This window comes from Phyllostomus hastatus, unplaced genomic scaffold, assembly GCF_019186645.2.
Source record: "Phyllostomus hastatus isolate PE091 unplaced genomic scaffold, TTU_PhHast_1.1 phas_contig_37, whole genome shotgun sequence".
Taxonomy (NCBI): Eukaryota; Metazoa; Chordata; class Mammalia; order Chiroptera; family Phyllostomidae; genus Phyllostomus; species Phyllostomus hastatus.
This window is the reverse complement of record NW_025333867.1, coordinates 427,130-499,218: the sequence shown is the minus strand read 5'-3', so window position 1 is coordinate 499,218 and position 72,089 is coordinate 427,130. Positions and strand designations below refer to the sequence as shown.

The following is a 72,089-nucleotide window of genomic DNA, read 5'->3' as shown; positions in this document are numbered from 1 at the left end:
ACACCATATACAAAAATTAAATGGATCAAAGGCCTAAACTTAAGAGCTAAAAAGTATAAAATTCTTGGCACAAAAACATAAAGAAAAAACTTCACGACACTGGATTTGGAAATGATTTCTTGGATATGATGCAAAAACCACAAAAAAAGAGAAAAAAGATATATTAAAATTTATCAAAATTAAAAGTTGTATTCATTAAATAAAACCATTAAAAAAGTAAAAACCCACAGAATCAGAGAAAATATTTGCAAATTATATATCTGATAAAAGATTAAAGTCCAGAATAGATAAAAATGCCTGCAGCTCAACAACAATGAAAAATAAACAACCCAATTTAAAATTAGGCAAGGAACTTAAATACCACATTTCTCCAAAGAAAATATACAAATGGCCAATAAGCACACAAAAATTATCAACACCATTAATCATTAGCGAAATTCAAATCAAAACAATTAGATACTATTTCAAACCCATTAGAATTGCTGTTATCAAAAACAAAACCCAGAAAGTAACATGTGTTGTCAAGGAGTTGAAAACTTAGAACCCTCAAGTATTGCTGATGGGAATGTAAAATGTGCATCCACTGTAGGTAACAGTATAGCAGTTACTCAAAAAAATTAAACATAAAATTACCACTTCTGTGTATATATCCAAAAGAATTGAAAGTAAACCTTTGAACAGTGTTTGTACACCCATGTTCATATCAGCATTATTGACAATTGCCGAAAGTGGAAGAAACCCAAATGTCCATGGACAAATGGATAAAACAAAACATCATATATACATGCAATTGAATATTATTCAACCTGAAAAAGTATAGATGCTACAACATGGATGAATCTTGAAGACAGTATGCTAAGTGAAATAAGGCAAACAAAAAAGGACAAACATTATATTATTTTATGTACCTGAGTTACCTAGAATAGGCAAATTTACAGAGACAGAAAGTATAGTAGTGGTTGCCAAGTGCTGGTGGATAAAGGAATGGAGAGTTATTATTTAATGAGTTTTAGAGTTTCAGTTTGAGATGGTGAAAAGGTTCTGGAGATGGATGGTAGAGATGGTTTGCACTACATTGTCAATGTACAAAATGCCACTGAACTGTACACTTAAAATGGATAAAATGGGAACTTTTATGTTGTATATATTTTACTATAATAAAAATATTTTTTAAAAGCAATACAATTCACTGTATTAACAGAAAATATAGATATGATCAACTCAATGGATACAGAGAGAGCATTTGAAAAAATTTAATATCCATTCATGATAAAAACTAAGCAAACTAGCAACAGTAGTGAATTTCTTTAGGCATGTGAAGGTAGTGGATAAAAACCTACAGCCAACATAATACTGAAATTTTACTCTTTGAAATTGAGAACAAGTCAAGGATGCCTGCTTTTATCAACCTCAGTTTTTAAGGAAAGCAAATAAATGGCTGTAGAAGAAAATATGAATAAATGTGTCATTTCCTATGTTCTAAAACCTAAACAGTATTTATAGATGCCAAGCTAGGATATAAGTAAGATCTGTTAGTTCATGTAATGACATTATGGCTTGAAATTGAGGTATATAAATGTCCTATGGTTCTAAAACATTACCCATTTCTTCTTTTTATAGGCCTCCTAAGTATGAGCAAATAATTTTAAATAATCGGTATCATTACTTAACTCCTACCCTTAAAATGGACAAAAATTCAGTGCCTTACATTGTCCAAGAAGATACAATGGTGTTGTTTCTTTAATAGCATGTCTTTGCCTTCTTTGAATATTAATATGATTTTTTAAAGATTTTATTTTTTTTTATTTTTAGAGAGAGGAGAAGGAAGGGAGAAATAGAGGGAGAGAAACATTGATGTGTGAGAGAAACATTGACCAGGTTGCCTCTCTCACGCCCCCAACCAGGGACCTGGCCCACAAGCCAGGCATGCATCCTGACTGGGAATTGAACCAGCAACATTTCTGTTTGTGGGATGGCACTCAACCCACTGAGCCACACTAGTCAGGGCTGAATATGACTTTTTAAATCAAATTGTCAAGTTATGCCACTGAAGATACTGAAAAAAGTAGGCAAGGCAATTATTTTACTAGGGCAGTGATCTCAATGGAAGCTTCTAGTATAAGCAAATTCATGAGCTGGAATTCTCTCCCTGTGTCTGTTACTTTCAAAGCAGAGGACTCTGTCTTTACAGAAAATTATGTATTTCACTAGTCAGCCCGTGAACAACATTTATGAGTACTTACTATGTATGTCAAAAATGTAGAAATCATTTGTTATGTGCTGTGCAGCAATACTAAAGAAACAAATACAGAAATACCATCTGTGTGCCATAATTAGAGAAGGAAGTATACAATAAAGGTAATTTGCCAGGGAACCGAAGTTTAACTCAGAGCACCAGAATCCAACCATTCCATATCCCCATTGTTACCACCTGGGCTAAGACCCACCATTTTTCTTCTGCTTCTACCCTTGCTCCCTTAGAGGCCAGGGAACATTCAAGTCATATTGCGTCACCCCTCTTTTTAAGACCCTGCAAAAGCCTCCCATTTCTGTCAATGTAAAATGTGGCAGACTAGGGATAAAACAAGGTCTACTGTTGACACTATTATATCCTACATCACTGGTCATGCTAAAGATGGGCCGGTGCTTCCTGAATAGAGCATGAAAGCCCCACAGTTCTGGGGTTGGATCCCTCTCCAAGAATCGCACTCCAGTCCTGCTGGATCTCTCCTCAGTAACCAAGATTGCAATTATCCATAGGGAACCCATACATCTGTCCCTTTCTCCATGAGTTTTCTTTCAGTGAAGGCTCTTCCAGATGCTTGAGGTGTTTGAAAATGGAGTTCATGTGCTTTTATACAGTGCAATGCTTGTTTTTATCCTTACCGTATATCTCAAAAACCACATTAAGTCATTTTTAGCTAAGGCATAAACAGAGTTTGTTATCACCCTGTATATCTCTAAATGTGTCTGCATAGGTCAAACATTAGACACCTACCTGACAACTATAGTTGACATTGGAGGATCCTTTATGTTTTTGCTCAAAAAGTGGCATTTCTTCCACCCATGATTTGCATTGTTGATGGATTTTCTTTTCTGCAGGGACATACTGCTTGGATTTGGGGTCAGATTAATCTCTTTTGGAAACTGACATCTTGCTAAGATCCTTTCTAAGCCAGAGAGTTCAGGATTCTCACCTGATAACAGAGTAAGCATCACTTTAATTCAGTGTTCCTCTCCATTTTTGCATAGCAAGAGTAACATAACATTAATTTGAGAGGGAATATTTATGCCACTTAATAATTGCTATTCAGCTCTTGCACTCCATCACTGCAAAAATATTACTGAACAACATCTTCACCTTAGCTTGGTCCTAAACATCTAATAAATACTGCGAATGAATAAATGAATGAACAAACACATGTTCTTATAGTACCACAAATACTGAAGGTTATTTGTATAATTTGTGCATGATTCCCAAACTAATGGCAAGTTAATGTACAATAATTTTTATTTTTAGAGATACGACATTTTGCATTTGCATAACATCCACGGCTTCACATTGACTTCAACTGGCCCCTAACCAAATTACCTGTCTGCAATGAGACAGAGTTTTGCCAGAATGCAATTCAATACACTGCTTCCTTCATCAGAACAGTCTTGCTACACACACAAAAAAAAAAAAGAAAAAGGAAGGAAGGAAGGAAGGAAGGAAGGAAGGAAGGAAGGAAGGAAGGAAGGAAGGAAGGAAGGGAATCAGCTGAATTACATTGTACGTTTAATGACATAGTTGACTGATTTTGTAGTGTAAGCTTCTTATCTCTTTGCCAAGGGCTAACACTTTGAAAATGAAAGCCAGTTTGCAGGCTATGCTGTGAGTAACTCAGCAATTCATTTGGGTGTATCACAAAATAAAAGAGCTGTCATAAACCTAATAAAAGAACAGAAGCTGAGCACTGGAGAGAGTCAAGGTGACCCTAGACAGGAGCTAGATCAGAACTCGTCCAGCCCCTGTTATTCCTCCAGCTGAACCACTGATGATCCCTCCCAGACAGGGCAATTGGCAGGGACCCCAAAGAACCAAGAACTGGCTCAAAGGACATAGCTCAGCAATCTGACTAAATGATACATTGACTTGAAGGATAGATCCTTAGGGCCCAAAAACCACTCCAAGTAAGTCAAGAACAGGACTGTGATCTGAGGCTCCTGTCAAGCCTGGCTCAGACAGCTCCCACATACTGCTCTTAGCAGGTTATTAGCTCAGTGATCACTCAGCTGGGGCACCTGGAGGCTCTCACTGGCACACTGGAACAATAGGAAGAGCATATGGTTTGCTTTGTCAGAATTTCATAGCAAAATTTCATAATTAATTAACCAAATTCAGGTATTTGATGACATCCAGTTGAAATAAAAATTGTTTTCCTCAAATGAATATTTTGATTGTCTTGTTGTATAGACAGACATATTTTAATATTGTACACTGCCTTGAATTCTTTTTGTAAGCAACTAGGGGTAAATTAGAGACAGAGAGAATAACATTCACAAATTCTCATATTCTCCAGTGTGCATAATGATATATAGTCCTGCGCACACAACAAAGTTAGATGAAAACCCAGAACTCAGTTTGAATGTTTAACTGGATCTTACAGCCCACTATTTGAAATTATAAGCAAGTTTTCTGGTTTTGAAAGAAAGTATGATAAGCATAGGGGCACCTCAAGAAATTTTTAGAAGTCAAATAATTTTGGAGATATTGAACTGTAAGCTATCTGAGTGGTTTTTTAAATTTTATTTTAATGTGTGGGATACAATACATGGTTGTTGGATGAATGGATGAACAAGTGGATGGATGAATTAGTAATCATGATACAAATCAGCATAGGTAAGGTTTATAAACCAGTACACAAGCCATTGCAAGTGTGTGTGACCATGTGTGTGCCTGTGTGTATTCATGTGTATATTTTCCAAAGACAGTAAAAATAGGTAATTTAAAACTTCCATCTTTAAGGTAATGTTACTTTTTTAAAAAACTTCAAATAGCTGTAAACTAAATATATGCTGTTACAGTTGTCCCAAATTTTCTGCCTTTGCCCCTCCTCCACCCAGCCTCCCCAACTCCCACAGGCAATCCCCACACTGTTTGTTGTCCATGTCAACGGTTCATGCATATATGTTCTTTGGCTACTCTATTCTCTATGCTGTACTTTACATTCCCATGCCTATTCTGTAACTACCAATTGGCAGTTCTCAATTCCTTCACCCCTTTTGCCCAATAACCATCCCCCCTCCCATCTGGCAACCATCACAATGCTCTCTGTATCTATGATTCTGTTTCTGTTCTGCTTGTTCATTTATTTTGTTTTTTAGATTCCATTGTTGAAAAATATGTATTTGTTGCCATTTTGTTGTTCATAGTTTTGATCTTCTTCTTAAAGAAGACCCTTTAATATATATGATGCTGCCTTGGTGGTGATGAACTCCTTTAGCTTTTTCTAATCTGGGAAGCTCTTTATCTGTTCTTTGATTTTAAGTGATAGCTTTGCTGGGTAGAGTCATCTTGTTTGTAGGCCCTTCCTGTTCATCACATATTTCTTGCAAATCCGTTCTGGCCTGCAAAATTTCTTTTGAGAAATCAGCTGACAGTCTTATGCTGGCTCCTTGTAGGTAATTAACTGCTCTTCTGTTGCTGCTTTTAAGATTCTCTCTTTGTCTTTAAACTTTAGCATTTTAATTATGATGTGTCTTGGTATAGGCCTCTTTGGGTCCATCTTGTTTGGGACTCTGGTTTCTTGGATGTGTATGTCTATTTACCTTCACCAAGTTAGGGAAGTTTTCTGTCATTTTTTCACATAGGTTTCCAATTTCTTGCTCTCTTTCTTCTCCTTCCAGCACCCACACAATGTGAATGTTGGTTATGCTTAAAGTTGTCCCAAAGGCTGCTTACGCTATCATTTTTGGGGATTCTTTTTCTTCTGTTTTGATTGTTTGGTTTTTGCCTCCTTATATTCCAAATCATTGATTTTATTCTTGGCTTTATCCATTCTATTGTTGACACCCTGTAAATTGTTCTTTATTTTAATTAGTGTATCCTTCATTTCTGACTGGATCGTTTTTATGCCGTTGAGGTCTTCACTAAGTTCCTTGAGCATCCTTATAAACACTGTTTTGAACTCTGCATCCAGCAGCTTCCTTGCCTCTTTTTTGTTTAGTTCTTTTTCTGAAAATTTGTTCTGATCTTTCACTTGGGCCATGTTTCTTTGTCTCCTCATTTTGGCAGACTCCCTGTGTTTGTTTCTATGTCACAGGTAGAGCTGCTATGACCCCTGTCTTGGCAGCATGGCCTAATGTAGTAGGTGTCCTGTAGGCACAGCTTTCTCTATTACACAAGCTGGGTACTCAAGGTGCACCCACTGTGTGGGCTGTGTACATCCTCCTGTTGTAGTTGAGCCTCTATTGCTGTTGGCATGTCCAAGGTCAGCCAATACCTGTTTTGTCTGGGGCCACACAGCATAAGCTATAAAGCATTCTGCAGATGGCTGATATTTGCTGGGCCTGGAGGTGCCCAAGTTAGGCTAGGATGCGAACCAAGGCTGGCTGTTGTTAGGGTCAGTCCAAAGGCAACTTAGCAAGAGTTATGGGGCTCACTGAAGCCAGATGCTCCTTATTAGAGAAAATTTAGGAAAATCTAAAGCATGGGCCAAGATAAGCCATTCACATGGAGAAGCCACTGGAAATAGCCTTGGTAGGCCCAAAATTTGGATGGGGCAGGGCCTCAGGGGTTCACCAGGGTGGGGAAAATAATGTGAACAGGTTGATGGAGTCTCAGATATAGCACCTGCCTGCTGGCTGTGTGGCTTTGTTAGGTTAGGGCTCAGGTAAGGAACAATGACCTCTGCCAGCACTTCTGACTGGGAGAAAACTGCTCCCCTGTTCTTACCCTGATGCCAGACACTTCAGTTCCTCCCCATATGTCTGTGATGTCTTCCAATCTGATGCCCCTGGAGCTCAGAGGGAATAAGTCTGAGTAAGTTTGTGTGTGGGCCCTTTAAAAGAAACTGTCAGAGTCCAGCAGTTCTGTGACCCACAGCCTCAATTCATGCTGGGTTTTATAGCCAAAAATTATGGCAACTTCTTTTCCTGGCATTGGAACCCCAGGTTGGGGGCCCTGGTGTGGGGCTGGGACCCGTTTGATCTGTTATTTTTATACCTCATAATGGTCTTCATTGTGTGAACAGAAGTCATGGATTTGGTGGACTGTCAGCACACAAAGTTGCCCCATCTGTTTTCTCTCCAAGCCCACTCACTCTGTGGGAGTCACTCTTCCTGCCTTTGCGGACTCTCCCCACATGTCCCCACCCTCCAGTTAAGCAACCTCCCAAAGTATTTTGGCGGGTGGGGAAGCAGCAAATTAACCGAGAGAGGTAATTTCTTAAACATTAAAAACAACAAAGAAAAAGCTTTAAACATCCTCCCACTCCCTACTTTCTGATTTGGTGCCAGTTAGTCATTTAGGAAACTAGTATGGAAAATGTACTGACAGATCTCAACATAGCTCCTCACGTTGTGGTACTGGGGCCCGAGGGAGAAGAGGAGGAGGCTCTCTTGCCAAGTCTTATGATTTTGGGAGACAATTATATGGACAGCAGTATATCTAAATCCATATAGTGCAATGGATCCTCATTTCTCAGTTGTATGTTGTTCTTATGATTTAACTTTGCTGTTATTTAAAATACAGAGGAAAAACCTGGGTTTTTAGCAATAAATCTTTCATTATTTTTTTCTTTCTTTTTGTAATGACTCTGGATAATAAATGCAGATTAATAAAGGCAAAACTTCCCTGCAGATGGAAGAGGCAGGTGGTGGGGAGGTATAAAATTTATTTTCAAGGTCAGGCAAAATTTCTACTAGAAGGAAGGCTTTAGATACAGTGAGGAATTGATATCCGTTATTGAATTGATAACCTGATGGATGAAAGTGAGAAATAGGGTCATTGCTTAGGGATTCACCTTCAAGGCAATCACTATACATTTAGAAGTGGAATTTTGGAAATGAAGCAGCTTTTTAGTGGAGAATGCAAGGCCTCAAAGTCTAATGTCCCCTCAATGACTGGATTCTGCCTTAGGTGGCACAGATTCAAAACTCAGAAAAAAACATTTCTTCCCCCAGAATGCCATTCCCCTTTACTGCATCACACACTTCTGTAGACTGGCTTCCACCATAGCACAGGATGACTGCAGCCAAACACCAAACAAAGGCATAGGAACAGCAACGGGCAGCACTTTTACATGGTAGGAATACAGCCAGTTGCTAAAGGTGTATCAATATTTATTAGTAACTACACTGGGAGGCTAAGGGAAGAAAAGCTAAGTCACTTGTTGAACATCATTGCATTCTCAATTTTAAAATTACACTTTAATTGCAAAAATACATGCAGAGATTTCTACTGAAGTAAACAAAATCAAACAACTGAAAGACATATACACACATAGTCAAAGGAAAAGTCCTCCATCCTCCAATCTCTCTCCTTTCTGCAGAGGAAGCACTGGTCTGAATCTGGAGTGTCTCTTTTCAGAACTATTTTCTCTGTCTTTAAATACATATTTGTACATACAAACATATGGTCTTTTTGGGCACGAATAGAATCCTTGTTTTTTATTTTGCAGTTTTTAAAAATTGTATAGTGTGTTCTGTAGATATTTTGATGTTAGCCTTCTTTTCATAGATTCCATGGTATGGATGTACCAGTGTATTTACTCACTCTGCCATCGACACTGGGCTGTCTACAGTTTTTGTCATTATAAACAATGCTTTCAACACATACCCCATTCTTGCATCTGTGTGTACATATGCAAGTGTTTCTCTAGGGCACTTACTAGAAGTGGAATTGCTAAGTTGACAGATATGCTTAAGTAAGGAGATGTTAAAATATAAATTTTTCTGTTGTCTCTATGTTGTACTAAGGCCACATTACCTAAGAAAAATTCCAGTAGGCCCTGTCCAGCATGGCTCAGTTGGTTGGATATCGTCCTGCAAAGTGAAAGATTGCAGGTTCGATTCCCAGTCAGGGCACATGCTTGGGATGTAGATTCAGCCCACAGTCAGGGCATGTATGAGAGGCAACCAATTGATGTTTCTCTCTCACATCAATGTTTCTCTCCCTCTCTTCCTCTATGACTTCCCCTCTCTATATAAATAAATAAATAAATAAATATCTTTTTAAAACATCTAGTAGGTGCCATATACCCACCTATGCACAACATACCCATCTATAGAAGAAAAAGCTAAACCTTCTTTAGGGCACATGAAGATTTCTTTAGAGTGACTGTAGTGCTGTGTACTGTAGCATCTCCCTACCTCCTGGCAAATTAAGGCATTGGGCTGTGTCCTCTAACATCTACTTTATTAGTTTTTAGGGCGGCCATAACATAGTACTACAAACTAGGTGGGTTAAAAGAACACATTTATTGTCTCACAGTTCTGGAGGCTAGAAGTCCAAAGCCAAGGTGGTTTGTCAAGCCTACATTCCCTCTGAAACCCCTAGGAAAGAATCTGTCCTTACCTCCCCTCGTTTCCAGTGTCTGCTGGCAGTCCTTAGTGTGCCTCTACTGACAGACTCTGCTTCTGCTGTCACATGGCCATCTTCTCCCTGTGTGTCTCTGCCTTCTTGTAAGGACCAGTCTTACTGGATGAAGAACCAACCCTATTTCCATTATCTCATCTTAATTTAATTGTATCTGGACCTCCATAAAGACCCTGTTTTCAAATAGGGTCACATTCTGGAGAGCTGGGGGTTAGGACTTCAATACAACTTTGGGGGGCACAATTCAAGCTCTAATAAAGTCCCTTAATAAATGGTCTGGACCACAGCTGCCTGTGGCCATGGAGAAAAGAGGTCAGTGTTAGAAGCCAGGGTACTTTTACCAGCTGAGTAAAGACATGGAGGAGAGGGGTGCAAATTTTCTATGAGGTGTATGTGAACTCCCCTGGAAAGTAGTTGGTTTTGAGTCATCTTGAGTAGCATCTCAAGGGGGCTTTGTCCTAAGGGTGAGGCAGCTCATGGTAAAATAGAGTGAAAGTGTATCATACCAAAGATGGGAGGAGTGGAGGTAAAAAGGGTAAAAAGCAGAAGGCTGTCAAGTGAAAGACCTCCGGCAATAAGAAATTGTGAAGAACCCACACAAATACCAGGAAAGAAAAGGTTAGATCTTGAAAGCTGCCACCCCTAGAGAGCAGTCTGACAGTCTGACACTTCACCAGTCGAGAAAACACTTTTCAGTTCCTCCCACCCTCACACTTGTTAACCTAACAGTAGCCAGGGAGGGAGGGGGCAGAACAAGAAAAAGTAACCCACTACACCACCAGGCTTACTCCAGTTTCTAAGTGTAAATCAGGCCCCAGCAGTGGGGACCAGAGAGATTTTAAATTGGATGACAATAAGGAATTTGGATACGAGTGGACTTTTTATTATTTGAATATGAACAGGAAAGCTATGAGAACTGCTTATGATTTCTCATCCAAAGGTGATGAGTGAAGATCAACACAGTAGGTCAAAGGGGAAGTTTTGAGAAAGAAAAAAATTTTCTGTCTCTATTTTCCTAAGTTTAACTTATTCAAAACTCAAAACCATACATTTTAACTTTGAGAAAGACTTGGGAATTATTTTTTTTTAAAAAGCAATCAATTAGCATGCCATTGATTGTGAGAATATTTATTCCCCCACATGTTCATCATTATTGATCTTTTAAATTTGACCAGTATGATGGCCTAAGAACATCTTCCTGATTAACCTTTTACTTCCTTGATTACCAAGTATTTGAACATCTTCATGTTTATTGAAGATTTGTATTTCATTTGTGAACTGCCTTTCTATAAGATTTATCTATTCTATTGGGTTGCTTATATTTTTCTTGAGGATTTTTATGTAATCTCTAGTGAAATCTGGATAGTGGGAGTGATTCATAGTACTGTGAATTTAGGGATTAGGGACCGATCAGAATACAAATAGCTGAATTTGCCATAATGTTTTAAAATCATTACACCAAATACCTACATTCTTACCTAGGATTTGTGTCTGAATCACTGTGACAGCTGCTATTTTGTTTTCTAGGTTCAGGGGCACAGGTAGCTACTACCTACATTTGTCCTTCATTTAAGCATGAACAGTTCAATAGGCAAGCTCCATCCAGTTCTTCCTATCAGTTTGGTTATCTGCCCTGATGGAATTTCAGAATGGTGGACAACTCCAAACTGCCACAAGTGAAAGCTGCTTCTAATTTTTAGGGGATATACTCAGCTTGTCTCTGGAGTGGTACAATCCTGGCAATAGGAGGAAGAAGTAGTAGGGAATAGAGCAAAGGAACAAACTTCAAAGTTTGAAATCATTCATCTTAAAATCAAATCTAAAGCTGAAATTGTAAATTTAGTGGTACTTCCCACTAAATCTCCTTTCCATGTTTCCACAGGTATGCTTTTCCTAAAGAAGAGTGATAGACCTATCTTGATTCGTAAAAGGAATGTGAAGTGACAGTGGAGTCAGTGCATGGGTAAAGTCCACAGTAAGCTCTAAGAACCTTTGCCCTGGAATGATGAGTATGAATGCACCCATGGATTTCAAGGACTGAGTACACCGCAATGTAAAAATAAGGTCTTACTCATGGCTAAGAGAAGAGACAGCTGGTACCAAGATACTAAAAACTTACTATAAAGAGTTCACACTCACCCTTTACCTACATACATTTTTGTTTGTCCTGTTCAGTCTTGTAGGAATAAAGCATCTCCAACCGATGATTTGGAAGCAGCTTGTGAAGGTGAGATAGGGTCTCAAAGGTGTGATGCAGAATTTCAGGGTGGTCATAGTTTTTAGGTGTCTTACATTTGTCAAGAAGTGGAAGTTTCACCACAGTTTGATTGTTTTTGGCGGATCGCATGATGACCCGCTGAGTTACAGAGAAGAACAAATAGAGAATCTGAAGAGTGAAGCTCCTTGCAATTGTTCTTTCTCCAAGCTTTTCTCCATCTCCAAGAAGATACCATGCAATCTATTTTCTAGTCTCTGATTGCTTAGCATTCCAAGAGTCACAATGGCCTAGACCTTGGCCTGGAACTCTGAGTGCTCATCCTGCATCTTCAAACCTGAGAAAGTCAGCCTGTCAAAAAATATCTTGTCAGTAGATTTTAGACAGAAACTCCAGTTTTCTGTCTGGACATGGATAGTGTCTGAGGAAAATAGAGTGCTTTCCTAAAAGGAAGAGGAAAATAGGTGTGTACTTATCCAGTGTTATTTTCCCTTCTGGCACTTAGAAGCTGTAAACCCTGCGTGTACATAATTAAGGCTCCACAGCTCTGAGGGATAGTGGTTACAGCAGTACAATTCTGGAGCAGAACTTTGGACAGCTTCATCATCCAAAAGTGAGGAAATGTCCAGATTAACACAGGTAAGCCGCCAAACTGCTTCTTATTCTCTTACCCAAATTAACACCGAGGAAACAAAGTAAACAAACAAAAATGCTCAACTCTAGCTTTACTGGTAGAAACTATTCTTCATTGAGGACCAAAAAGAAGACAGTAGAAGTATCAAATAATCTTAAATCACCACACTTGATAGCACAGTCCCAAGCAATATAGTGGCTGCCAAGAACTCCCAGATTTGGGGCAGAAATACAAATAATAATATTTGTTTTTGCTACTCCTTAATCCCAGCATATTCCATCAGCTGAGCCAGTTCACCATAACCACTCTACTCTGTGAACTGACTGGCCGGGTGATCACACAGCAGCCCAGCCAGAAGGAGGGAGAGCCGTGGAGCCAAGCACATTCTTGCAAAAGCTGTTCATGTTGGCTGGCTCTTTACCAGATGAAAACCCTTTGGTTGCGACTATAAAAATATCATGATTATATCATAGCATCAGTGCCCAGAGCAGGAGAGACACAGTCTCACTTCTTAATGTTCAACTTGCAAACTTAAAAAGTAAAACTTTAAAAAAATAAGCAAATATATTTAAAATATGTTATAGAGCTAACCAGGATCACTTGAATATAATGTGATTCTCATAATTTCATGGGGGTTTTTGGAGAGAGAAGGGAATTGGTGGAGGTCAGGAGGTTAAAATATTTTGATAGCCAGGGGCTTCTTTCTTCCAAGCAAATCTGAGTGCTTACTCTAAATCTTCATTTACATAAATAGAAAGAACAAACCATATTTTAAGCCATTCAACAGGCCAAGGAAGTGATCTCTTAAAATTGATTCTTTATATGCCATGGAAATTGACCCATATATTTTTAATCATCACTCTGAGTAGCAACTGATGGAATATTTCTAGGTGTCTGAAGTTTATTGGCCCTGGCTGAATTCACATGTAGGTTACAATGATTACATTTTATTTTTAAATAAACTATCTGATGGATAAATTTTTTTGTAATGGGTAAGACTTCTTCAAGGAATCAACCGTATTAATTTTCTCTAGTACTGGTGTGATGGAAAGAACACTGGTCAGGATGGGAGTAACATCAAGCGCAGAGGCTGGCGACCCCTGCTGCTGGCTGGTGCTGATGCTCTAATGCACTAAATCCATTTGAATCTTGCTTTGTATTCCACTTACTTCTAATTCTATTCTTCAGGGTCCCATGTATTTACCTGCTCACAATTATGTCTGTAATATGTTTTTATTCTCTCACAAGATTAGAAAGAGCCCTCATAAGCCAGCACTGCTCCTCTCGTGACAGGAGTTGGCTGTGAAGGGCCAGCAGCGCTGCTCAGACTGGTCCCTCAGCAGGGCAACCGTGGGACTCCGGACTGTTTTTCTAGATAGGCAGATCTCTTATCATGACTTTTAGATAAACAGCAATTTCTTTCTCCCTTTCTTGCTCTCTCTCTCTCTCTCTTTCTCTCTCTCTCTCCCAAAGAGGGTTGTTGTGTCCCCTGAACAACTTCCGCTTTCCCTCTGCCATGGTGAATGTGACAAGATCAGCTGGCTCCCAGAAGGCAAAGTATTCAGTAATGTTCAAAGAGAAAAGATCATCTCCAAGTTTCTTAAAGAAAGTGTCCTAAAGAGAGTGTTCCATTCAAAGCAAATGAAGTGGGAGGGTCCCGACTACCAGAAAGAGGAGCCAAGCTACTGCTTTCCTGGCACCAGAAAGTAAGTTCTGATCCTGAAACTTAAATCAAAATTCAAAGTAAATTCATAATGCAAGGCTAAGAAACACAATTACAGAGGTAGGCATTTGAAGGACTAGAAGAGTTTTAAAATAGTTTAAACTGTAGAAATCAAGTCTCTCAGAAAGATCTAAATAAAAGTGGAAATATGCTTAAGAATTTATTCAAAAGTACTAACTATAACATAGGCAGATGTAGAATTTATGGATGTGTTTATCTTACTTTTGGAACTATATTCATATATATCACTATCACATTCATTGTAGGAATAAAATTTAAACAAGATTTCCTCTATTTTTGCAACAGAATGGTTGTCTCTCAAATAAGGGAACATAATAATAAAGGTTAATTTTTCAAAGAAAAACAAAACTTTTAACAAAATATTTCATGTTCCTAAAAAAGGAACTGTACAAACATGAGAAAGTTAGACAAGTTAAGGTAAATTCTCATAGAAATAGAGTCCTGAATCAAGGATACATAGAACTGGCCATGACTGAAAGACAAAGCAGAAAAGGGAATAAAGACAAGTTAGCTAAACCAGCCACTAAATACAAACTGCTCATAAATGAGTTGACATGTTCCCCACTGATTTAGCATCCACTGGAGAACAAAAATTAACTAGATTAACTTATTAACTTAACTAGATTAACTTAAATTAACTAGATTAACTAAAATAAACTTATTAACTAGAAAATAATGATCTCACTTACTGAAAAAACATACATAATTTCTGAACAGGATTCTATGACCAGCCATGACCTTGGCAATGATGTAGGGAAGAATAAAAGGAGGTGGAGGCAAATGCACAGGCAATGTAAAAATGAGAGAAGTACTGAAAGAGGTAGACTGAAACAAAAGAAGCTTTTCCCCTCCAGAGTAAATAGAAACTAAACAATGTTGTCACTGACATTTCTTTGCATAACTCTGGACTATGAAAAAAATATATATATCAAAGTGCTTTCCAAAATAGTTAACTGGTGTCAATATGCCACCTTTGTCACATTAGGAGAAACTGAGCTGGGCAGTAAGGCATGCTTACTGCATGGGTAATTGGCCCAAGGCTTTCTTTCCTTCTTTTCCACCAATTCAGACTACCTTTGTTGTAATTAATGCAAGAGCTTGTTAAATGACATGAGACAGGGAACACTGGCCTTGCCCTCCTCCATCGGATTAGGTAAAAAGGTACAGGTTCAAAGTAAGGTAAGCCTGAGGCCTACCACTGTAAAGTGAACTACTCAGAGTGCCTTGGGATGGCCTAGAAGGATGGTGTGCTCCTTTGGGCCAACAACTGATGTTAATGCTGGACCAGACCCATTACAGAAAACAGCCTACTTGTCCAGCTAACTCCTCACTCTCAAGGCTGGACTTGAGCCAAATCAGACTCAAAGGTTTGGAAAGAACATCGTTCTCCTAGTTGTTGCCCTTATATTTCACATTTCACATTTAGTTCCTCTCTTAGCCTTGTCTCCTCACCACTTAGCATGAGTGCTCCCCTGTAAATACTGTACAAGGACTATTCTGTCACTATAGTTTTAAGCATGTAATAGTAAATAGTAAAAACTTCAACAAGTGAGTGGGTGCATGCTTTTGATGTTAGTGTCAAAGTGTTCGAAAAGTCTCTAGAGGAAGGAAGAGGAGGCAAGTGGAGATAAAAGGAAAGGTTTAAGAAATATGCCTGTCAAGGGGAAAAAAAGAATCTTAGAAGATGTATTAATAAATTACAAATCTCAGAGGGACCTTAAAGAATCAAGAATCAGCTCAAGTTATGAAACAAAAGAAAACGGCAGAAACAGAATCACAAAGCAAGAAAGATGGGAATATGTGTGAAACACACGGGTGCACACACACACACATTCATGTCTCCTAACCAGAGAACAGAACAAAAACTCCCTGCTGATATATGTATAGAAAGTATGAGCTGGAAATTCATGGACCCTAATATTTACCCAATTCCCTGTTCTTGTCTCACAAGTTGGGAAACGTTATTTAACATTTTTATGTCTCAGTTTACTCATTTATAAAATAGGAATACCAATTTCATTGTATGGTTAAGAGTATTAAATCAGCTAATTGGTATAAAAGGTTCACTTATACCTGGCACATAATCACCACACCATACACTCTAGCAAATGTTATTGTTTTAGTAAATTAATTCAAATATTTATTGAGTGCTTAGTATATGCCAGCACACTGCTAGATAGAATAAGGCCAGGTCTTGCCTTCAAGGCATTGAAAAGAAAATGAGTAATATATTATAAATGAATAATTATAATGTAACAGTAAGTAAGGAATTATAAACAAATCATTATAATATAATCCAAAATAGGGTTCTTGAAAGAGGTAGCAATTTACTCTTCCTGAGGGATCAGGGAAGATGTTTTGTGAGCTAGATCCATATAAATAGGACTTAGGCAGATAAAAGGAGGGAGAAGATTAAAAGAAAAAGAGGAGCAATTATAGAAAAAGTAAACATAATATACGTACTGAAGGAGAGTGCTTAGGAAAACTGCGAAACTGATGTGTTTGATCCATTGTAGGCACTGGGAAGGTGATGCACAGACACTGAAAGCCTGGCTACCAAATTTGAACTTTATTCTTTAGACATTAGGAGGGTATTTGTTTTAGATCAACAGTATGGAAAACAGTGTGAAGGAGGAGAGTGCTTAGGTGAGAGACGTCCAAAGAGGCATTGTCTGATCTTATAATTATTCTCCTATATTTATTGTGCTTTTACTATGTGCCCAAGCAGTTTCAAGTTATCAGAATTCAGCAATGAACTAGACAGATACTGCCCCTGCTCTCATAGAAAGTTATGTTCTACTGGGAAGACAGACAATTTAAGAAGTGAAGACTAACAAGATCGTGAGGAGTACAGATAAGACATGGAAAACAGGGTGTTATGAAATAGAATAATGTGGGTGGGAAAGGCTTTTTAAAAATGAAGTCAGGAAAGGCCTTCTGAAAGGAAAATAAAACTGCAGAGGAAGACAAACACCTGGGGGGGAGGGTGGACTTGGTAGTCTAACATCTGAGAAACCCTCGAAATTGTGTTCAACATCTGGTATATACTCTTAAGTGCATTTTCCTGGGAAGATATCCAAAGGAGCATGGAATCCCTTCCCCTAAATGTTAAACCAGTGCATTTAGATGCTTAACAAAAACATTTTGGGGGTTGAATCTAGGGCTAGTGTTCAACAGAATGCAGTAGTTTCCATCAGCAAAGGATTGAAAAAAAATTCCTCAAATGTCAATGCTTTATTATACCTGCATCTGACATTTTCATCATTTACTTACATATACAAATATATGGCAGCCACAAATGTGTAAATACTTACGTATTTACTTACATATAACAATACACTCCCCGCCGGTGCGGAGCCCCTGCCCTCTGGCCACCACCCAGCCAGGGTGGCCCAGGGGCGGGGGCGCCCCGAGGAAGACCAGAGGGGCGCGTGGGTGGGGACTCGAGGCCCAGCGCCCTCCCTCGGCAGCGTCGCCCATTCTGCGGGGCTGGCTGCCTGGCGCCCCTAAGATGCCCCGGGCCTGGGCGGCCGTCACCAACCCACGGACACCCGTGGGCCCGGTGGAACGCGGGGCCGTGGAGGGTGTCCACGCTCGACGGTGGTTGCCGGGCGACCGGGCCGCGGTGAAAGCTCGCCCGCGAGCCTCACAGGCCGTCCGCCGCCGCTGCCCTCCTTGTCCTCCCGCTGCAGGAAGGCCGGGCCGGAAGAGGAGCCCGTGCAGCCGCCCGCCCGGTACGCCGAGGGGCCCGGGCCTCGGGCCCGCAGCGCGCCGGGATACGCAGACCGCACGTGGGCCGGCGACACCGCTGTGGGGTAAGAGGCGGGCGCCCCTGCCGGCCGCGGCCGCGCTCTCTCCACCGAGGCCTGCACAGCTGGGGAGGGAAGGGTCTGCACCACCAGTGGCACCTCTCTGCAGCCACCCACGTCCCCGCTCCAAAGCTCCTTCCCCAACTCCCAGTCGCGAAGGCCGCGGCTCTCTGGGCCTCTCCCCCAGGTGCGGTGGCCTTTTCCTGGCGCCCTCCAGGGCACACACCCGGCTGGCCCCAGGCAGCAGCCTCGTCCTCCTCCAGTCCTCCACCCCAGTGCCTGGCATAGAGCAGGTGGGTCACTGCCCACTGATTAAAAACTTGCCTGGACTGTGTTTTCCATTTCTTCAGGATGCAACTTCCCCTCTAGGAGACAGTAAATTGGTGTGGAAGGTAGTGTTTGGTCCTCTGGACCTTTCAGTGTCTCTGAAACGTTCATGGGGCCCTTGCCCTGCCAGTTTGTGGGGTTGAGCCTGCTTTCAAATGGAGTACCTATTTTGAGTGATTAAAAGCAGAGTTCGTGACCCTGCTTTATAGGTTCCAGATAATTCATCCTATTTTTCTAATTTGCATTTTATTTTCCTATTTGATACTATCTCCTTCGTCACCTCAGACCTTAATTTCCTAACCTTCTGTCCGTTAGATCTGTGTGCTGTTGTCTATGCCCCAACCTACTCGTTTTTTTGTCTGGATTGCCCCTTGTTTTTGGTTGATTTTACATCGTTACCCCCACCCTACCCTCACAGTCCCTGTATTCTGCTTTCCAAATATCTTTTACACCTCCTTTAGATGGGAAGCCAAAGTTCATGCTTTTTAAAAGTCAGTGTTGTACCTTACCCATAAATGTGCCTGTTCCACAACCTGTATAGGATTTTAGGGAAACAAGCCAGCAAAATGGGGAGAAGAAATGGTGAGAACTGCGGCACCAACCTGCGTGTGTCAAATATCCCTCATGAGGTATGGCAGATGCTACTGGCCATGAGGTATGGTAGATGCTACTGGCCTTGGATGTTTGGGCAGCAGCTCCCATTGGTTAAGATCTAAACCCCATTGAATCTTACTGCTGAGATTCCTTATTGCTGTCTCTCTGTGAGCAGTTTGTCCTGAATTTTCCTCTTGGCACATTTGGAATATTAAATGGAAAATTTTTATTTCTTGCAACAAAGGCGAAGTTAACTAGGCTTCTCTCCAAATCTTGAGATGTTTCTAATTACAATTGGATTTTGTTTTATTTCCTCACACATACTTTGTGGAAAATATTGGTAAAGCAGGTGGGATGTTAAAAAGAATGACCAATTCCCCCCAACCTGTAAGGAGTTTGCACTCCAGTTGGCATCATGTGTGGCTGACGACCTTCTTTACCAATTGACAAACTTAGGTACATTAATTTGATTTCATGATCTCAACAGCACAGTTCATCAGCCTCCCTGTACCATGAGAATTTAAGAATAGTTCTCACACGTTATTTTGCACATAAGTATGCCAGGGTTACAGACATAGCTGAAAGGAGCTCAAGAATGTCAGGGACATTTTAAAAATACAAATAACTGGGGCGTATCTTCATCCTACTGAATCAGAATTCAGAGTATTATTTTTAAAAAGCTCCCCAAGTAATTCTTACATAGAGAGTAGATCTAAAACATACTATTTCAGAGAGCAGTGAATAATTAACTAATTTTATTTTTCAGACACTACCAGAGAAAGAGAATCTACAGCCTACCTTCCAAGGTTCAACTCTCCTTCCTATCAGGAGATGATCCTTGTGGATCAGTTAAATCCTCATTCTATATGTGGGATTATGTCTCCCTGTTCCTCCTTAGTGTGGAGATGACACCTAATGCTACCTGACATTTTATTTGTGTATTGCTTAGAGTTTAATTTACAAAGGATTTCCTCATTTGAGATAGAATACAACTGAGTTTGTTCCTAAAAAATGTGCTTTTTAAAAAAATTAACTAATCACCTCTTCATGTTCCCTTTTCCAGGATAAATTATTACAATCCTCTCCTCCACATCCCACACTTTTACCCATAGCACTCAGCACAATGTCCGGAATATAAATACTCAATCAATGTTAGTACATTTTCTTACTCATTTTTTGACTTTCTTTTGAGTGCTTCCTGAGTGTTTCTCAACAACTGTAGTCCAAAATGTGTAGTGGGCTGTTCAATGTTGAGTATAATGTGAGAGTTAGAGAATTTTCTTTGGTTGATGGAAAGATTTTATAGGCTTTCAGATCTGGTTTTCAGGTATAGAAGATTTGGTGAATTTGCCGTTATGTACCAAAGACATGAGGTGGACATTTTATTATATTTTTAACTCAATTCTGAAAACTGATGTGCCATTATTTTTAACAAAATGAGAGTGAAACCATAAATTATTGTAAAAGCCTTTCCATTTCCTGACTAATAATTGTAATCAAGCTGATAATAGCTGGTAGTACCCTTATTGGTGGTGGGGGAGGCTCATGAAGCCTTGTGCCTTTTTTTATACTTTACCCAAAGGACATGTAAAATTATGTATTTAAGCTTTTAAAATTTTAACATTAAGTTTATCCTAAAACAAATATTGTTTTAGAATTTATCTCACTGGAATTTGGATTCAGAAGTACCTGATCCTGAAAATAAAAACCTCCCACCTGGAAGGGATAGTGCAGCAGGTGGTAAGAAATCCTAGATGTGTATATTTATACTAATATTTATAAATACATAAAAAGTTATATTCACTTGTATAATATGAATAACCACTCATATTAAAGGGGGTTTGTTTTTAGTGCAACTAGCTTTATGTAACTATTAATTGTTATTTTTATATACATTCTTTCAGGCAAAAGTAACAAGGTAAGGATAAATGTTTGGCTTTAAATAATTCACAAAACATTATTTTACAATTATTTGTATGTTCTTTAAAAAAATCTTTCCTCAAAGTTAAACTTTATTTTTCATTTCTGTGGAGTTCTTTAATGAAGTCAAAGCCATTAGTTTTTTACAGGGCTGCAAATTGATCATTAAATTAATATTTTATTATGTTATTTTTTTCTGCATTTATTCCCCACCACCACCACCCCCCACCCCAGCAATCCCCACCTCCCTCCCCTGATTCCCCGCAACACCACCTTGGTTTTGTCCATGTGTCCTTTAGTATTTTTCTTTTGTTTTAATTCTCACCTAAGGATATTTTTTCATTGTTTTCTAAAAAAAGGAAGGGAGAGAGAGAGAAACATCAGTGTAAAAGAGAAACATTGATTGGCTGCCTTCTTATATGCGCTCCAAGTGAGATCAAACCTGAAACCTGGCTATGCCCTGAGGAGGAATCAAACTGGCAACATCTTGGTGCACGAGACAAGGCTCCAACTAACTGAGTCACACCAGCCAGGGATATGTTAAATTTTTTCAATATACAATTCTATAAATGGAAATTAACTTTGTAGTGAATATAGTGTTTTCTAGTCATTGCCAAAAGGAAAATGGTCTCAGCCATTAAGGTATCTAAAGCAGTTGAAATGGTTAACATTTTGTTTTGAAGTAGTGAGAAAATTAATTTTCATTTACTTTTTTTATCAAAATAGAAAACACTTAACTGTTAGTTAAATATGATCATCTTAATAATATTCAAGGCTCATTAGTTAACACTGTGTAGTTGGTACTTATAAGATTATACTAATTCCTGATGTCAGTAAAAACAAATGATAAGGGAGTATTACAGGATTTTACTATATATTTCTTAGATGAAACTATATATTTCTTAGTTACAACAACTATATAGTCTTAGAACAGGAGTAGGGAACAGAGATATATTGTGTTTAAAAGTCTTCTGCTGCTTTATAGAACCATTTGGAAATTCCAGTAGAGCAACTGATGCTAGAGCTTAATTTGTCAGAGAATGCTCACAAAAGAACACAGGTGGGATTTTATTCATCATACTCTTTTCCTAAAGTATTATTTTAAAAAAATGCATGCAGTTGCTAAAATGTTGCCCATGACTTTTCTGTCATCAGACTAGGATATGTCAGTTATGGAGTTATCCTCTTAACAAAGGAAGTACCATGGATAACAGGTAAGAGGATATTTTTGTAAACCCCTAAATTAGTGAAATAAATTTAAATATAGATGAGTTAACTACTTATCTGAAGTATTAGGACAAAAAAAACAACCACAAAAAAGTAGTGTGTGCAAATAATGGGAAATTATAGAAACTCACTCTAAAATAGAAAGTGGCTGGCAGACACTACAGAGATAATCATTATATGGCCATTGAGAGTTTACTATGCTGTTACAGTGAGGGTTTAGATGGACAAGAGTCTAGACTTCTCATTGAAGGAAAAAGGACTTGTATGAGAAAGTATTGTAATATTCTATGTGCTAGGAACAATTTCTTATATGTATTAACTTATTTAATCCTCACAACAATCCTATAAGGTAGGTACTGTTATCATCATCCCTGTTTTATAGATGAGGACGTTGAGGCCGGATGACAAGTTAAAGAACTTGTGCAACATCATACAATTAATGAATGGTAGTACCAGAATATAAAAGTAGCTTGATTCATGCTCATAACCACAATAGGATATTGCTTCTGAGACCTTACAGGATTTGAATTCTTATTATTTGGTTCTTAAGATTTAGTGTACATTAGAATCAGCTATAATGATTCTTAAAAATACAGGTTGCTGTTATTTGGATATGATTTATTGAACACTGTTATGTGTCACTTTTACATACAGAGTATTATTTAATGGACTTGAGTTCTATTCCTCTTTTTGTATCCAGTTTTGACAATAGGGTGTTTCATTTGATGGCAGCAATTGGAGGTTCTGGATAAATTCACCCACTGCTAAACTTTGAAGGGTGAAATCAAAGTGCTAAAGGGATTGTACTGATTAATGTCCTAAGGGAATGTTGGAGCTGATAGGGATAGGCAAGGCTTGTTTTACTAGTGAACTCAGCTGGGAACAAGGATTTCAAGGTAAAGGGTCAAATGAAATGAATTCTGTCATGCTAACTAGCAGAAGTGCAAACAGCAGAGTTCAGGCTAGGACCACAGACATGGGATCCCCTCACCTGGGTTTAAATCCAGCTCTGCCACTTACTAGATGTGTGACCTTAACCAGACTTGCCTCAGTTTCCTTACCCATAAAAGGTAGAAAATGAGAGTGCCTATTTCATGGGGTTGTTGTCAGGACCAAACAGAATAATGTATTTGTTAGGCATTTGCTGTTAATACTGGGAAGGCCTAATAATATTGCAGAGTTGAAAAGTTGGTATCAATGAAATATTTTATTATGGAGATTTTTCTCAATATACCATCTACAAGAGAATCAAAGTAACAGTAATTTTCATTCAGTGTTTAACACTTTTGCAAAGTCCATTCATTTAATTGCCTTATTTCTTAGATCACCTCCAAGGTAGGCATTCTCCTTTCCATTATGCTCCCTGGTGGCAAAGGAGCCAAACCTAGGTCTTCTGTCTCCAGAACCCTGCTCTTTTTACTGCATGACATGGATTGTGCCTATTACCAATTGTAGGTTTAAATAGTTTTCTTGTGGTTTTTTCAAAGGCAAGTCAGTACACCTAATATTTAAGTAAATGCATAAATTTTTACCCTTTTCTGTAGAAATGGTAAACTGCCTTTAAAAGCTAAATGGAATATATATTCCATTTTATATATATATATATATATACACACACACATACATGTATAATATTTATACACACGCATACACACACACACAACAGGATTAATTTGATCCAATTAGTGGATCAAATCTTTCAATGTCAGTATTTCTATTTAACAATAAACTGAGTATTCTGTAGCCTGGCTTTTTTGCAGTTTCATTTTACTATAATACCCAGAAGTATTTGCTTCTAAAGCAAAAGAGCACTATCAGATGAAAATTACTGTGGACTATATCTGGGGTAATTTTTGTTTGATATACATTATTTTGAATACTTTTTTGTTAGAATAATTTTTAAAAACCACAATGACCACAAAATAAAATCCTTTATCCAGTAAGTAACCTAACTATGTTCTTTAAGAGTTTACTTTTATCTAATTCTGGGTTAATAAACATTTCACTGTAATTTCAGATTGAGTTGGAAAGTGTCCTTTTCAGAGAGCATAAATGCACGTACAAAATATTTATAGGCAGACAGATATAATTAACCACTTTTAACCTAGTGGCCATTCATAGCCACAGTTAGCCATTTGTAGTTATAATGATTTCATTGTCTGCATGATAAGGGGATGCCCCATCAATAGTTTAATTGATAGTTTAAAAATGTATATAGTAGTATATAATCAGAGCATACTTGAAAATTAACATATTCTGTTAAGATGGATAGATAGATACACATATGTCATTAGGAACTAAACATTAACCAGTCTTTAATAAAGGTTACTTACTCATTCTTATTTAATAGCATTTTAATTTTAGTCAACAAGCCATTCATTAATTAAATCATTTTTAAGGGATTTCAAAAAACCTTCTATGGAAATTGGCTTTAATACAACCAACAATCCCATAAAGTTCTTCACTCTGAACCACTCACTAACAAGTGCTCCAGTTGATAAGCAAGTTGGTTCTTACTCTGAACTGCCGACATCAGTAAGTCTCTGCTGGCCCTATGCCGACGGAGACTTTTTTAAAGACAGAAATGAGGCTCATGTTAATTTATGTTCAACTATAGAAAACAACAATGGTGAAACTTTATCTGCTCCAAATTGGAATTTGAAATATGGAAATAGCAGTGTAGAAGAAAATTTAACAGATGAAAGTGATTTATCAGAAAATGAAAAGGCAAGTGATACTTTACTCAGCTATTTTAAAAAGATGGACCTGAACTTAAAGCCAGAAACAATAGAAAATGTTGAAGAATCTTTCACAGAAGAACCAAGTGAAGTATTTCTATATCCTGATTTTCTTCCTCCTCCTTTCAATACTCTGGACTTGCACAAATTAGCTGTCTCAAAATCTGAAAATTGGAAAGCAACAGTAGAATCTCCAGAAAGTTGTATTGAACATTTGATAACTCGTTTATTGGAATTGGAACGATTACAACATACGACTATACAAAAAGAGAGGCCAAGATTACCAACTACCTTCTGTACTCCAGCAGTTACTGAACGACCCTCTTCCTCCAAAACTATACCAAAACCAAGACAGCCAAAACTTTCTGACTCTGTAAGTCTTCAGACAACTTGTGTAGATAAAGCTAGAGAAAAAAGAAAAAATAATTCTGGTGCTTACAAGCTTGAACAAAATGCTTCAAAATGGAACTGGAGCACTGCTGGCAAATATAAGTGGAATTCTAAACCACCATCTCTAAAAGGTTCATCCACAACAAAACATTTGATGGCAACTTATGATGCTTTCAAGAATCCCAAAAGTTCCATTTTAAATCCATGCCAAGAACTCTCAACCAATCCTACTACTGCCCAAACAACTCAATCACTGGTTAAAGTGGTCTCAGCAAGACCTTGTCTGCCACCAAGGTCTCTAATACCAGTTTCACCCATAAATTTGTCTTTTCCTGAAAATCACACAGAAGAAATCAAGGCACCAAGGACCAAAAAGAAACTTTACCGAAAACACATAGCATTGAACAGATCATTCTATATTCAAAAGCGATACTGTTTATCACCTTCATTTATAGCTAAGGGTAAGTGCTCACCCATTGAGCAAAAATAACATTTCCCCCTATGCGCCTCAATGTGAGCAAATTTATCATAAGAAGCCTAGCTAAAAATGGTTCATCATTTCGAGATGCAGGTATTAAACATGCACAGGCACACAAATTACTTGATGTGCTCATGGAGTGGAACTTATGGAAACCACTGCTGAGATCAGTCTATGTATCAACCCAAGGTAACAGACAATCTTTTGCATGTTATATTTCAAAATGTTTTACTTAGTAAACTGTTCCACTCAAAAGATCGTTCTTTTGTTGTGATTGTTTCCTGGTATATTTCCATCATCAATAAATGGTATCATTGACTTCTTGCTGCTAGCTATTCCTGTGTTCAATTATATATACCTAAGAGTTAGTTACCTCTACCAGTGATTTTTTTAAAAAATTATTCCCGTTACCTTTTTTCTTTTCTTTCTTATCTCCGAAGTCTCTTTTGTCTATTGTTTTGACATATCCTTAGGTATCTGGCCATTAAAAGCAAAATAAGTTGCTGTTTTGTTAAATTCATATACAAGATCCTCAAAGTTCTGCTGTGAAAAAAATTTTCCATTTCCCAAGCCCTTGTCATTTGAAAATAAGACCAATTCTCTTTGGGGCCTAACTGGAGGTTTAGGCATGAAACAACCCTCTTTACTCACATCTAATAGTTATTTTTTTGTTGTTGTTCAATTACAGTTGTCCTCATTTTCCCCCCATTACTCTCCCCTGCCCTGCCTACCCCCCACCTTCCACATGCAATCCTCCCTCACCCCCCTAGTTGTCTTTGTCCATGCCTTTCTTACATGTTCTTTAACTTGACCCTTCCCCTTCTTTTCCCCTTACCCCCTTGTTTCTCCCAGATCTAATTGTTTTTCAATGTCCAAAGAAAAATGGGAAAAGTTACTGTCTACTAAGCAATCAGAATCTCAGGTTAATGAAACTCACACCCCCACCCCAAGGCTCTCTGTTACTCGAAGTCTTACCCTTGGTTAGTTGAAACTCAAAATAAGCTACAGCTTAACTCATGAACTGGTGAAAAGGGAAATAGCTGATTGACACTTACTGCACCTAAGAATCAATGAAACAAAAAAGTCGAGTGCTGGGTTCTATTGCAGGCTTACACAAACAATCTTTGGGAGTGAGGCCTGGGCACCTAAAATATAAACGCACATCCCAGACAATTTTAATGCAGGTGGTTCTCAGATCACATTTTCAAACACACAGTAAAGGAATAACTTAACGTAACAGTTAGAGTTTGGATATTTGGGGAGATAGTGTGCTTTGGTTTTAGTGAATGGTTGGTGAGTTTAGTTTTTCTTAAACATTAAAATAAAGCCATAATTAAAACTTAAAAGATTACCCAAAGGTAAACATGAAAAGTAAAAGGATTCTCCCTCTCCCCAATCCCACACACAAAGGCAGTCAGGGATTTTCTGTGTATCATCCTCCCAAATAAGATGAAATATTTGTATTAGGGATGCATGAAGTGAACGAAAGAATAATTCAAATAAATGTTGAGTAGAGCAACTGTAGTTGCTCTATTCTATCTTTAGTAAAAGAGTAAGGCTGTTTTCTTACAGGCAGGGGTCAAAGAAAGTGTGATTAGTTTTTATGTTGGTTTCAAAGAATTTTCTGGAACAATATCAACACAGCAATAGAGGATAAACTTAACTCTTCAGGATACCTTGTTATATAATTTTACCTAAATCCTATACAATTAATGTCATTATCCAAAATGGTATAGTATCCCTTCCACAGGATAACACAATTTTGAACTTATATTTTTACTCTTTCCAATTGGCACTGATCTTTCTCCATCAACTTTTTACACTCATCCTCAAAGTTCTAACTTAAATCCTGAACCTCATTTACCAGTCCTTTGCACCTGTTATAATTTCTACTTTCTTCACCCGCTTGGATCTTATTCCCTTAGGACTAAATGATACAATTTTTATTTGTAAAATCTTAGGGAAGAACATGACTGTTCTGTTCACCACTGTATCCTGAACAATCACTGTAGTAGATACCCTTCCAAGTATCTGACTGAGGAATAGACTTTATCACTGAAGATTCTTAAGCATGACAGCAATTACAAGCACTGGCTCCGTGCCAGACAGCTAAATTCAAACCCAGGCTCTACCGCTTAACAAGTTCTAACACCTCAGGCAGGGTCCTTAATCTGTTCACTTTCATTTGTAAGGTGAATAGAATATTTTTTATCTCATGTAATGAGGGGATTAGGTGGTAAATTTTTAAAAAAGATAAAAATAGGGATGACACAGAACTAAATAGAAGGGGCCGCCTCAGCACTGAATTTACTGTCACTGGAGTAACAACTCAACCAGATTAACAACTCCCCACCTCTCACAAAGCACGCATGAGGCACCAGCCACAGTGTGGAGCAGCAGACATAAACCCTGGATTGCAGTAAAACCAGGAGTGGGAGTAAGCACAGGAGATGGGAAACTGGAGGTAGGGAGGAGCATTTTGGAGGTACAGGTAGAAAGGGGTCAGTATGTCAGAGGTTCCATGGAGTTGATCACACACTAAGGATTGCTTTTGTTCTTTTGAGTGTGTAGGTTGCGGGGGGGGGGGGGGGGGGGGCAGTACCGATTGGTACCAGTAAATTTCTTAGTGGAAACAACCAGGCTACTTTATTTAGGATACTATTAAACCTAAACAAAGTGAAGCTACTGCAACACCTACCTACCAGATAATTTTCAATTAGAGTCCAAAATTGTCCTAAATACAGTTATGTAAAAAATATACTAACAGCTGATTTCAATTACAAAGCAAAGGAACTAATAATTTTTAATGTCATGCTTAGTAAAGATAGTTGCCAGGAATCTGTTGTTTAAACTGAACCCTAAAACAAAGCCGTTTTTCTCGTTTGCACTGCCCTCCCTAATCTAATACACTACACATTCTACTTTCCCTAATAAAAACAGGATCTCATGACCCTTCTTTATCAGCCACTTTAGAAAATTATGTAGCTCTTAATCCTCTGCCAGCCCAAGTAGAAAACTATAATCAGGGCCTTTACAAGGCTATCTAGAACCACTGCCTTTCGCCCTATTTCTTATAAAAATAAGGATTTGACGAAATTAGTCTACTGGCCTGAGTGGCAGGTAGCTCCAGCTGGGTGGAGGATAGTCTACAAAGCCAGACACTCTGGCCCTCCATCCTCCAATCCTGCTTTGCATGTGTTAAAGATTCACAGGATATCCTAAGTATTTTATTCAGTTTTCAAAAGCTCAAGAAATTTTCTTAGGAGAGAATAAAAAGTGGGAACACTGAGGGTGTTAGGTCAACGCATCTACAATAAAGCCATTTATTTTTAAATTTTTATTTATTTTTTAGAAAGAGGGGAAGAGAGGGTGAGAGGGACAGAAACATTGATGTGCACTCACCTTTCCTACACCCCATACTAGGGACCTGGCCTGCAACCCAGGCATGTACACTAACTAGAGATTGCACCTGCAACCCTTTGGTTTGCAGTCTGGCGCTCAATCCATTGAGCCACACCAGCCAGGGCAAAGCCATTTATTTATATCATTATAGAACAGGGAGTTATCTCATTGCTTATTATCCTTCTATTACTAAGAAAATCAAATAAACAATACATGTAAAAAGATCATGAATACAATACCCTTCGGTGTATGTTCTACACTTGTTTCTCTGCATCAACAGAGAAACCATTTATGTTTGAAAGAATAATCATATTAAACAGGATGTTTCCAAGCTGCAGTTCTGTGAAAGGGTCGATTCTTTCTGTCCAGTAGTTTGGTAAGCTTCCCTCCACACCTTTCCTCTTCACTGAGATTCACAGAGCACATCAGATGTCTTTTGAGAACTTTTAAAGTAAATATTTAACTTCAATTTAACCCAGCAGTTACCAATCATGTTTTAGCACAGAATATTTTCTGAAGCATATCTGTGAACAGTGAAACAGCACCTAAGAAACATCAGGTAAGAAATGGTGTCTTTAATCTAAAACAACATAACCAAGCAAAGGAAAAATCAGGAGACAATATAGTAACAAGTGGCATATTTTATTATGTTTTCCCAATAAGTTGATTGGGAATATTGTTGCTAAAATGCAAGTTACAATTCAAATGATATCACAAACAGAATACATAGTGAGTATTTTCAGATTTCAGCTTCCATATCTTGATCACTAAATGGAAAGATTCTTCAGAAGAACAGTCCCTTACCCTACATATAAAAGGAAAAGAACAATTAAAGATGCCATGACGATATCTATCAAAATAACTGGAAAACATTTTAAAACTCAATTTAGTGTACATTATTAACATGTGAAATACACAAATGAATTTGTATTGAACATTTCTATAAGGACATTCCATCTAGGAGAAGCATGATAAAATTCATGTTGAATATATGCCTGAACTAGGACACTATGAAGAAAAACATTTTATGGAACCGAATTTCTAATGATATCATTATAACTAAGGGAAGAAGCTACATATTTGAATATTTGGCTTCTTTCTTATCTCCAAGATTTAAAAGGGCATTCCTTAACTACTTGGCCTAAATTTTCATATACGTGATTTCTGTGTTTCATTTCAGAGATTTTATTTCTACCTAGCTAGATAGAGTTCTGCTACAAAATGATAGAGTAAGTCCAAGAAAAGTTTAAGTACTTGTTCTCAGACATAGAACAAATCTGAGAACATAACATTTCACTGCCTCTACCACATACGACAAAACATAAATTTTCCATATTGTAGAAATATCCTGTATATTTGTTAATTAGGAGAAAGTGGTAATTATAATGGTTGTAAGTAAAAACTCTTTTAATAAAAAATACAAAATTATTTTCAGAAAAAAAGTAATTTTGAGGGGAATGAGATAGGCACTGGGAACAAGATGCTATGGAGGATTTAGGGATGAATACGAGTACTGGGACAGTCTCAAGATTTATGACAAGATGCTCCATGCCTTCAAAGCCTTAAAATTCCAACCTAATTTCTGATAACCTTCAAGAATAAGGGCTACCTAGAGAATGGTGTCTGAAATGTGTATACTTTCTAAAAATCTCAACTATTCCCCCCAATACAGAAAGAACTATGAAATCTTTAAGAGCTATCTCTGAAGACTTATGAACCCTGAGTCTGACAATCACTTGACATACTTGCTATCACTTTTTGCTATAAAGTGTAATAAAGCAAAAACTTCATGAGATAATTGTATTTGAAAACTACACAGCTACTCTGAAACATGACTGTAGGTTTTTAAAAGATCATTCACAAAATTACCTCAATCTAACAGAGCCCTTGTAGAGTTCCAAATCTCTTCCTCAGCAAAACTATGAACTCTAATATCACGTATATAAAGACTGTTTGTAGGGTTCCTGTCAAATAGATTAATCTACGAATGTTTAATTTGAGCATATAAAAGATCTATAGTATATCATCTCTCATCTCCCTTAGGAAGAAAAATTAACAATGGCTCCAACTATTTTGCTTCCTTTAAGACCATGACTGGAGCACCAGTCAAAATTAAAATTACTAAAGGGCAAGTTGGAGAATAAAGCATTAAACAGTAGTTGAATAGTATTCTCAAAATTCCAGTTCCTATCCTTTTACATCCTATTCTTTTAAATCTTTACAGATTTGCCAAGGAGATAAGAAACCTAAAGCTAAAGACTAAGTTTTAATGTATGCTATCTTCATATTTGCTGTTTCCCCAATAATCCATAGGAACCAAATTTGAAAACCTTATGTGTTATATAAGGACTCTCACCATTCAAGAGTCTTCTATACCACTAAATTTGACCACTATTTTTATTTTAGGGAAGGAAAGATGGGGAAGAGGCAGGAGCATGATCAAACAAGCACTTTACAAATGAACACAATAGCACTACTATTCTAAGTACCAAACATTAATGAAACCCAAATCATAATGCTGAAAACTAAAAAATTAGACAAAACTTAAATGAAGAATTCTTTTTTTTTTTTTAAATCTTTTATGGAACAGAAACCTTAGTTCATGTCTTCTGGTTGTCATCATCTTCCACTGAGCTGCACCTAAAACACAAAGAACAAGTAACAAGCAACTTTGTTTTTTAAAGAATATGTAACAGTTTTGAAGGCATAAGATGAACTGTTTCTAGTGGAAGTTAACTTAATTATATAAAATGAAGCTATAAAAGTCACCAGAAGCATCATATGTTATTCTGAGTGAAAATAACTACAAAGATTTGAATATGCAGCATATTATCACCAATACAAAATAAATAATGGTGGGAAAAATCTCTACCCATTCCATTTAAGGTAGAAAGCTGCACCAGTGATGCCTCATTTACAAGGCTTCACTCTACCTGAAGATGAACACCACCTTGTATTTATTTAAGTAAATCTAAATCATGAAGAGATGGGGTATAGAATCAAAGTTGGCTTATTATATTATCTATCACCTTCCTGGCTGTAGTTCATTTCATGTCTTTAAATGGAGCAAAACCCACCAGAAGAATGCTGCTATTCTGATTTTCCATTCTTGAATGCACCAAAATGTGCATGCTTGTTGTAATTAGTGCCTGGGTGAATAAAAAAATCCCATTTACAATTTAAAAATATTATTTAAGCCCCTAAAATCTGATTACTTTCCATACTCCTCAGGGAGACAAGAATTAATCTTATAACCCAAACGGAAAATATTACATAAATTTCTGAAAATTCTCTTCCATCATGTTAAAAATACAATTCCTTTGTGTTGCAAAACCAAGCTGATTTACATGATTTTTGTTTTAAACTGTGGCTAAATGTTTATCTACACATGCTGTCAGAAATAACCTTGTTAAGAAGGTGAAGCTGGTGTCTCAGCAAATCAGACCCCTTGGAGAAGGCGTTGAATGGCCTGTGCCCCGTTTTCCTTTTTTCTCTTTCCGCACCATCAAAAGGAAAAGTGAGAAAATAGCAGAAACATTAGTTAAATCCTGATTTATACCCCATAACCTACAGGAATTATCTCACTACACTGAAAGCTGACAATATTTGTAGAATTTTTTGATGAAATAATTAGGATCCTAATTATTAATAAAATAATAAACTTTTGGCTAGGTTTACATCTTTATTAGCAAATAATTGTTTAAGACTTTAAGGAAGAAACGAAAGGTTGCTTTTAACTATTTATGGTTTACCTGACTTACCAGCACTGAAGACAAAAATTTTTAAAAATGGCTACAAATGCCTTGTTCACAAAAGACTTTATTATCTAGTGATGCATACTGAGAACATACAGAAATCTGCATGGTCCACTTCACATGCAGTAGAACAATCTTCACTTTACAATAAGTGAGTGTCAACTGTTTTATGCAATAGACAACACTTTAAAGTCACATTCTTAAAGAAAAGCTTCATTTACAAAAGAAATAAAAGGTAAAGAAGCAATTACCGCTTTTAAAAAGCAGCTGCTTTGTTCAAGAGTGGAAGGTTTATGCCTGTATTGAAAGACAACATGATCACAAATAATGAAAACAATGAACAAACAAAAAACACTTTTACCATAAACCAGTACACTTTCAAAATGACATACAAATAGTTAAAAATTTCATTATGTTGTCTAACTTTTAAATATGAGGACTTTCAATTATGCCTCAACATTTGTAATTTAGTAAATGAAAACTACGCATTGTTTCTATGTCACTAATAACTGTATTTAACAAAATGTATAAAGTCTATAGCAAGTTGATTTTAAAAAATTAAAGTTAATTAAGAAACAGTACACTGAAGGGGCTCTATCCATCAAGCGCATACTCTTTAAATTTTAAATGTGATGAATAGAACAGAAATTGTAACTATGCCACAGTTGCAATGCCAAAAAATAAAACAAGATCAGTTATCACACATGCAGGGAATTCTGCCACAAAGCTAATATCCTCATTTGTCAATTGTTCCAATAAAATAACATCTTAAAACACCAGTGATGTTGATGGTTTAGCTTACCTTCAGTGTACTGAATGTTGTACACAACCTGCTTAAAAGAGGAGACCGTCCCTGCAGGCAGGCTCAAGAAGGAACAGACCCCTTCGGCAATGACTACACCAAGGGCATGCTGCTGTGGCCTGCACACACACACCTAGGAAAATGTGAATATAAACAGCATTTATGCTGGCCATTTTACCTGAAGACCAAAATGAAGCCAAGTCTGCTAAAAATAAATCAACCACCCAGTATTACTACTTATTTTATAACAGATGCTTTTGTCTTTTATGTGAACTGCAACCATATACATTAGCACTGTAATTTTGTGCAGTCTTGGCAGTTAAAACAACTTCTACAGTGAAATTTCACATAAGACACAAAACAGATTAACTAACATTTCTAAAAGAATATCACCCTTGGTGTTAATTCAAATATATCATGCTTCCTCAAATTTGCTGGAGAAATATTTATAAGTTTATATACATTAATAAACTGCTGTGAAATTTCTTCAGTCTTTGTATTTAATTACTCAAACCATTGGAGCTTCTTCATCTCGTTTAAATTTTTTCCTGGATAAAGGCATGCTGTAGGGCCTGGTTGATGCTAATTCGTTTGGCTGGGTCCAACATTAGGATCTGGTCCAACAAGTCCTTTAGTTGGTGCACTTTTTTACGTTGGTCTTCAGGAAGTCGCTGGCACCCAATCAAGTCAGCCAACAGGTCCTTAGTTGGATTAATGGTGCTCATGACAGTAACTTTCTCCTAAAAATAATTTTTAAAATGCGTATCTCTAAATGAAGTTACTAAAAACATGTAACACATCAGACTGTTTTTTTTTTTGTCTACCAAAAATACTAATGTGTAGGAATAATCATCTCTTCATTTGGGTATTTAGTGGCTGCCTCTATCCTCTACATCTTTTCAAGGAAGCAGTTAAGAAAACAAATGAAAATGTTAACCACAAGTTAGTTATACGTTTTTTAAATACATTATTCTGTAATGTAATTTTGTAAAAATAGTATCAGAACTCTAAAACTTAGTTAAGTAATTAAAACTTGAGAATTCAAAAATATTAGGTAATTAAAGAGAACAGTAAATGCTTGCTGTGTGAACTGTGCTTTTCCCACTCTGAAGCGGAGACAAACAAGTACACGAGTTGGCCCAGTGTAGTGGTAAGTGCTCTGACAGCTAGAAACACACGATATAATGGGGCCAAAATAAGTAAGTCCTTACTTCAACCTGGAGGTATTTAGAAAGGCTCATACAGAGTATGTATTTCACCTGAGCCTTGGAGCTGAGTACATTTTTAGGGGATGAGCAAGTAAATACAGGAAGCAGATAAGGTCAGGATGGTTGTGAATGAAGCCACAGGGGTCTAGAACAGCCACAGCATGCCCCTCAGCTATTTGCCAAGTGTGAAATGGTAGAGTTTACAGAGTACAGTGAAGAAAGGGGAAACTGTTGAAGATGGCAGAGTTCCTATTACAGAGGACTTAGTTTGTCACTGTGAGAAATTTAAGTATATTATCTAGGTAACAAACTCTAGGAAAGGATTTTTAAGCAGAGAATAACATGATCAAATTTGTTTTCAAAAAGATCACTAAGGTAGATGGGAGGCCAGATCAAAAAAGCAATCCAAAGGAAAGATGAGAAGGGCCTAAAAATGACCCATAATAAAAATAAACTCGTATTACACATTTTAAAAATCTCTTCATCTTTCTCATTAACTTGATGTTATTTTGTTCAGGAATTGGCCAACCCCAAAAAGAAATTATTTTTAATGTTTTAAAATACAGCTCCTATGACCCAGCTCATTTGCTAACAGTAAGATAATCATCTAATCTTGACACTTAAAATAGACTTACCCTTTCTGTTACTTTATCAACTTCTATGTACATGAAGTTAAGGTTTTGATCAAAATGTTGGTCTTTGAATACGCCTTTCCGAATCATCTGGAAATAAAACAAAACTTCAACTTAATAACATGAAATTATTACATTTCCCAGGCAGTAACTTAAACCAATTATGATATCAAGTTCTGCTTTCACTATTCCAAATTGAGGATTAAACAAAGACTTAAAATCATTTGTTCTTGGAGAGGAAAAGTATCACACAATTGGGGTTTTTTCTTTTTACAGTTAAGAAATCTAAAGACATTTTACAAATTATTCTCAAATAGCCCTATAATGATACAGGATAGATCTCATTAAAATACTAACAGCTAATCTCTGTATAATTTATTCTAACAAGTCCACCATAACATAAACTGAAATTATAAAAGTCTAAGATATGGCTCTCAGACATTTTTGTAAGTCCCTAAAGTTCTGGCTTTGTGTTAAACAAATTGATACTACAGCTGAAGCATTAAGGATGAGTATTTTTATGTTAGAAAAATGTCATTTCAAGTAAATTTTCTTGGTACCTTCCTTTCCCAAATAACTTCTAAACTTTAATAAACTGATTGCCATCAAGTTCTTCTTTCAATGTTCACCCATTCCTCCTCTGATGACCAAGCCCTTCCTTACATCTAACTAACCTAACTGGCATCTTTTTCCATTTCAACTGTCAAGCATGTTTATGCTGTTACCAGTAAGGCTGTGCTCCTAAGAACACTGATGCTTCCGAAAGAACAGACACATAAAACAGTATATATATTATATATATAGATTTATAGTATCTGTATCTATACAGATATGACATATATATCTCATATATATGTATACATATATACATGTGTATATATAAAATATATATGGTGTTTAACAGTTATGTTCATCAATTCCCTCTTCCTCAATTCCAATTCTACCCTACTGTCTGCTTAATTCAAGGGGGTAAGGAGCAGCACAAAGACAAACTTCAGAAGGGAAAAGGAAAACAGAGTTCTATTCTCTTTTGATAGCTCTTGGCTGATTTAGAACCACTAATTTGAAGACCAGAAATGAGAAAGAGCTAAAGGAATCCCAGTAGCCACATACTTGCCTCTCTGCAACTGTTTTATAGCCATTAGTAATCAGTGTCAGTAATCCATCAGTCAGTCCATAGGAAAATAATGCTAGGACCTTAAAAAAAATACAAGCCCACATTAATGTCCTACCTTATTTGGCATCTTTCCTTTGAGATCCATGGCGAGCTTCAACATATGGTTATTGGTTTTGCCAGGAAATAAAATTTTTCCGGTATAGAGTTCATATAAGGTGCAACCTACCGACCACATATCTATACCATAGTCATAGCTTTTACCTATAACTGGAAACAAAATGGAAGTTTAAATATATGATGATAAAAACAACCAACTACTATTTATTTCCATTAATGGAGTATTAATTTAGCTTGAACTATATAACCACAATCTTAATATCTTGCTTTGGCATTAGTTTCATGTTCTTTCCCATTAATTCTTAACAACTCAAACTTAAAACCTTAGAAAATGAGGCAGTGGGGAAGGAATTGAAGGGGCAGAGAAAAATGTATGTATCTTTTCTTTTTTCATTTCACCTTTGGTGCTAATCAGCCTCAACCAAGGCAACTGGAAAAAACGAAGGTCCTACACCATTCATAAATTTGATAATCAGACCCTGAGTAATCAAGAGCAGTCCTCTGAAGTCGAGGATTTTCCACACTGTTTTTGCTACTCTTGCCAGACATGATCAAGACTCCTGTCTCAACTACCATCTATTCCACCTGAGGATGAACTTGCTGTGGTTCCCTTCTTCATGAATGACCTCGTGCAGCTGCTGAATGTGATGAAAACAATACTTAGACATTAAATTATGCTGTTTCCACCATAAATGATGGCCCAGGTCAAAGAACATTTGAAGACACTTACTGATTTCAGGAGCACGATAAAATCTACTGACAAGATAAGGAGTTATGTCATTATCCGCAACATGTGAAGCCGACCCAAAATCACAGAGCTTTAAAATAGTTTTTGATTCATTAACCTGCAAAACATTTTATCACGGAAGTTTAATTCATGTTAGAGATAATTAAGACAATCAGATAAAAATAATTGGCTTTGAGAAGTTATTTCCAATATTGAGAACAAAGTCACTCATTTACAAATTTTTTTATTTTATAACTCAATTTCCCAATTATGAAAATTTAAGAGCTACCAAATGTTTAATTATAACTAAAGAACTTTTCTCAGTGAAGAAATATGAAATAATACAAAGTAAAATTAATTTTAACCAACGCTATTTAGAAAAAGATGGGGTAGTAAGAGAAAAATACCACTGACACAAAGCATCTTCTAAAAATCCCCAGTACACCTGAATAAAGTCAAGTTACTACTTAAGGAGCACAAAGACATTCATTAATAAGGGATCAGACTTAGACTAACTTTCAGTTGCCAGAAAATTATGATGGCAATGGAAGAAGGATGATTCAGAATAAATTTGGACAAAAATGGAATAAAAACTTTCACTGGAAGCTGCTAGACCATCCCAAATTTAGCAGTCACTTGAGTCTAAAAATTATTAAATCCCTTAAATATAAGGAAAGTATTAGTTAAGAAAGTGTTAAATATACTTGGCGAAACGGATAAACATGAACTCTGTATTAGTCATTTGTTTCTTTTTTCCTTTGTAAATACTTCAACATACACAGTAACAGTGACATCTGCTGAGAAAGGCTGGAGCTGCTCCCATGATTGCTGCCACTCATGAGTCAGAAGCATGTTCAGGATTAACAAGTGCAGATAATTCATATTCCAGAGTCCCTTCCCCCCTTCAAAAGAGACACACACAAATTCCGAGTTGGGACTTGAACTTGGCCTACTGTTCCCACCCACAAGAAACATAACACTTTAAATAAATAACCCCAGGCACTCTCTACTGGGATGTGCTAAAGCTTGGTCAGTGTTACAGGCTGGTCCATTACAGATACCCATGGGATTAGGCTAATGATAGAAATGATTATTTTTATCTGACCCAACAATAAGCATTCTTTTCATCTGGGGGATCAATAAACAGGTAGCTTCAAAAGGAAAAGTACTTTCAAAGCTTGTTAAAGTATCAACTGTATTTAGCTACTTAAGAATGCAGTTGCACCTTGGCCAGGTGGCTCAGTTGGTTTGGAGTATTGTCTGTACATGAAAAAGGCTGCAGGTTCGATCCCCGGTCAGGGCACATACCTAGGTTGCTTGTTTCATCCCTGGTCAAGGCAAGTACAGTAGGCAACTGACAGATGTTTCTCTTTCACATCAGTGTCTGTCTGTCTCTCTGCCCCCCTACCTCTATCTCTCTCATATCAATTAATATATCCTTGGGAGGGGATAAAAAAAAATGCAGTTGCAAATAGCAAGAAAAAACCCAGGGCCATTTTAAAATTAGGACCTACCAATGGAACTTTTCGATTGGCTAAAATGCCTTAAATGATAGCAGGGTGCACTTTTAGGTGCATTTGGGTGCACCTACATTTAGGTGCACTTCAGTCTGGCTATACATCTTCTACCCTCTCATGAGGGATGTGATACTTCTACCACACTGATAGCCCAAGTCATCAGCTAAAGGTTGTGGATTTACATTAAACAGCTCCATGTGGTCTCTGATACCTATTTTTCCTTCTTGAGGAAGGGAAAATATTCAGTGTCAGAGTCTGTGAAAATCTATACTAGTTTAACACTAACTCAAAGAAAAACAAAGTTTTAAAAACAAGAGCTTCTAAGATACTGGCAAATGTCTTATTCTTTAACCTCCATGGTGATTACACAGATGTTCACTGTGTAATTATCTTTAAAATTATTTTACAATTTAAAAAAGAAAAAAATTGAGGTAAAAATCAACTATTAAGTTGACTAGACAAGTCTACAATTCATTCATAATGTACCTACCATTTCACTGTAATTAGCTCCTAAAGACAAGTTACATTAGATATGCAATACATTATAAACTCAGACCAAACATACCAAAATGGAATGCCTCATTATTAATGCAGCAGTATAAAAGGAAATACTGTATTTGTGCATTAATCATTACATTATAATGATATATATTTCTAAATTTCAAAAACATAAACACTGTGAATCTGCATGCTACATCAGAAGTTGTCAGTTAAAAGAGGTCAAGACCATGAAATATGCCTTTGAATCTAATATCTAACCAGGACTAAGCTTTAACTATGTTTGGGCTCAGAAGGCACAGCTTCTAAAGCAATAAAGACTAAGGGGAAAAAAAGAATGACTCCTGGGCATGTTTAAAAACTCCATAGTTCTGCTTATGAGAAGGAAGTACTCTTAAATATCCTTAGCTCCATCAGTCTATAAAATTAAAGAACAAAGAAGTGCAGACATACCTTATTTCAAAACAGCAACATGTGCAGCACTTTTTTCGCCCCAATACCAGAGAAAGCCCATCGTTATTATTATTAAAACACTTTTGGGATAAGTGTGTACAGTGTGAATCCACAATCAAAAAGAAAAAACTGGGACAGTGGCCCATCTCAACTTTCTTTATGGTTTAAAATTTCATGGCTCAATTACCAAAAAAGTAAAAACTGGTAAAGTCATTTGTAATGGGTAATACATACAGTAAATTATTCTTCTCCGATCTTATTTCTAGAGTAATAATCATCTCACATTACCAGTAAGGTAGTATATGAATATACAAGGCAACCTGGCTATTTGACTTACCAGGATATTATCTGGCTTGATATCTGCATGTAGAATATTGCATCGTTTAAGGAGTTTCAATGCCAAGAACAACTGCTGACTATAGGATCTTACAGCTTTAATATGAAGACCAACATCTTTACCATATTTTTTCAACACCTCTCGTAAATTCATACTTTTAGGAAAGAAAAAAATGGTTCAGGGTTAAAATGCAAAATGTTCATTTAAAAAAGCAAAACATTTAAGCATAAAGTAATATTAAACCCTAAATATGGATTACAATGAAAATATTCTGTTCAAAAACCCCAGTCCAAAACATTTAATAAATTGTTCTGCAGCGAAATTAGAGCATATGGAATGGTGTGCACATATCACAATTTTCCAGTAGAACTCAATTTTCAAATTAACTAGAATACAGGCAATGGTAAAATTCATATTGATTTTAGAATGGGTTTATACTTGAAAGCCTAACAACAAAGCCATGCTTTTGAAGATCAAAATCGTATTTCTAATTCCCCTATTCCCATTTCTTTTCATTCTTGCCTAATCCTTCCTTGAAGTACTCAATTTCCAGAGAGTTTCTCTTGTTGAGCTGAAGGCTAAAAGTGATTAGTAACTGGCACATAATGTGCAAACAATGTTTATACATCAATGAGTGTCAAAAAGTAAGCTCTTAACCAAAAGTTAAAACAACCAAAAACTAGGGCACAATGAAAAAAAAAAAAAAATCAAATACCCAGAAAATCTGTCATGTCATTCATCTACAGCAGCAATTTTCAACCTTCTTCATCTTATAGCACACATAAACTACTAAAATTCTGCGGCCTATCAAAAAAACATATTTTTTGCTGATCTAACAAAAAAAAGTATAATTTTGATTCACTCACACCAGACAGCTCTTGTTGTGTTGGCTGTTGTCATATTTTTATTTGACAATGTAAGGGAAAAGAGGTCAGTGCCCCTCACTAAATAGTCAGGTACTGAACATTTTAAGAGTTCTTGCGGTGGACTGGCTGAATATTGATGAATCTAAAGTGAGGTTGGTAGAGATAAAGAAGTTTAATTTTCAGCATAATGTGTAAGTTTTAACACTGTACCTGAGAGGCTCAAATACAAGACAGAGATGCTGTTTGTGATAAAAGTGTCTGAAGAGCCGTAAACAATGAAATTTGTCATCAGGATCAGCATCATTAAGTTTTTTCAAGAATTCTAGTTCTTTTAAACCAGTTTTTTGCCTGAAATAAAAAAGAAAATTTGGTCAAAATTAAATACATGCAGAATTTAGGAAAAGTGGCACATGTTTGCAAGTTCCAATCTGATGCACCACAGGTGATACGTTAGTTTGTATTTTTTAAAAACCAGTAATAATAAATCTGTTAAGGAATAATAAGACTCTATCATTTACACAATACATTATACCAAATCAATACTATTTTCATGATGTTAATTTCCAAAATAACCAATCAACAACACAAAAACACTGAAGAATAAACCCACCTTGCTTGAAGGGAAGTCAATCTTGCACATTTTATTCTTAAGTCTTGACATAAACATTATGTTATACAAAAGTGGAAACCATACTATGTACAGTCTTGGTTCCTTAGGAGTCTAATTAAGGAATGTCTCACTAAATATTATGTGACTATCTTCTGAAATTCTAGTTATAATTTGTCAATAAGCCACATTTTAAAAAGTTAGTGTCTATATTACAGGGGTTGGGATAACCATCAAAACAAAACAAAAAAAAACTTTTTAAGTCTAGGGTGGTTTAAGATGTACTATAAATCTGCAACATTTCTTTCTAGTGTTTCAGAACAAAGAGTATAAATTGACTTTAATACCAGCTTAGTGTGTGGTATAGATTATGCATTAAAACATGTGTGGCAATTACGTAACTATTCTATTAAAGGAAAAAGGCAAAAGATAAAAGATACAAGTAATTCTCAGAACTATCTAAATAAACCAGCTTTCCTTTTTTACCACCATTCTTATCAGTGGCAACTAATCAATATAATCCTTTTATTGATTCTCTCCTCTGGTCTTGAGTTTAAGATACTCCTAGCAAAAGATGGACATTAGCCATGCAGCAGAAGGAAGGAGTCTAAGTTGATACTAGTGTACATAGTAGGTACTGAAATGCACTGAAATATAAATCAGCCTACAATTCTAGTACTTCACATTTAACACATGGCTATCAACTAAAAATCCCATCAAAAGAACGGCTTCTTCCCTGGCTGGCGTAGCTCAGTGGATTGAGCGTGGGCTGCGAACCAAAGTGTCGCAGGTTCGATTCCCAGTCAGGGTACATGCCTGGGTTGCAGGCCATGGCCCCCAGCAACCGCACATTGATGTTTCTCTCTCTCTCTCCATCCCTTCCCTCTCTAAAAATAAATAAATAAAATCTTAAAAAGAACAGCTTCTGTCATTTTATAATTGCAATACTTATACAGATATTTACTTTTTTAATGGCACTTAAACGTATTTTGATTTGTGAATACCTGTGTTGTTAAAGGTTTCATCACATATTTTTCTGAACTTACATGAGCTCATTGTTTCTGATGATCTTTACAGCCACTTCTTGGTTGGCTCTTGCATTATCTCTGGCTCGTACAACGTTACTGAACACACCTTGACCAGTGTAGCCATACACATTGTAGCGCTTATCTAGTACTTCACCTATGTTCACACCTAAAGGATTAAGTTAAATAATTAGAATTTTGACCACACAGATTACCAAACAAAACTATGAGATATACAAAATAAATTAAAAAGTAGGAAACAGTGCAGTCACTTAAAACATGTCAAATTCTACTGTGTGCTTAGTTTCCTAGACACCATAGAGAATCAAAGTCAGGCCTCCACTGGTCAGTCTTTCATAATGTGGTTAAAATTGCACGCCCACTTATAATCACTACAAAGAGAGAGTTTCTGCTATCCATTCTATCAAATGCTGATGATTTGAACATTGGATATGGAAGAAATGTGCTGGCTGAAATGTTTCCAGCTGTAGTCCTGCATGACCAATACAAGTTTCCTTTTATGTTGTTTCTCTTGTTTTCAGATCAAGAGGATAAAGTGATGGATCCCTTCCTTCTCAGGGATTATCTAATGGCTGAAAACAACTGTGAATAGAACTAAACTGCACACCAAGTTTTTACCTCACTTCAATTTGTGATGCTTCTGGGCTGCTTACTGAAATAAACTGGGATTCAGCAGCTGCTAGATGAGCCACTTTTTAGGTGACGGCACTATGATGTGACTTTTAGGGTTCTTCAGTGTGTGACTACATCAGCCACATACTTTTACAAAATGTTACAATGAACTCTAAAATTAGTAAGAACAGTGAACTTACGATAATAGCCTTCTGCATCAGTCCAGTTATCCCTGAGGTTAGGATTCTCTTTGAAATCTTTTCCAATGCCAGCAGCCCGAAGACGAGCACTCTGAAATTAAGAAGGCAATATGAGCATTGTACCCACTAATCAGGTGGACATTTAAAGTACTTCCTCTAAAACAAAAATGGGTGAAACCAGCTATAATTTAATAAAAACATTTCATGCCAAAATAAACTCTTACTATATAACTCATGTAAAACATGACATAAATGAAATATGATCACCAGAGTCTCCCGTATCACAATAATGTTTAGGAAAAAAAATTAACAAAGTATCTTTAAAAACTTTTGAGAACATGACTAGGATATAAATGAAAACAAAAACTCAAACCAGATCTGATTTTCCATAGCTATTGATAGAGGACAAACATTATACATGGGCACTCAGTTAACAATCAGTATACAACTCTCCTACCAATTCTCACATTTCTTTTACTGCCTTGTCCATGTAACACCCCTTGCTTGTCTTCCCACATATGTATGAAATGTCACTGGCTGTACAGCTAAGCCTATGAGGGAAATTAAGAGTTATCTGGCACTTCTGAAGAGTCTTTATCACACACCACTCCCCCGCCCCATTGCAAAATATGTATGTGACACGTTACTTAAGCCAATTACCAGTGTGTGCTGAGTACCAATTTGTTCTGGGCATTGGCTGCTTATCCTATTCCATTTTTAATTTCCCTGTTATATGTTTTATCCTTCCCACCTCCTCTTACCAAAGCTTCCTATTGCTCATGTTCTCTTACTTTTGAACGTTTGTTTTAAAACTTCTTCAAGAAAAGGCACTGATAAAAATGGCTAAAGGACCAAAATTTCTTAACCCACTCTATAACATTTTCAACAATTCAATGATTTCTATTAGGCTCCAAACCCTTAAGTTCTCCATCACCTACATATAAAAGCCCAAAATGAGTTGTTTTAATAAAGGCCTGGAAATTGTTGATGTCACCTTATCTCACCAAACTACCATATACAAAAACACACAGTGTGGAAATCTAAGAAAAAAGTTGTTTCAAGTCACAATCAAGTGACTTGACCTTCAAGTCACTCGGTATTTACTGGGTTGGCCAAAAAGTTCATTTACTTTTTTCCGTAAGAAAACTCGAGTAGCACTTAAGTTACCTTTAACTTCATTTGAAACAATTTGCTTACATTGTATTGTGACAGCTGTCATATCAGTGTGGGCTTTAAAAAAAAAACATCAAAATTGGTGAATTTTTGTGTAGCCATTTTAATACTGAATGGAAGAAAATATACATTTTCAGCGTGTTATGTTTTCTTTATTATTTCAAGAATGGTAAAAACACAACTGAAATGCAAGTAAAGATTTGTGCAGTGTATGGGGAAGCTGCTGTGACTGATTCAATGTGTCAAAAGTGGTTTTCGAAATTTCGTGCTGGAGATTCCTCACTGGATGATGCTCCACGGTTGGGTCGACAATTGAAACATAACGATCAAACGGAAACATTAACTAAGAACAACCAATGTTATACCATGTAAGAGATAGCTGACATACTCAAAATATCCAAATTAATAATTACTGGTAAAAATGAAAAAATGTGTCTTTTTATAAAAGGAAACACCGATAGGGACTTTTTGGCCAACCAAGTAACTCTTCATGAAACTCTCAAACTGTTGTGCTACATTTGTTTTAAAGTTCTGACTTAATTTCAGACTTAGAGAAAAGTTGTAAAGCTAGTACATAAGTTCCCAGATACCCTTCACCCAGGTGTCCAAATGTTAACATTTATTAATTTGCTTTATCCATCTCTCTCTCCCCCTCCCTCCATTTACACACTCATGCATAAATCCATACTTGTTATTTATATGTGTTTTGGGTAATAGTTGTGTTTTTATGATTGAAAATAACTTACATCAAAGTATGCAGCAAACATATCATCAGATTCTGTAAACATATCAGGTGCCAAAAGCTTCTTCTGAGAAGACCCTTAATGAAAATTAGCATTAATATTTGAAAAATGAAGGGATACAAATTGAAGTACAAATAATGGAAAACTACTAATAGCAATTCAAACTTTTTTCCTCCTGCACATCAGTTTTTCATTAATAATGAACTTAAAATCATTTACAAAGCCATCCACTTTTTCCTAAAAGGGTACATTTCATAAAGTTGGAAGATCTACTACCATTCTTTCACCGATGTTCAATTAACATGCTAATAGCTAAACAATGATTATGTATTAAAATGAAAGCTCCTCTTTAAAAATTGTATTTCTAAATTGCAACTTAAATTGCAAAAGGTTAATACCCCATTAAAAATAGATATAGGTCTATATATATTTCTCTCCTAAAAAGTCCAACCACCCCATTAAAAAACAAACAAACAAAAACAAAACAAAACAAAAACAAAAACACCAGGGTAAAAAAATTAAAGGGTTCCTGGAAAGAAAGAATGCAAATTAAAACTATAATGAAATACCTATCTGTTTTACAAGACTGGCTAAAAAATCCCAAGTACAACAACACTTTGTTAACAAGGTTCTGGATAGTTAAGCATTCAGACCTTGCTTGTGTATGGCAATAATTGTACAACCATTATAGAGGTGACTTTGGAGATACACAGCAACATTTTTCTAATATCCATTCATTCATTCTATTCCATTTCTAGGAAACCACCTCAAAGGTACACTGGTAAGCATTAAAAAATGTCTTAACGTATAACACTGTTATAACTAATACTCCAATGAACAGCCAACAACTGAACATGCCCTATATATCCACCATTTAAGACAGATTAAATAAACTATGGCACATTCATTACTCTGAAATAATAAGCAGCTATAAAAACAAGTAAAGACATTTTCATGCAGATGAGTGCCTGTGTAGGCAGATTACAAATACATACACATGAAAGATATTTTAGTAATTTTAAAAAACCCAAAAAATTATTAAAAAGCAAAAGCAAATAAAAACAAACCTAAACCTATCAAAATGGTGGTGTAACAATACAGAGAATTATTTCAAATGACTTTAAAAGAGATTTGTGACTATATACCTTGGAATGCATCCTAAGGACAAAAAGAACTATTAAATTTCAAATTGCATTCAGTATAGGGAAGCATTCCGTGTGGTGTGGGAATGTAGCCCAGATCCCACTTGGAAAAACCAGTGGGAAGAGAGGTCTGGTATACAGGAGCCATGCCCACGGATAGGTTCTCCCATTGGGGAATCAGACCTGTGGCACCTACGCTGCCATGAGACTTGCTTTTGCTAATAAAACTCCCTCACCCTGGATTGAGGCAGCAAATGTTTACTGCATATCTCTAAAGTAACTCCCTAAAGTCTGTGCTAAACCTCCTAAGTATGGAGTGTAACCAGTTCAGCCACTTTTCCCCTTGGTCTGCAACATCCTTCTCTTTGAAGTAATTAGCAACATTCTTCTCTTTGTTATCTGTAAAAGGTAATCACCTACAGTGAACCTATGCATAGTAAATGAGGACCATCCTCAATGTCATGTACCCCCCCAAAAACAATAAGCCTGTCCAGGTAGGGGTCAGGGCCCCTCTCCCTCTCTCTCTTAGAGAGCGGCCAGGACGTCCCTTTTTCTCCACAGGAGTGAATTTGTTCATTGCGGCCACAACACACAGATCCTGCCAGCCAGGGTCCACATCAATTCAGTACCTTTAATATTGTTAATCATACTGACAACTCTATGAAAGTTTCAAAATAATAACCTGAGTTACGATGTAATTGGAAGCAAGTTTTTTTACTGTAAGAGATAGAAATATAAAATCAAATCAGTTAATATAACCCCTATACCCTCAAATTTTAATTGGCAACATTGGTATGAATTCCCTTCCAAAAATGTATGTATTTCTTAGCTTTGTCTACAGAAAAGGCCCAGGAGTATTGGACACCTAACCAACTTATATACCTCAAATATAGTAAGTGCATCTTATTTGGATTTTGATTCAAAGCAACCATTAAGTCTTTAACAAATACACAAACTGAAATATTTACGGATAAAAATGAAATCATGCCTAAAATTTGTTTTAAAATACTCTAGTAAGCAAAACAAAAGATTATGAGTGGGAATTCAATATACTGTTCCAGTTATGCAAACTAATACATTTATGGAGAACATTCACTAGGATACATTTAATAAATACTGTATGACTTACTGTAAGTTACCGAGTAACATTCCTAATCTCTTTCAGTTTCCCCATTCCAAAACAATCTCTCTCATGAAGTTACAGAGCCAAGAATTCAGAGAAAAGCATGGTCACAACAAAAATCTAACTTACCATTATTTTGTTCAACTGTCATTAGATTATGCTTGGCTTTTACTGAGGCCTCAAATGTATCAACATTTTCTCGTTCATACTCTTTAACATCAGCAGCTACCCTTTCCAGAATGTCGTCTGGAGAAGGTGACCGTGTACGAGTACTGCTCTGGGGGCTGCTGGGTTCAGATGGCACAGACATATTGCTATCTTCAGCCAGATATTTATATTTCTGTAATAATAACACAATACATTATTTGCATAAAATCTGATGTTATCTAACTATATCTGCTAAGAGGTACTTTATAAAGAATCACATGTTAAAACTTTTTAAACAATACTGATCCCTTGATTGAATCAGATCCACAATCCCTTATATAATTCCAAACCCCACAAAACTCTCAAGTCATTTACTATGTATGGTATACATTCATTAGGTGGCAAAACTGACCAAAACAAATGTGACACTATTTTATAGTCTTCTTTATCTCCCCCAGCATGAACATAATATGCCTCACTACAGAAATACACATGTATTTGATGATGGGGTGCTGTTTTAGACCCCACTAATGGGGCTACTATACACAGATGCACCATATTACCTTTCTAAAATTCAAATATTTCTGAGTTCTGAAGCACATCTGCCCCCAACGGTTGGAGATAAGGGATTGTGGACCTGGGCAAGAACAAAAAAATTTCAACCAAGTCTTTGGGAATAGCAATTCAATAATAATAATTTTATCAGTGTCCCAGAAAAGTCAAGTTTCCTCTGAAGTTCCAGTTTTGCTCCACAGCCAGCCTCTGGTGATTTAAGTTCTTTCTTTCACTGACACACCATTACCTGTTTTATGGTTTGTTATGCATGTTTAGGTGAGCTACCACAACTGTTCTTTCCTTTTGTCTGCTGTCTTCCTTATAGTATCTAAACACTTTCCATGTCTTTCAGAATTCTTCCTTTCAACTCCACACACTCACCTTCCCATCACTAGCAGAAAATTCTAATCAAATTTAGAAGGTGACAGAAGGCACTTTATATGGTCTGCCACTCATAAAGGATCTAGTGGTCACAGCTTTATGCCAGGATTGCCAGGGAAGAACTGACAATCTTCCAAGGCAGCTCAGCTTATAATTCATTAAATAACTACATAAAGACTATGCACAATACTTTCCCCATCCAATTTTTTTAATTGCCTAATTCTAAACTAATCTTAAAATTTTTGACATGTTCCATTTAAACAATTAGATATTAAGAAGTTTGTTTTCTTTCAAATAGTAACAGGCATAATTTTGTGCTAAATGAAGTTCCTACAATTTATTCTACACTCATTTATGGGGGTTTTCCTGTTCATTGACTTAAAAAGCAAACTTCAAATTTTTGTCTTACAAAAGAGGTTTATATCAATCCTATTAATAACAGAAAGGGTAACCATTTCAATTTTATTAAGAAACAATACTTTTTTAAAAGACCTATTGAATTGCTACTATTGTCACTTCTTTGTTAAAGTAAAAAACCTTTCTTTTACTAAAATATTGATTAAGGAGGACTGATCAAAATTTTACTAAAATCAAATACCTGGACAATTGCTTGCCTTTGTATTCTTCTCTGTTCTATTAATGCCTCTTCATCTTCTTCCTCTACGTCAAAGTCTTCAAGGCTTAAAAAAGTTAACCCATATATACTTATAATTAATTTTAAACACCCCTGGATATTCCAACACCATAATTTTATGCTTTAAAAATAAAAGCTGGAAAATGCAGGTCATCAGTAAGTTTAAGCAGAAGTCTCAAGCTATCTTACCCTCTTTATCTTTGTTTCTAAAACTTTCTCAGTGTCTGGTTTGAAATTCTTGCAAGTAATTTAACCTTCTGTGTCTCATTTTTACCCTTAACTGTTTCATGGCACCAAAATGAAGAACAAAGGATCCTTGAATTAAAAAAATGTCATCAATGGCTTTGTCATGACCTTAGTATTAGTAAAGTCATTTCACCTCTCTATCCTCAGTTTCTACACCTATAAAACAAGAAGGCCAGCACAGATAAATAAGGTACCTTTTCTGGGTCATAGAACCCTTTGAAAGCTATAGATCTTTTTCCATCAAAAATGCACATGTAAACATTAACATACAATGTGAAGAGGAATGCGGCTCTATCTCCTAACACTGACCCAGACTGGTCCTAACTGTCCACTAAAAAATTCCTCCACGACCTTCATGATCCCTCCCAGTGCAGCCTTTTCTGTGGTCTGCTGAATGTCCACTGGACTCTGAAGGGGTTAGGAATCTATGTATAACACCTTTCCCCAATTCAGCTTTCTCATCACCTAGCTTTAATCAAAGTTTCTTGTCCTTAGCACTATTAACATTTTGATAGTTCATTATGGGGGCTGTCTTGTGCACTGGAGGATGTTTAACAGTATCCCTGGCCTCTAGTCACTAGATGACCTAAAATGTCTTCAGACATTGCCATGTGGGAAAGCAAATTACTCCCAGTTGAGAACCATTCATTGCTCTAAACTAGTCTTACTTATTTTTGAGATGTTTTATTTACATAACTAAGTTTTCATTAAAAAAAATTTCCCTGCTATATTATTAAACACTGAAATGTTTCAGCATTTTAAAAATGTTTCCACATTTTAACACACATATCTGCCACCAGATAGCCTCAGATGCAAAGTATGTATCATTTTACAAACTAAAAAGTCTAAACTTAATATATAACCCCCCCGGCAAGAACCGGTATTACAATTGGCGAGATTAGCCCTGGCTGGTGTGGCTTAGTGGTCTGAGCACTGGCCTATGAACCAAAGGATCACCAGTTCGATTCCCAGTCAGGACCCATACCTGGGTTGCAGTCCAGGTCCCTGGTGGGGAATGTGTGAGACACAACCACACATCGATGTTTCTCTACCTCTCCTTCTCCCTCCCTTCCCTTCTGTCTAAAAATAAATAAATAAAATCTTAAAAGATTGGTGAGATTATCTAACATATCTACTGTTTCTAAAAAATAAATAAATAAATAAATAAAGGGAAAGCTCATCATAAAGTAATGACCCAATATTTACTCTAGCCAAAACTGAAACATCTAAATTCAGAAAACCATGACCTTTGCCATATATCCTATAAAATATGCACAAAGATTAACTTTTCAATTCAGAACCAAACAAATGGGCTCACTTACAATATTCAGGTGGAAAAATAAAGATTTATGTCAAACAGTGTTTCTCTAAATTGAAAAAGAAAACATTATGGGAAAATGTCACTCTTACTTATCTTCAGAAGAAGATTCTTGCTCAACTTTCATTCCTTCAGAAAGACTTCCTTTAAATTTATCTTCTTTTACTTTGCTTCTGCTCCTACGTCTACGACCACCCCGTGATCGAGACCGCCTTCTCATGCGTGATCTGCTCCTCCGACCTCTGTCCCTATTTGAAAAGATTATATACATACACACACATATATACATATATATATACACATACACAATATTTTTTTAAGGTTAAAACTGGGAAGGCTGTGCTGTCTTGCGAGCACAGGTATACAGAACTGTACTTTTCAAAAGCTCAATTTTGCTGGGAACCTAGAACTGTTCTAAAAATAAAGTATTAAAGAGTCAATTAAAATGTTAAAGGAAAGTAAAATATTACCAGAAAGGTTGGCTATAATCAGCTTACTGAAAATAACTAAAACACAGCTACTCTACTTACTGGCTATAAAAGAGCACAGAGACTATGGGGGTAGTAGAAATGTTCTATATCTTGACTGTGGTGGTTATATTGCTCCGTTTGTCAAAACTTACTACTTTACACCAAAAAGGGTGAATTTACTTTACGTAAATGATGTTTCAATAAACCTGATTTTTAAAAAGATCTGATGATAAGCTATGGGAAGGACAAATGTGATAAAAATCCCAAGTTTAATTGACATGGTCCCCAGACATTTTTTTATTTTTATAAATGCCTAAAGGTTAAATGCCTCATGTTAGACAAATAGAAACTGTTATAATAGTTGAAGTATTAACAGTGAAGTTTATGTTAAAAGGATGCAGAACTCCAAACACACAGGCTATGAGTCTAGAAAAGATTGGTAAACTCCCTGTTAACCACATCTGATAACCATGTTTATCTCGGATTTCTTCTGAAGGCTTACTAAAAGCACAGTGAAAGGAACAATTAAAAAGAAAATATTCAGCCAAAGAAAACGAAGAGTCATGACAGCTGAGATGCTAACAAAATCTTAAAATACACAAATCGAAAAGAGTAGTTACAGATCAAATCTTAGTCCAATAGGAAGAGACAAAGTAAAAAAGAGACAAGTAGTGCATGCCACACAAGCCCAGAAAGCCTCAAGAATTGGAGATACTATGTCCCTGAAGGATAAAGCATGAGATAAAAGCTAAAAAGAATCGGCTGAAAGCCTTTAGTAACAGTTTGACTATACATTCCTGGCTCAGCAGAAAATGACAACCACCCCCCTTCACATTCTGACAGAATACTTAAGATTTTTTTATAGAGAGGTGCTAAGATTTATTTTATAGAGAAGTGCTGGTTGTAAAAACTGGCCCAAGGTACCAGGGAGACACTCCACTGAAAACAGGATTAAGAGGAAGTTTATGTAATGAAGGACCAAAAAGGACTAGACACTGCTGAAGAGTCTAGTGCCAGTCACAGCACATTTATTAAAAGGGGGGGGGGGGGGGGAGCAAGTCCTATAAAAACTAACATCAGAATAGGTATTCTAAGTAGCAATACTAGATACTAGAAAACAGTGGAATAACAACTTCAACATTCTCTTTTTTGGAGTAATAAATGACAATTTCAAAATTCTTAGGAAAAAATAATGCCAACCTGGAGTTCCATTCCTTGACACTTCAGCAATGAGAATAAAAGGCATTTTTAGAGACATAGATACCAAAATATACGTCCTTCCCATGCACTTCCCTCAGGAAGTTACTGGCGATTCATCACTAAAGCAAAGGGGTAACACAAGTAGGCACTGGATACAGAAAACAGAATCACAACAAAAGGAAAACAAGGGAATACCAAGAGGATAGGAAAACAAATTCTACAATGATAACTGTACAAGCAGGACTATCATTTTGGAGCCAGAAGGCTAGAAGCATTAGAATGAAGGCCCTCTATTTGCTCAGTAAGGAATAATGGTCATGATCATAATGATGATATCTGGAAGCACACAGAAAGGTGACGAAATCAGGCAGAAGAGAAACATGTGAGGGGCAATATAAAGACTAATTGTCCAAAGTAAAAAATCAATAGATAATAAGGCAATTAACTTTAAAACATTTAAATATGCACATGCTTATTCGATAAAGCATTTTCTACTTGAGGAATCTAGGATACAAAATACTCAGAAATATGTCAAGATATATCCAGTGGTTGCAATATATGTCTTTGGTGTACTCTCTTTAAGTTATATTCCTGTATTGTTTCAATTAAAAATGTTGAAAGATTGGCAAATGAACATCCATTCATGTTTTGGGTAAAAATATTTAACGTATATGTTATTTTAAATTGATTCCCTGCTTTAAAAGCCAACCTTTTACTAACCAACTAACTACTGACTACATGTGCTTCCCATAAAATGGTTTTTACTACTGTCACTTAGGTCTTTGCCCAGAGTCTTTCATGCCTACTGAGGCTATCATCTAGAGGCGTTGTTCTTAAGGTAACAGAAAAGTAAGTACGGAACTGTAAGAAAAAAAAGGAAAGTGGGCTGCTATGATCTATACTAGTTAAAAAAAAAAAGTCCTAAGCCTAGGCTCATTTAGTATTTATCTCTCAAAAACAGAGAAAAAAAATGTCCTACTTTTAAGAGACAAGTTTTTGATGAACACTGACACATTTAAATTTGAAGGAAAACTACATTAAACATTCAGAATTTAATGAATCTTTACCTTCTCCGAGGAGACCTGCTTCTTCTTCTGGGAGACCTGCTACGCCTGAGTGGGGAGCGAGATCTCCTTCTAATGGGAGATCTACTTGCTCTTCTTCGGGTTGGAGACCACCGGCTGATGGGACTGGCATCTTTTGATCTCTCACGCCTACTGAGGATATCATCTCGAGGTCGTGTTCTTAAGGGGAACAAATACATTAAATAAATAAATTAAATTAAGAAAAATAAATTAAATCAAAATAAATTTCTTCTACATGTAATAAACATCTTTTTTTTAAAAAACAGATTTTTGAGAGAGAGAGAGGGAGAGAGAGAAAGGGAGAGGAGAGAGGGAAACACTGATTTTTGTTTCACTTATTTATGCTCTGACCAGGGATCCAATCTGCAACCTTGGTGTGTCAGGACAATGCTCTAAACAACTGGGCTATCTGGCCAGAGCTGTAATGAACACCTGAGGAAAGGGCATGCTATTGCAGTGATTTATAAAAATCCACTTTTTGTGCTTTTAGGTATTATTCTACTCTTCTAACATGCATGTTTATAACTCTTGGAATCATGCAAAAATGTTCTTAGGGAAAAAATTCTGTCTTTCCAAAAAGTCTGTTAGAAGGAAGACACCTTTAAATGTTTACAGCACTTGTTTCGGCAGCACATATGCTAAAATTGGAATGATACAGAGAAGATCAGCATGGCCCTGCACAAGAATGACAAGGAAGTTCATGAAGCATTCCGTATTTTAAAAAATAAATACATAAAAATACATGCCCACAGTGTTAAAAAGGGTGTGATAAAGATAGTAAACACAAATTAGCACTTTGTAATAAAACTTAAATTCAAATGATTACAATGATGTTTTGATGTTATGTTAGGCACACAGAAAAAAAGCCTATTTACTCTGGTCTCAGAATTTACATTGTTAGAGATTATTCTTATGGTCAAAGCCACTGGTTCTAATCCCAGATAGTCAACTCAAAACTTCCCCAAGGGAGTGGTAATATTCCATTTCCTAAGTTTAAAGACTGTTTTATTTCTAAATTTTGACATTTTTGCAGTTGAGCCTTATTTTTAAAATATCAATTACATATAATAGCATCTTACAATCAATATTAACTTACAACAGAGGAAATATTAAGTAAGGGTTTAGGGAAAAGGATAGTCCATCCAGTCATGGAAATACATATTGGTATAAATTTCCTAGAAGAAAATTCAGCAATAACTTTTTAAAAGTTAGACTTTGCAATTTCACTTCTGTGAAACTATTCTACAAAAAAACCTCACACATAACTCGTGGACATTTTTGCATACAATCATGAAAAACTGGAATCAACCTAAATTTTTATCAGTTTCAACAAGAGAATGATTAAATATATTATGGCATATCTACACTGTGAAATATGTTGCTGTTACATAAAGAATTTTAAAATGTCTTTATGTATTATCAGAGAAGTGTTTGGTAAAAAAGGGCTAGAAAGACAGATCCCCATGACAGTAGAAGGATAGAGAGGAAGAGAATTTACATGCTTCTGCATTATTTAAATTTCTCCTTAATTACTGTTTCTTTTGGAATTCAAAGTATATTTTTGTTTCAAAAACCGGACTCTAATCCTTCATAAACTCTTCAAAATATCACAACTGATTGCAAATTGAAAGAGACCAGGATCATTAACTAACACTTTAGGACCAGGCCAGGCAGCTCAGTTGGTTGGAACATCATCCCAATACACCAAGGTTGAGGGTCTGATATCCACTCAGGGCGCATACAAGAAGTAACCAATGAATACATAAGTAAGTGGAACAACAAATGATGCTGTTCTCTCCCCGCTTCCTTCCTCTCTCTAAACTCAGTAATTAAAAGAAAAAAAAAACAAAAACACTTTAGATAGCATAATTAGTAACATGAACAGGTCTCAATGAAGGGAAGCTAAAGAAAATGGGCCACTTTATTACAATGTAACTTAGAAGTAAAGAATCAACAGTATCTCTTAAAATAAAGCTCCTTGAAAAGAGTATTCTTCGTATTTCTTGAAAAATGACAAACTATAGCTTATATTTATACCCATACACAGTAAATGTTAATATGCAATAATAAATGGCTATGAATTCACATCCTGACACAGAATAAGCCAACATTCTTTTAAGTGAAACTTGGCTGACAATTTCACATGCCTCATCACTGAATATAAAGATGCTAAAAAACCTGTTTCTAGAGTAGTTTAGCTAGTCTAAACAACTTCCCACCCCTCCCTACCAAAATCCTTTCTGTGCCTTACTACTTCCAGGATCCTAGTTAATAGGCAATCTGATTTTTTCATTTAATTCATTAAATACAAGTTATCCACCTCATGAGGACAGAATCACAAGAATTTGAGAAAAGTGATTGACTAACTGTATTATACATATATGATAATTTTCACTATTATTAGTAAAAAAGTAAAATCATTTCTTATACCATTCTTCCTAAACTTAAGAGGTTTTTTGCAACAATTGGTTATAAGTAAATATATGATGATTTAGTAACAAAAAATTTTTCCGCTTTCAATTTCCTTGTATTTTGGAGCTAAAAGAAATTATAGTTCCAATTTTTATTGTTAGAATTCAAAATCATGCCAATTCAAGAGAACAGACAGATCACAATCCTTAAAACTAACCCATCCTTTTTTAAAGTTTAAAATGTCAGCCTATACTGTTCAATGAATAATCCTCTCTAGTAACTACATATACCCCTTCCATAAATGAGTGTATAGAACTTTACCTGCCAAATTACTTGGATTTAAAAGAATGGGTCTATAAATTAGACACTACATTAAGAACTTGAAAACAAAAACTATGTCTGTCACCAAGTTGAATATTTGCAAATTGCCCATAATTAAGATACACAATGACAAAATTGCAAATAATATAAAACTCATTACTATCTCATCTTTCATCATCCACAAGTTCTAGCTTCTCCTTTAAAATCTGGTGCACTGGCAAAAAGTAGTAACATTTTGAAAATAAGTTACCGTGGGGAAGAAAGTCGTCTCCTTTCCGGTTCTCTTCGTTTTCTTTCCAAAGATCGGCTCTTGGCTCTTCTACCAGGAGACAGAGTTCGAGAAGGCGATTTGCTCTGTTTAGACCTCCTATCATTTAAAAGTGGAGATCTACTTCTTCTTGATTTATCCCGTTGTTTTGGAGACAAGCTCCTTCTTTTAGGACTACGACCAGGCCTTCTACTGGGTGACCTATTTTCTTTCCCAGAAGAAGCATCTTTAGAAGGAGATTTAATTGGCTTCTTTTCTTTATCGGTTTCAGACCTTTTTGATTTTCTCTCTTTGGACCGTGACCTTCTGTCTTTGGATTTACCTCTTAAGTCAACTGGGGATCTGGATTTTTTGCCTCGATCACGATTTCTACTCTCATTTACAACTGGGGATTTTTTTCTGTCTTTTGACTTACTTTTATCTTCAATTTTAACCTTGTCATCAGCAGGAGATCTGGCTTTCCCAATTTTCTCTTGAGATCGCCTTCTAAGGGTAGGAGATTTTGATTTTCTTGCTTGATCTTGAGACTTACTTCTTTTGGATGGACTTTTGGACTTTTTCCTCTCCTTTGATTTGCTCCTAGCTGTCTTTTCTTTAGCTATTTCAACACCTCCCTTACCTTTCTTTTTGTCAGACCTATGTCTAGTCCGTTCTTTGGATCTGCTTTTACTTCGCTTTTTTGTACTATTTTTATTGTCCATAAGTTCAAGTTTCCCCTTTATAGTTGAAGATCTAGTACTAGACCTATTTCCATTTCTTGCCTTTTCATGAATTTCCCCCTCTTCTTCAGAGCCAGATTCATAACCTTGTAATATGAGCCCCATCCCCGACTGGACCTTTCCTTCCATTAACTCATTGTCAAGTTCAGCTTTAATCAAGGCTCTCTGTTTTTCCAAGTCTTCCAGCAAAGCTAAATCATCAAGTTTAGTTCTTTTTGCTGGAGACATACCTTCTTTGTCAGAAGCATCAATAACCTCTTTTCTTTTGTGTTTCTTATGTTTATGCTTATGTTTATGTTTTTTATCCTTGTCTTCTTCCGAGGAATGTTTATGTTTCTTATGTTTACTTCTGTGTTTATGCTTCTTTTTTTTGTGACGACTGTGCTTATTTTGAGATTGGTCTTCTGATACTTCTCCATTCTCTTCATTTACACTTTTTTCGGAATTATCAGCATCTTCCATCCTATAAATACATCAAACACATTTTAAAATCCTATCCTTTATCAAGCATTCAGGGTCACAACAACACTAAAATACATCTCAATGTAACAGATGTTTTTTAAACATTAAAAAAAAAAGATTTTATTTATTTATTTTAAGAGACAAGAAAGAAACATCAGTGTGTGGTTGCCTCTCATGCACCCCCCTCCAGGAACCTGGCCTGCAACCCAGGCATATGCTCTGACTGGGAATCAAACCAGCAACCCTTTGGTTTGCAGGCCGGCACTCAATCCACTGAGCCACACCAGTCAGGGCATACATAAAGTATTTTCATAACAGCTTCAGATACTGATTTCCCCACAGCATGTGGCAAGAAATGAGTCAAACAGTGGCTTAACCTTTAATATGTTTCTAATGGTTGAACGCAAATACCAAAAGTATTAGAGGAAATACATAGTATAGGGGTTAAAATAATTATACTTAATAGGAAAAGGGAATCCAAACCAGATAAAATGTTAGCACCGATTACTGAAACAGTCACTCAAGTCTTTCCCACAAAGACTTAACACGAAAAACATCCTCCATTTTCTTTTTCCCCATAAAACACAAAGACATATCTTGGAAGACTAATCTCTTTCTCCACTTGAAATTCAGAAGCATACTTTAAAAAATAAATAAAAAAAAATCTCTGGAGCCAATACTCAGCCATACCCAAAATAAGCACTCCACCATGTATGTGCACTGGCAGCTGATGCTGACAGTAACCCTTTAAGGGTTAAAACTTCAAGTAAACTGATCAGGAGTTAGGACTGTCGGCCTGTAGCAGCCACTGAGCAATCTTGTGGTTGAGCCACATTAAAGGGTCTTTTGTAAGTCAACAAGAGTCCAAAATGGGTAACTTCACCACATGGTCCAACATAGTATTTGTTCAGTGAACTATTATAATCTAAGTTTCAAATGAAGAGATTGGTTTCCCAAAATATGTTCATAATAATAGGGGACTGTTTGGGCTATCCTGAGTTTGCGATTCTAAATTATTTTGCCGAATTCTTGATGTTTAATATTCTCAGGTTAAACAAAGACTACAACAGCAATATTTTAATTTTACCCTTTAGAAACACTCCATACTAAATCATCACTCCCTAGAATATGAAACCAAAATCAGACTTAAGTTTATTTGAATTTGGGCCATCATACTATTTTTGGAGGAAAATATGAATTATTTGGTCAAAGTCCTTCAAATTATATAGTCCTGTACTTTCAGTAAGTTTTTTATGCTATATACTACAAATAGCTCCTTGTAACTTAAGAATTAATAAATCTAGTTCAATCTCTGTTAACATTTTAAAAAATCACCTGTACTTGAATATAGACATTAAGCCAGGTAGCAGGAAAACAAAATATAAAAGACGAATACTGGCCTCCCTCAAGAAAATTATAGTCCAGAGGAAAAGAAAGTGTAATGATAATGACATGAATAAGGGCATTATGGGAACACTGAAGACTCAACCTTTGATCATTTTGAAAATGATCAAAGGGGGTATCTTGTATGAGATTACAGAGAAATCTAACCTATTTGTTAAGCAGGAACTTTGGAAGTAAGAAATGTTTATTGGGAAGGTACATGAGCTGAAACACTGCCCTAGAGAATGAGTAAAAAATTAACCAGAAGAAGAAAGGCACAGTGTAAGGGGGGGAAATGACAACCCCCTCAAAAAACCATAGTTATATATAACCATAAATAGATTGTTGTTGTCAAGGCATCAAACTTGTGGAAGAAACTGGTCTAATGAAGGTGAAGATCTCAATGGACTAATTCCAGGAGATGACAAGATATAATATGAGATTCTGGGAGTGAGTGGTTGAGATGGAGTTACAGAGACACTAGAGTCAGAGACCCAAGAACCAAAAGATAAAGTTGTTGGATGATGGGTTGTCTGTAAAGACACTGCCATTACAGCAAGGGTTGAAGAAAAGTCTGGCCCTCCAGCCAGAACTGTGTTCAATAAAGGACATACTGGAAGTATGCTTGAAAAGTTTCCAGTTGACAATGAGGGGGTATGCAGAATATGGAGACCATAACTACCACATGGCAAGAACTTTGAATTTTTTAGCTGTCAGGCTACCAAACTTCATTTCTGGTACTATTGACTGTGGAAAAGAAAAAAGTACTGAAAGAGAGCTGCAGAGGAAGCTGCGTCTTTTGTTGAGTCAGGTTTTAGTTTAAGTTTACTTGTTTCTAACAGGGTAAGAGAAAACAGGATAAATACAGTAGCATTCTCTGGACTACAGAACATTTTCAAAAGACTTGGAAAAAGACAGCAGCTTTGTATTAAAAAAAGACCAACATGGTTCAAATGTGAAGGAGGGAAAATCACGGATTCAGGTAGAAGATACAAACACATTCAGCTTTGTTCTTTATACAGACTACCCACATATGGGCAACCCTTCCCCAGAAATCTCCTATCCCACAATACTCCAAATGACTTAATCACCGCCCCCCTAAGAAAATTCTGCTCTTTGAACGCTTTTCTAAGTCTTTCTATAATTTCCAAGTCCTCCAAGAAGTTTCATTCAAAATTCTTAAGAGCTCACCAACAAATTATCTAACTCATAAAACAGGGGTGTCAAACTCATTTTCACCAGAGGCACATCAGCCTTACGGTTACCTTCAAAGGTAACGGCATTTTAGGACTGTATAAATGTAACTACTCCTTAACAGTTAAGCAAGAGCTCAGCGATGCCACAGGGTAGAAACAAGGTGCCAGGCCAGATAAAACAAGGTGGAGGGCTGGATTTGGCCCATAGGCCTTGTGTTTGCCAACGGTGTCCTAAAACTTCTGAGAATCAGGACCTACATCATGATGCTCAGTGTTACCTGAGAGTCATTCCCACGAGTGACCCCAGTTTCTATTATAATTTAATAATGTTATCTCAAGAAATGCCTATGTTACTGGTAAGAATTCTATAAGCCAGCTGGGTTAACCTTAAGAATCCTAGAGTTGCCCCACACTGGAATAAGGCATAAAGCACCCTCTTCAGTTGATCTCTAAGGCAAATTTTATAAAAAAATAACAACTGAAGTCTAACTAGGTAAATCAGGAAAACTTGAACTCAGTGAATCCATGGCATAACATATTACGTATAATGAGTTTGTGCTAAATCAGCTAATTTAGTTTCATTAGTAACAACTTTCTTCTAATGCTTTATGGAAAAGTTTCTTGTTACGAAACGTGATAATATCATCACAAGAAGGGTAAGTACAGCAAGATATTCTGAGAGCCAGAGACCACACTCATATAACTTTTATAACAATATATTGCCATAATTGTTATACTTTATTATTATTCATCTCAACTTTATCATAGCTATGTATGTACAGGAAAAAACAGTACTGGTATACTTTCAAGATATTACAGATTTAGTTCTACACCACCAAAATAAAGTGAATATTGCAATAAAGCAAGTCATAAAAATTTTTTGGTTTCCCAGTGCATGTAAAAATTATGTTTCCACTATACTTTATTAAGTGTGCAACAGTACAGTTTTTTTTAAGAATATTTCTCAATTAAAAATGCCTTATTGCTAAATATGCTAACCATCAGCTGAGCTGTTAAAATAGTAACATCAAAGATCACTGATTACATGTCACCATAAAATAACACTAAAATTTGAAAATGTGAAAATTACCATAATGTGACAGACACACAAAATGAGCAAATGTTGGAAAAATTTGCCAATAGGATTTGCTCAAGGCAGGGTTAGCACAAACCTTCCACTTGTAAAATGCAGTATCTGTGAAGTGCAATAAAGTGATGTATGCCTGTTATATATAAGTTGGTACTATCCGTGTTTTCAGGCATCTACTGTTGGCCTTGAAATGTATCCTCTGTGAAAAAGGGGGACTACCATATATAAATTCCATGTGTATAAATTTATATTTTCCAACTTAACACTACACATTTGGCAGGTGTATGTTTATACCAACCTGGTCTACAAGAGGTTTGTCATAAAACAATACTGAGAGCTGATTAATATCCTTCAAATCATATTATTTGAAAAGAAATCTGATTTAAGAGTGCAGGCAATATGGGAGTGTTTAACAGTATTTATTCGTTTTGTCAAATGAAATGCATCAGTTTTACCGCTCAAACAACCAAGGTCTTGGGGCATCTGGCATAATGAAAATAGCCATGAACAATTTTAAAATAAAGTGACCAGTTACCAGCAGCAAGTGTGATGTTAACTTCCTTTTTTCACAAGAATATTTTTTGACATCTTATTTGGAGATCATTCAATTTATGCTTTGGTGACAGAATGGTGAGCAAAATGGATGCCACTGCTTCTCTTACAAGGAAAGTAAGCCTATTTCCCTAACAAGTTAAACTACTTTAATACAGAACTGATGACGATATAAAAATAAGAATGAATCTAAAAGACCAACTGTCCTTAAAATGAACTCCTTGACCCATATATTTTCCAAATCAGATTTGGGGTTAATTTTCAAAGAACCGAAACTACCATATCAAAAACTGAATCTTTCTGGGACCTTGGAAATAAGTAAAAATGATTTCAAACCTTAAAGGCTATTTTTAAAAGGAGCCACAATTTGGTAGACCACACCATACAATAGGTAGGAGCAGGATTCTAGAACCAATCAGACTTCCATGGTTTAAATCTTAGGTCTGCTGCTTAGTACAACTTTGGGCAAGTTAATTTTTCTGTGCTTCAATATCATCATCTATAGAACAGTATCTACTGCCATAGGGATGTTATAAAGATTAAATAAGTTAATATTTGTTCAGTGCTTTGAACAGTATCTGGTACTTGGAAAGTGCAAATAAGTCTGTAAGTCAAGGCATATTAAAATGTAAATGTTTAAAACTATCCAAAAGGCTGAGCTAGCTCATGAGAATGACAAATGCAAAAGCACTAAAAAGCATTCAGGAAGCTTAAACCTGTTTTTTATATTTATTTTTTCTAAATGTTCTACTCTGAATAGATTCCATATAAACTACTCAAGTGTCCTCTAAAGAACTGTTCAGTGTCCTCTAAAGTATATCCAGTATTCACTATGAGTAGCATAGGCAGTACTTGCTTTCAGATCAAACTATTATTTACTTTGTTAAATGTTTTCTAATAATTGAAAGTGGAACACATATTGACCAAATGTTCCATTTATACTGAGTGTTCTGTGGGGGATGGGAGGTAGAATTAAAGACTATCTCAGTGTCATTCATATTGCAGAGGCCTAAATAAAGTTACTTACTATTATTAAATCTAGTACTTGAATATGTAAATAAAATATGGCTGAAGACTCTTCAAAATGAATCTGAACTGTCCCTGAAATCAAATGAATGGGCACAGTACTATATAGAACTCTAAACAAATTACTAGAATAATCAACTACATTGCATAAGATTTGTACTGCACTGTCATAAATACTGTAACTGTACACGCTGTGAACTCGAAGAGAAACAAAGAGACAAAGTCTAGTTAAAACTTTAAAATCCATTTGCTCTCTTCTAAGTCAAATTGTGAAGATAATAAAGCAGATTCCAAAAGTTTTGAATGAAAAACTTTACTGTCTAGCTCAGTAGAGCAAATGCTTGGAGTCCAACTGGTTGCACAGCAATGAAGTGAGGGGCTGTCTGGTGACAAAGATTTCTCCTATCAGTCCCAAGTCGAAGGGAGATTTTATCTACCTCTTTCCTAAAATGGCTGAAAACAAATCAGATAATGCTGGTGCAAAAAACGGTCCAAATAGGAATACTGTTTTAAAACTCATTCTCTTTTATGTCCTTGTGTGAATTTTCCTAGCATAAACACGAAAAACAAAATACTGATTTCAGTTAAGTAATGGTTAGCCTCTGCAATATATACAACTATGTTTTCACTTGGCCGCGTCGATTCTCACATTAGCTTAATTACAGACAGAGTGCTTGGATTTGGAAGGAGCCAGCAATTTGCACTACTTCTTCCAACCGTACTCCCAAAGACGCGTTATAAACTTAGGCCAAAAATGTCAGGCCTCAAAACCAAGGAGTTGGTCTCACTTTGTTTCACGTTTACAAGTTAGCAAATAAGCTGCCAATGGGCAGGGGTGAAAATATCGGTTGGATACTGGAGTAAAGAATACAGGAGTGGAGAGATGAAGTGCACAAACTATAGTTCTGAAATGGTCAAAGAGGGTGACCCTAGCACCCCTTCTCTCCGCTTTCTGGTTCTAACACTGCCAACAGTAGCAGGACGACCGAGGTACTGCAGGCGGAAGGAAGAAAAATCTTAGGGCTTGCCCGGGTGCCGCACTATTCCTTGGATACCCAACACCGATGCTGCTGAGTGCTGCGGCCACGGAGCTCCGCTCGGTCCCCTTGGGAGGAAGAGAAAGGTGCGACTGCACGATCGCGGCAGCCGCCTAGCGCACAGGACCTGTAGAGGCCGCTCGCGCCTCTGCCTCCCTGGGCAACGACGCGCGGCAGGCCGCAGCCGCCCTGGACCCAACAGACGCGGCCTCCGGGAGAGCGAAGCTCGCAGACCGCCGGTCCGCACCCCACGCTTCCCGCCCCACAACATAATGAGCGGGGAAAGGCAAAGTTTGGCTCTCGCCGTTAGGCCAGAACTTTCCCGCCCGCCCGTGCAAATCTCCACCGTTTGCCACTTGGCAGTCCCCAGGGCTCCGGCCTTTCGTACCACTCAGAGAGACTACTTACTCTGGCTGTTCCCGCAGAGACTGAGCCTCCGTGGCGGCCATCTTGAACTTCCTGACTCTTCGGCGGCGGTGGCGGCGGCTGCCCGGACGGTGGAGGCTAGTGGAAGTGGAAGAAGAGAGAGCTGAGCTGTCGCGCATGTGCTAAGCGCGTCGGGAACCGTGGAGCTCTGAGTCCGCTCTAAGAATCCGGAAATAAAAGTGCATCCGGGGACGGGGCGAACCAGCGTGATGACGCAACTTCCCCGGACGAGGGGGCGTGAGGAGCTGTAGGTGGTGCCTGCTAATCGTTTAAGGCCGAGTGATTTAGGCTTGCGCTCTAGTCAGTTAGAACCGACCTACATCTTCGGGCTTGCTGGCGATGGGCGCAAACAGACTGGGATTCCAGTATCCTGTGTAGGGTTCCGACAACTGGTTTTACTGTGGGGCACAGAAGTTGAGTTAAAACTCTCAAGCTAGGGCAAACAAGACGTTGATTTTGCTTCTGGGTTGCGTTGGAGGCACAGTGAATGCCCTTTTACTGGCTAGATAATTGGAAATCGCATTAACAGAAAGTTTGTGTAAAGACATACTGAGAATACTGGAAAGTTAGAGCTGCAGTTAGAACGTAAGTTTATCTTTTAATATGTAACCGTTATTGATACAGTTATTTGAAACTTAAACAGTTTCAATTTTTGCTAAATCCAGGAATAGTTCAGGAGTTGTTAGGTTAACTGGTTCTGTAAACTGAACTTTTAAGTAGTATTTTTTGGTCAAATTATCTAACATGCTTTTCTATAATAATGGATTACAGTATAGAGCTAAATGAAACAGTATATGAGAAAACACTGACTGTTGGACAGTTTTCGGCGCCATTTAGGATTTGATACTGCGCTCTCTTGCTCTCAAAAAGAAAAAAAAAAAAAAGAATCTCCACACACTAGAACCTGAAAGCAGGGTGACCATTACTTTCAGTCTTGTAATTACTGAGTTTGGGTTTGTCCTGGAAATTTGAGCTCGGAATATCTGGGGTTCTTATGTATCTTGATTTTTCACAGGGGTAAAGTTAACTATTCTTACAAAATAAGTATGATTCCCAGAAAGTGTGAAGTGTAGAGGAAAGCTTATAGGCCTATCTCAGTTTCCTCAACTGTAATATTCTCTGGTCACCTTCGGCTGTATGATTTTTTGCAGTATGCTTAGTGTGAAGATTAAACTAAGCACATCACGTATGGGAAAGATAGATAGGGAAAGTAGGAGCTAAGGATGTTCAGGTTCGAAGCCAGATTATAACTGGTTAAAGTAGATTTGGACAGACCATTAAGGTTTTTTTTCTTAAGAGCATAGTAAAAATAATTTTCAGAAAACGATGCTGGCAAAATACTTCCTTTAAAATCTCACCAAATTAGTTTGCAAGGTACTACCAGTACGGAGTGTACACTAGGAAGGGGAGTTGTCAAGGACTCACCCCAAACTGTGGACACCCTGGATAGGTGAAAAAACGAACATGTGGGTCCTAGAGCAAATTAAGCCTGAAACACCACAGGCAAAAAATGGCAAAATTTAAGCTACTGTACCTCGGGCACATGAGAACGCAGGGTCTTTTGGAAAAGACAATATTGCTGGTAAAATAGAAGGCCACAGGAAAAGAGGAAATATGAAATGAATTGACTTCATACAGAAACCGTAGGCACGAGTCTACAGGCCCCGAGGAGAGGATAGGACATTTGTGGACATCATTCAGAGTTGTCAGTAGTCACTGCATATAACATACACACCATGCACACTTATGTTGTTGTTGCAGTTTTGGAAGAATGGTTTTTTTTGATGACAGAGTTAAAGCAAACATCTTACTACTTTAATCATGCAGCAAGCGTTTATTAAACCATAAATTTAAGCGCAACATTTCATTTTCAAACTATAACCCCAACCGTTCATTCTTGCCGCTTTTCCTCCTCCAGTTCAACAACCTTTGCTCCGGAAACCTGTTCTGGAACTTGTCACTTCGCAGGAAACCCGGCAGAGGCAGCTAAGGGGTAGAACCTGCCTCGGGTTATTTCCTGGAGGGGCGGGGCCTCAGAGAACAAGCCCGCGCTTTCTAGTGGGTGGGCGCCGGGCCTGCGCACCGCTCCGGGAGTTGCGAGCGTACGTCCACGGAAGGCGTCGGCGGATCTGAGTGCTGCAGTCTGCAATCCCTGGTATTTCCTGCCCTGAAGCTGCTAATCTAGGCTGAGCCGCCGGCTTGTAGCCCCTGCCCTCGAGCCGCCCGCTCCGCCCCGCTGAGGCGTCTGTTCAGTAGGGCTGAGCCAGCTTCTTCTCAACCTTTGTGAGACTCGGCACTATTGCTGACTTTACAGTCGAGGTGGTTTTCCAGAACCGTGAAGCCTGCCGGCGTGCCCGCCTACCAAGCAAATAGACCGCCCAGGCCTACCAGGCCCCCCGTAGCTAACACAGTGTGCTGAACCCCGCGGCGGCCGCATTCAGTAAAGTGGAGGTTGACTCTCCTGCTCAAGAGACGTTGAAAGCCCAGCGCTTGACGCCGCCACCGAGACAATACCGAACGTTTATTGGCCCGGAGACGAGGTTTTGGGGACAAGCCTGCATTTTTTAACATTTTTTTCTTGCCATCTGTGCTTCCTTGTACGTGTTATTATTTTCATACAAGATACTATTCTAGAAGTAGTTTGAAAATGCCTTTGAATTATGTTCCTCTCTTGGAAAAGGGTTATTAAATTAAGCTACACTGTCATAATCGATAGCGTTAAGCTCTCAATAGGCTCATTATAACGTAGGCTATAAACAACGAAGTGCACCATAAAGTGGTTTGGAGAACTGGTTCACGGAAAGTACCCAGATAGGAAAACGTTGTAGATCGCCTTTTGGATAATACTCCAGTTTCAATCTAGACTTGGGACTTGTTGCCGTTTGGGAAGTCGTTAGGCTGATTTTTTCCCTTATCGAGAAACAAGAACTTTTCCCTTCGTTTCGTGAAAATTAGCTTTTTTGTTTGTTTTAAAGCAGTTCTTGTGGGTTCATAAAAATCTAGAAAATAGGGCAAAGCAATGGGAAACAAAAAACACCCAGAGTTCTATTACCCTAACAGACCCAACATTAATGTATTGGCTTATGTTGGCCTATTTCCATATGAAATATTAAATTTTCTTGTACTTAGGTGTAAAATGTGATAGTTTGCTTTTTCATGTAACATGCCTATCAATTTTTGCATAATTGCAGTTTCAGTAAATACTTGTAAAACTAGACGATGTTCCTTTCCTTTGTTACTGGTTGTCTAAGTCCTTTCAGTTTTCCACCATCGTGTGTGAGTATGATGAGACAATATCTACAATCGTATTTAGAACATGACCAAGTCGGAGAGATCTGGACCTCATCCCTTGCTTTGCAACTTCATACAATTTATTTAACATTTTTGAGCATAATATTATATGAGTAGCATAAAAATAATCGTTCTCAGCACATGGGGTTATTATAAGAATTAAATGAAATAATAAATGGCAGTGTATGGAGCACATATTGGTAAATACTAGTTTTGTGTATAAATGTTTTATTTTGTTTTCTGATTTTTTTTGTGACTCACATGGTTTATTTCCAAATTTCGTATATAGTTAAATACTATCACCACTGGATGTAAGGGGTATTATACACAGTTTTTTATACATTTTATTACATAGTAATAAAAGCATAATACATAAATTAGAAATCTTTTTGCAATAAGAAAATGAATATTGTTTATAATTTACTACCTGTAGATAAATTTTATTCACATTTTATAATTCACTTTGCTATACATTTATACCTATATTAATGATATTTTAAAAATAGGAGTGCATTGTAAATTCAGTTTAATTACTTTCTGAGTAGAGCAAAGAAGTCAGTGTGGAGAGTGCAGTGGTTAAAGAAGTAAGGAAATAAAGCTGGGAAAGGATCTTACAGGATGTGGATTTCATTTAAAATTACTGGATAGTAAGACCTGCAGGGTCAAGGGATGGCAATTTGTTTTAGAAGGGTCACTTTGCTGCTGTATGGAGATAGCAGGGATCAGGGGAGGAAAGGTGGAATCCAGTTAGGAGTGTAATTCAGTAATCCTGGTGAGTGAGGATGGTGGTTTAAACCAGGTGGAAATAGAAAAGGTGGTTGGATTCTGGGTATATTGTGAAAGAACAACGTGCAGAATTCACAAATTGCTTGAATGTGGGGTGTGAGAGAGACTTAAATAGTTTGGCTTGAGTGATTGGATGGATGTAATTGCCACTTAGACAAAGAGGAGCAGATTTTATGTGAGGGGAAAATGAAGTCATATATTTCAGAACCTATTAGATGTCTATTGAAAATGGGCTCTTAAAGACCTAATATGTGTATTGCTGAGTTGTCCATTTCTACCTTCATTTCTGTGAGTTTTTGCTATTTTTTTTTGGTTCTCTGTTATTAGATGCATGCATGTTTATAAATATTATAGCTTCCTGTTGAATTAACACTTATTAAAAACGTCCTTCTTTTTCTCTAGTAACATTTTTTAAAAATTTTGAAGTTCATTTTGCCTGATGTTACAGCTTTCTTATGGTCGCTGCTTGCACAGTTTGTACCATTCAATCTAAAGTGTGTCTCCTGTAGACAGCACATAGTTGTATCTTGATTTATTTTTAGTTTAATGATGTGCCTTTTGATTAGATTGTTTACTCCATTTATGTTCAATTTTATTGATATTGTTAGGTTTATGTCTCCCATTTTACTTGTTTTCTATATGTCTCATCTTTTTTTGTTCCTCTGTTTCTTCTTTACTGCCTTATTTTGCATTAAGTGAGTATTTTCTACGGTAGCAGTTTAATTTTTTAACCATTTTTTTCACATTTTAAAAAGTTAATGCTTTAGTGGTTGCTCTAGGATTTACCATATACATCTTAACTTATTAGAATCGCCTTCAGATTTGTAACAACCTAATTCCAATGAGATTAATACTCCAATATAGTTTTATTGTTTCCCTGCTTTTTTGTGATACAATTTTTGTACATATTGTGTCTATAAATGTTATAAACCCAACAATATATTGTTATAATGATTATATCTGTTAAAGAAGCTGGAAAAATAAAGGTAAGCAAGTACATATTTATAGCTTTTGTTTTAATTGACCTTATTTATCATTTCTAGTTCTCTTAATTTCCTGTTCTTGTAGATTCAAGTTGGTATCTGAATTTCTTTAGCACAATACAGCTTTGTTCCTACCCACATCTGCTGTAATTTTATTAACAAATATTTCTGTATGTTACATTTGTATATGTTACTGGCTCACTTACACATTGTGTGTATATATATTGTTTTGTACAATTGCTTTGTTTCATGTGTACATTTTAAAACAACTTTATTGAGGTACTTAAATAATTTTTAGCAAATTTACATACTTGTCAACCATCAAAATAATCCAGTTTTAAAACATTTTTATCATTCCAATAATATTTTCTCATCCCCATTTGTAGTCACCATTCCTACCCCTACCCCTGGGAAACCGCACATACAGTTTTTTTCTCTGTAGATTTGTTTTTTCTGGGCAATCATGAGTCTGTTTTTTAAATTTTATTTTTATTACATTGACAGTATTATACAATTACTTTCTGTTATCTAGTCCCAAACGTGTCCCATCAATCAAGAATAAAACCTATACTCAACAAGCTGTTTGTACCCATTCCCCAACAACACAGCCCCTGGCAACCACCAATCAGTAGCCTGCCTCTATAGATTTACCTATTGGATATTTCATATAAATGGAATCATATATTATGTGACCTGTTGTATCTGGCATCTTTCACTTAGCATAATGTTTTTGAGGCTAGTTCACAGTATACTTTATAGTATGTATTATTGGTACTCCTTTTTTATGGCTGAATAATAGTCCATTGTTTGTGAGGAGGGGGTTTGTGTGTATGTGTATAAATAATTTTTAATCACTTAAGAAAATAAAGGAGAAAATATGCATTTTGCTGTCTTTTGTAATTATCTAATTATTGGTGCTGCTTTTTTTTTTTTTTTTTTTTTTTTGTCAATTGAAATTGCTGTCTAGGGTCACTTTCAGCCTGGAGAAATCACTTTAATATTTTTTGTAAGGCAGGTTGGCTAGCAGCAAAGTTTCGCAGTTGTGTTTATCTGGGAATGTCTTTATTTCCTCTTCATTTTTGAAGGATAGCTTTGCTGGGTATACTATTGTTGATTAACAGGTATTTGAGCCTTTCAAGTATGTTATCCCAACACCTTCTATTGTTCATGGTGAAAAGTCAGCTGTTATTGTTCCTGGAGTTCCCTTGTAAATGGTGTGAATTGTTTTTCTTCTTGCTACTTTCAAGATTTTATCCTTATCTTAGGTTTCCAGCATTTTTACTATGATATATTTATATGTATATCTTTTTACATTTATTCTGCTTGAAATTCTTTGAGCTACCTGTATGGATAGACAATGGTGTTTCAATAAATTTGAAAAGCTTTCAGCAATTATTTCTTCAAATGTTTTCCTGCTCCCTTTGTCTCTCTTTCTGGTAATCCTATGATGTGTATGTAAGTGTGCATAATAGTGACCCAAAATTCTCTGTGGCTTTGTTTACTTTTCTTCTTTTTTTTTGTCTTAGTTCTTCTAATTGCATAACTTCTATTATCTAGTTTGTTGATTTTTTTCTCTCAATTCAAATCAACTGTCGAACCCCTCTATGAATTTTTTATTTTAATTATTTTACTTTTCAACTCCAGAATTTACATTTGTCTTTCAAAAAATACTATTTTTCATTATTGACATTGTGTTTGCTGTGACATTGTCTGTATACTTTCCTATACTTCTTTAACTATGGTTCCTTTAATTCTTTGAATATATTTACAAAGACTACTTCGAAAGTGTTATTAAATCCAGTGTCTAGTTACTCTCACGGGCAGTTTCTATTGCTTGCTTTTATTATAGTGTATTGGGTCATACTTTTCTGTTTCTTTCAGTGTCTTGTAATCTTTCATTGGAAGCTGGGCATTTATTTAAATTTCTTTTTAAATTTTTATTTTTTCAATTATAGTTGACATTCAATATTATATTAGTTTCAGGTGTACTGCATAGTGGTTAGTCATTTATATAAGTTAGTAAGTGATCCCCTGATAAGTCTAGTACCCAGCAGACACCAGACATAGTTATTGCAATATTATTCACTATATTCCCTAAGCTGAACTTTTCATCCCTGTAACTATTTTGTAACTGCCAATTTATTCTTCTTAATCCCTTCACCTTTTTTTTAAATCTTCACCCAAGGATATGTTTATTGATTTTAGAGAGAGAGGGAGATAGAGAAACATCAATGGGAGAGAGAGACATCGATCAGGTGCCTCTTGTACACTCCATGAGTGGGGATTGACCCCACAATGCAGGTATGTGCTATGACTGGGAATCGAACCCCACAACCTTTTGGTGTACAGGATGATACTCCAAACAACT

The 72,089-nt window shown here is 36.7% G+C and overlaps 2 protein-coding genes and 1 non-coding gene across 8 annotated transcripts; 2 read left to right on the top strand and 1 right to left on the bottom strand.

The window, feature by feature from the left end:
* Positions 1–17,863: 17,863 nt before the first annotated feature.
* Positions 17,864–25,856, top strand: FAM217A (family with sequence similarity 217 member A). The gene is made up of 7 exons (XM_045841639.1): positions 17,864–17,988; positions 18,851–18,938; positions 20,559–20,643; positions 20,808–20,821; positions 21,809–21,883; positions 21,979–22,037; positions 24,450–25,856. Exons 2-7 carry the CDS (start codon positions 18,876–18,878, stop codon positions 25,666–25,668), a joined length of 1,515 nt encoding a protein of 504 aa, XP_045697595.1. The 5' UTR covers positions 17,864–17,988; positions 18,851–18,875; the 3' UTR covers positions 25,669–25,856.
* Positions 25,857–29,681: 3,825 nt separating this feature from the next.
* Positions 29,682–64,831, bottom strand: PRPF4B (pre-mRNA processing factor 4B). Of its 6 annotated transcripts, none has more exons than XR_006786012.1 (19): positions 64,644–64,831; positions 56,753–57,952; positions 53,752–53,928; positions 51,107–51,262; positions 49,415–49,496; positions 47,863–48,073; positions 45,472–45,545; positions 43,553–43,643; positions 42,741–42,888; positions 41,298–41,435; positions 40,222–40,375; positions 37,420–37,534; positions 36,688–36,839; positions 35,459–35,545; positions 33,065–34,355; positions 32,464–32,551; positions 32,136–32,207; positions 31,653–31,698; positions 29,682–29,863 (listed from the first exon to the last, which is right to left on the bottom strand). XR_006786012.1 is itself a non-coding variant. In XM_045841637.1 (15 exons), exons 1-15 carry the CDS (start codon positions 64,778–64,780, stop codon positions 34,152–34,154), a joined length of 3,126 nt encoding a protein of 1,041 aa, XP_045697593.1. In that variant the 5' UTR covers positions 64,781–64,831; the 3' UTR covers positions 32,860–34,151. The 6 variants fall into 6 exon arrangements, 2 of the variants coding, with proteins under 2 accessions (XP_045697593.1, XP_045697594.1); XR_006786014.1 differs by lacking the exon at positions 32,136–32,207 and having other exon boundaries at positions 33,065–33,110; positions 33,616–34,355; XR_006786011.1 differs by lacking the exon at positions 32,136–32,207.
* Positions 54,384–54,489, top strand: LOC123820817. The gene has a single exon (XR_006786023.1). It is a non-coding gene; the product is annotated as a U6 spliceosomal RNA (small nuclear RNA).
* Positions 64,832–72,089: the final 7,258 nt, after the last annotated feature.

Coding starts and splice junctions, on each gene's coding strand:
- PRPF4B (XM_045841637.1), bottom strand. CDS start 64,780: ATGCGCGACAGCTCAGCTCTCTCTTCTTCCACTTCCACTAGCCTCCAC. Junction 40,376..41,297: donor CTTGTATTTGAGCCTCTCAG/GTACAGTGTTAA, acceptor CTTTCCTAAAAG/TATGAATTTACGAGAGGTGT. Junction 34,356..35,458: donor TTGATAAAGTAACAGAAAGG/GTAAGTCTATTT, acceptor AATTATTTTTAG/GAGAAAGTTACTGTCATGAG.
- FAM217A (XM_045841639.1), top strand. CDS start 18,876: ATGGGGAGAAGAAATGGTGAGAACTGCGGCACCAACCTGCGTGTGTCA. Junction 18,939..20,558: donor TGTCAAATATCCCTCATGAG/GTATGGCAGATG, acceptor ATATTGTTTTAG/AATTTATCTCACTGGAATTT. Junction 21,884..21,978: donor ATGCTCACAAAAGAACACAG/GTGGGATTTTAT, acceptor TTCTGTCATCAG/ACTAGGATATGTCAGTTATG.